Raw genomic sequence first — 72089 nt, 5'->3', positions numbered from 1 at the left:
CAGGGCCAAGATACCCTGGGACATAGCTGGGGATAGGGAGGTATAGGCTTGGGGTCTGTCCTGGGGACTACAGAGCCCTGCCCTTTTTCTGGGCTTCAGTAGGAATACAGAAGCTAAGCTCACCAAATCCTATTGGTTAATGCTTCTAGTGAATTGCCCAGAAACATTTTTTTTTTACTCTATGCTACTCCTTTATTGAAACAACATCACTGGAAAAGCCATTTCAGTACAAATGGAAGATGAGTTGAAAAACGGATTTTTTAAATCAATTTTTTATTGAAGGAAAATTGCTTTATAGAATTTTGTTGTTTTCTGAATCAGCCATAGGTATACATATATCCCCTCCCTTTTGAATCTCCCTCCCATCTCCCTCCCCATCCCACACTCTAGGTTGATACGGAGCCCCTGTTTGAGTTTCCTGAGCCATACAGCAAATTCCTGTTGGCTGTCTATTTTACATATGTTAATATAAGTTTCCATGTTCCTCTTTCCATACATCTCACCCTCTCCTCCCCTCTCCCCATGTCCATAAGTCTATTCTCTTTGTCTGTTTCTCCATTGTTGCCCTGTAAGTAAATTCTTCAGTACCATTTTTCTAGATTCTATATATATGTGTTAGAATACAGTATTTATCTTTCTCTTTCTGACTCACTTCACTCTGTACAATAGGTTCTGGGTTCATCCACCTCATCAGAACTGACTCAAAGGCATTCTTTTTTATGGCTGAGTAATATTCCATTGTGTATATACCACAACTTCTTTATCCTTTTATCTGTCGATGGACATCTAAGTTGCTTCCATGTTCTAGCTATTGTAAATAGTGCAGCAGTGAGCAATGGGATACATGTGTCTCTTTTGATTTTGGTTTCCTCAAGGTATATGCCTAGCCCAGAAACATTTTTAAGTAGACTACCAAACTTTAATTGAGAAAGAATAGCTTGATAGCCCACTTAAAAATGTTTCTGGGCAATTTGCTAGAAACATTAACCAATGAATAGTTTGGTTGCTGCTGCTGCTAAGTCGCTTCAGTCGTGTCCGACTCTGTACGACCCCATAGACGGCAGCCCACCAGGCTCTCCCATCCCTGGGATTCTCCAGGCAAGAACACCCACTCCAGTGTTCTTGCCTGGAGAATCCCACTCCAGTGTTCTTGCCTGGAGAATCCCAAGGATGGGAGAGCCTGGTGGGCTGCCGTCTATGGAGTCACACAGAGTCGGACACGACTGAAGCGACTTAGCAGCAGCAGCAACCAAACTATTCACTGGTTAATGTTTCTAGCAAATTGCCCAGAAACATTTTTAAGTAGGCTATCAAACTATTCTTTCTCAATTAAAAACTCATTAAACTGCTAAAACCCCCCAGGCACTTTTTTTGGTAAATCAAATATTAGTATAAACAGGGACTTCCCTGGTGGTCCAGGGATTAAGAATCTGTCTTGCAATGCAGGGGACATGGGTTTGATCCATGGTCAGGAAGATCCCACATGCCACAGAGCAACTAAGCCCAGGCTCCACAAACTGAGTCAGTGCACCACAGCTACTGAAGCCCTTGGGCCTTAGAGCCTGTGCTCCACAACAATAGAAACCACCACAGTGGGAAGCTCATGTACTACTACTAGAGAGTAGCCCCCACTCACCCCAACTAGAGGAAGCTTCGAAGGCCCAGCACAGCCAATAAATAAATAATAATAAATAAAATTTATTTTTTAAAAATTTGTGTAAAGAAACAAAATTCAGAAGAAAAGAGAAAAACAGGATATTTTCAAATGGAACTTGGTTTTTTAATAATGAAGATGTGCACTTGAGGGTGTGTGGATGGGAGTTCTCAGTTGTGTTTTGAAATCTCAAGTTAATGAGCATGATGAACTATTATTGCTGGCACTGACTTTATCCCAAGTAGCCAAGTGGTACTGTCTGACTCTCTACTCGAGTCTTTGGTGGATCCCCCAACCCTCCTCTAACTCCCCACACTTTCCCTTCCCATTGAGTTGGGAAGCCCGTGTAGCCGCGCCAATCACAGTGGGAAGAGGGGGGAGGGAAGTCACAGCATATGGGGTTCATGGTCACAATGTGTGGAGCAAAGGGGATCAGAGTGCAAGTAAGCCAGGTCGTTCCCTCTGCTCAAGTCCAGCTGTCTGCCACAGCAGTGTGACCCGCAGCCGATGGCCCACTCAGGAAGTGATGACAGCAATATCCATTCCTGACTGCATTTATCTGAGCTGTTTGAAGCTTTGTGACCCATCAGGACCCAAAGGCTATCTGATCACATTGCTGAGATACCTGCTGTCTTCGGGTTGGGAGATCCTGATTGGCCTGTTGAGGGTAGATTTCTCTTGATCCTCTTCAGGGCTGGTGCTGCCCAGGCTCTGCTACCTCCTGCTGCACTAGGGACTTGACACTAGGCCTGGCCTGCTGGTGGAGTTGGGGCTGCTGATCACACCAGTGCGGTTGGGCCTCTTGAGGATGCTGATCTGTAGAGGGGGCTCCTGGGAAGGCTGTCATCCTGAATCACAATATGCGCTCTGGAAGATTTGGACTTCCCCACCATCTGCCACCTCCTTCCAGCTCTCAGCAACTTCCTCATCTTCCATCTTACTGGCCACTTTCCAAGACCTTCAGTTTAGAGTCTGCAGTTGGGATGGACTTCCATTTAGAGTAGGTTTTCATATCTTTTCAGTTGAGAAACACCAATCCAGGATTTGACTCCCTGGGGTTTGGTGGTAGAGTTAATGATGTAGAGAGAATGATGAAAGGGCCCTGTTAATAAGACTCAAGGGGCTTCCTAAGTGGCACTAGTGGTAAAGAACCCACCTGCTAATGCAGGAGACATCAGAGACATGGGTTTGTTCCCTGGGTCAGGGAGATCCCCTGGAGAAGGGCATGGCAGCCCACTCCAGTATTCTTGCCTGAAGAATCCCCATGGACAGAGGAGCCTGGCAGGCTACAGTCCATAGAGTTGCAAAGAGCTGGACACGACTGAAGTGACATAGCACACACACACACACACACACACACAATAAGACTCAAGATTAGTCTTCTGGTTGCCTTGAAAGAATTAAGTCTCCAGTTTCTAGGTTATATAGTGGTATACATGGGAGAAATGGAGAAAAAGCAGCTTCAACTTGCCGAAGAGAAGTTTGGGAATAATGAACAAATTTCTTGCCAAATTTTAGAATGTCTGAATTGACCTAGTTAGAGACTTCAAGAGCCCAACAGAATAGAGAATTCTAAGGGCTAGCCCATAATTTTATAAGAGAACAGTTGGTATGACCCATCAGAAAGGACCAGGGAGCAATAAGGGATAAGGGTGAAACCCTTAGGCCATGGGAAATTGACTTCTTCCATCAGTTTAGCAAGTTTTTATTTTAATAGTCCATTACCTCTATCATTCCAAATGAGTAAGAGGATGACAAAGACAGTGTAATTTTTGTGATAAATGAAGAACTCATTGGATTTCTTGGATGACTTTACTCATGAAATGGGCCCTTCAGTCACTTGACAGAGCCAGTGTGGAACACTTGTCCTAATAAAAGTTTAGCAACCACAGTGGCAGCAGCCCTTTTACAAGGGAAAGTTTTAAGCCAGAGAGAAAACATATATGATAGTAAGAACATATTTATTTTATAACCATGAGATTTAGGAGCTGAAGAAAAGGTCCTACATATCTATCTATTAAGAAAACTCAAAAGGTGAGTGATGTAAACTTCCAAATGAAATTTACAATCCCCAGTTAGCGGATTTTGAAAAGTAAAATTGTGACCAAGTTAATGTTTTTCAAATAATTGAAAGTATTATTTATAAAATTGTATTGTTGCTACCTAAAATTAGGTAAGGGGCTTTCCCAGGTGCCAATGCAGGAGATCCAAGAGATGTGGGTTTGATCCCTGGGTCGGGAAGATTCCCTGGAGTAGGAGATGGCACCCCACTCCAGTCTTCTTGCCTGAGAAATCCCATGGACAGAGGGCCTTGGAGGGCTGTAGTCCATGGGGTTGCAAAGAGTCAGACATGACTGAGTGACTGAACATGTACACACACACAACATAAGGTAAAGCAACATGATGACACAAATAGAAATATATCAGAGACAGTGAGCACGATGACAAATCTCTAGGAAACTTACATAATTTTTGAACTATTTATATTAATAGTATTTTACCCAAACAACTTTAATCTAGGGAAGGCTAAGTATTTTTTGACAACACTTTCCATGTAATTTATATAATCATTTATATAATATTAAATAAAGCTAATCATTTTTAGCACCTCTTTTTAGAAGACTAAATAACAAATCCTTTGTGATTTTCCAGTGGCCCTCTGGGAAACCCCAAAGTCAATTTTATAAAGTATAAAAAAGTATATAAAAGATATATAAAACTATATAAAAGATATCAAGTATATAAAAAATAAAAGATATCAAGTATATAAAAGATATCAATTTGGATTAGATTTGGGGAAGGCAAGATGTCAAAAGTTGTCAGGATATTTGAACAACTTGGTAACACTATCTGAAGGTCAGAAAAATATTACATAACATACAACATACATACATATGTGCGACCCCATAGATGGCAGCCCACGAGGCTCCCCTGTCCCTGGGATTCTCCAGGCAAGAACACTGGAGTGGGTTGCCATTTCCTTCTCCAATGCATGAAAGTGAAAAGTGAAAGTGAAAGTGAAGTCGCTCAGTCATGTCCGACTTTTAGCGACCCCATGGACTACAGCCCACCAGGCCCTCCGTCCATGGGATTTTCCAGGCAAGAGTACTGGAGTGGGGTGCCATTGCCTTCTCCGATATAAACATACAGACAGATACAAATAAGGATATTATAGCTATCATTCTAAAATTTTAGTTGAGTCATGTATAAAAATAGAAATATAGAACTCCTTGGTTAATATAACACAGTTATGGCCCTTGTCTTTGTCCCCCTTTATATTTTTATCAGGATTATTCTGACAGATAGAACAAGTGAGTTTATCTGTTTAATATGAGGGCTTAGAGTTCCCACCATCTACTTTTGCCTGATGTGTAATGCTTATGGAGTTGTGTGCGTGCGTGCTCAGTCATGTCCAACTCTTTGCAACCCCATGGACTGTAGCCTGCACGCTCCTCTGTCAATGGGATTTTCAAAGCAAGAATACTGAAGTGGGTTGCCATTTTCTACTCTAGGAGATCTTCCAAACCCAGGGACCGAACCTGTGCCTCTTGTGGCTCCTGCGTTGGCAGGCAGATTCTTTACCACTGTGCCACGTGGGAAGCCCCAATCTTATGGAGGCTGTGGGAGGGATAAATATGGGAAGACAGGCCAAAGAGATACCCAGAAGCCACCTGAATGTCTCCAAAAATATCTGAGTGGATAAAATAGCCAGTCTGTTTCCAGTTAGCTTTCTCAGCTTTAGGTGGTTGCCTTTGGAGTCGGGAGTGACTATAGTCTAGTGATTACAGGAATCTGAGGGGCTGTATTAGGAAGAGAAAGATCAGGCAGGGATGTTGAAGGGAGACAAATCAAAGGACTTAAGGCAACTTCAGGGAAGAACAAAGGCAATAAGAGGAGGAAGAAGGAATGGAAGTGATGAGAAGGGGCAGGCCTTGGATGTGCCAGTTTGGGAAGGCCTCAAGTTTTCCAAAGAAGTCAGTGAAGTTCCAAATTGCCTTTGGTAAATTTTTGCCATTTATGAATTTATTAAATTAAGTAAGTGCAGTAATGGCAAAACATATAATAAGCAAAGAAGAAGAGTAGGGAAGACACCTGGCAGAATGAGATTTGTTGTTTTTACTGTTCAGTTGCTCAGTTGTGTCTGGCTCTCTGCAGTCCCATGGACTACAGCATGCCAGGCTTCTCTCAAGCTCATGTCCATTGAGTTAGTGATGCTGTCCAACCATCTCAACATCTGTTGGCCCCTTCTCCTCCTGCCCTCAATGTTTTCCAGCATCAGGCTCTTTTCCAATGAGTTGGCTCTTTGCATCAAGTGGCCAAAATATTGGAGCTTCAGCATCAGTCCTTCCAATGGAATAATCAGGATTGATTTCCTTTAGGATTAACTGGTTTGATATCCTTGCTGTCCAAGAGACTCTCAAGAGTCTTCTCCAGCACCACAGTTCAAAAGCATCAGTTATGAGATTAACAAATAGTCCATTCTGAAGGAGATCAGCCCTGGGATTTCTTTGGAAGGAATGATGCTGAAGCTGAAACTCCAGTACTTTGGCCACCTCATGCGAAGAGTTGACTCATTGGAAAAGACTCTGATGCTGGGAGGGATTGGGGGCAGGAGGAGAAGGGGACGACAGAGGATGAGATGGCTGGATGGCATCACTGACTCGATGGATGTGAGTCTGAGTGAACTCCGGGAGTTGGTGATGGACAGGGAGGCCTGGTGTGCTGTGATTCATGGGGTCGCAAAGAGTCGGACACGACTGAGCGACTGAACTGAACTGAAACCAAGGTTAGAGAGCTGAGGGAACCCTTTATGCAATCTCTGGGAAGAAAGCCAAAGGAATACCCATGTGCAATTTCTGGAGTAAAGAGCTATGTGAACCCCCCGCCCCCCACCCCACCCTGCCACACGCTGTCTTTAGGGACTGGGGAGCTAATGAAAGATCCATGCCAATCCATGGGTTTGGGGAACTGAGATAACTCCCATGCATAATCCCCAGTTTAGGGGAGCCAAGGAAATACAGAAGAAGCCTTACAGAGGGGCAAAGAAACATCTCTTTACCAGAAAGAAAAGTAATTCCTTACTACCATACTACAGCAAACAAATGTCCAGAATACTGGACTAAAGTAGGAGGTGTGACTCACCATTGTATATTCCTATTTTTCCAGCAGAAAAGGACACAGGGTCCAAGAAACCATCATGAATACCTGGGTGAAGACAGTTGAATCTCAGTTAATACAGCTCTAGTACTTACTGGTCAAAGTAGCCCACTGGTTCTTTATCTATGTAACACTACCCGTAAGAATGGGAATAGACTGAGGGAGGATGCATTGCTAGACTGGTATTGCTGTCAGCAATCTGGACCAGCACAGCAACTGCCCTTAACATCCCCTCCACAGGTGGAAAACTTTGGGTTAAAATCAATGATGAATGGAGAAAAGGAGAAATGGTAACTGAGGGAAAAGGAATGAATAAATGGTTTATGCAATGAGGGAAATCCACTATTGCACTGGTGCCTTGAGAGAGGCTCAGAGCAAAGGCCTTGTCTCTTAGCACAAGTATGCTGCTTCTGCTGCTGCTAAGTCGCTTCAGTCCTGTCCGACTCTGTGCGACCCCATAGATGGCAGCCTACCAGGCTCCCCCGTCCCTGGGATTCTCCAGGCAAGAACACTGGAGTGGGTTGCCATTTCCTTCTCTAATGCATGAAAGTGAAAAGTGAAAGTGAAGTTGCTCAGTCGTGTCTGACTCCTAGCAACCCCATGGACTGTAGCCTTCCACGCTCCTCCACCCATGGGATTTTCCAGGCAAGAGTACTGGAGTGGGTTGCCATTGCCTTCTCTGAGCATAAGTATACCAGGTGCTTAAAATAGTGAAGCCATATGCTTGCTGAGACCACCCCTGCTTTTGGAACCTGACAAGTTTGAATAGAAGCCTGAATCGCATCACTTTGGGTTACATTTTGTTGATGCCATATGATGATGAATTGGACCAATTGTTGATGATTGAATGGAACTCTATATTCCAGTATCTGTTTTCTTCTTGTTTTTCAGGATACATATACTATAAAGTATACCATTTAAGAAGGAATTTCTAGGAACGACTCCCTACCAGGCCATCAGACTGTATGGTCTACAACTCTCAGCAGACCAATTTATATGTCATTATAAACCTTGATGATAGAATGCTTGAGTGAGTGAGTGAAGGTTGTTCAGTCGTGTCTGACTCTGCGACCCCATGGGCTATACAGTCCATGGAATTCTCCAGGCCAGATTACTGGAGTGAGTAGCCGTTCCCTTCTCCAGGGGATTTTCCCAACCCAGGGATCGAACCCAGATCTCCCACATTGCAGGCAGATTCTGTACCAGCTGAGCCACATAGAATGCTTAATCCCTGGTTGTAATAAACAAAATATAACAGCAGCATGCCTGACATGGCACAGTGTGTTATACACAGTTATATGTTCTCCTTGTTTTTGTGGATAGAAAGCTATTAAACAGGATAAAAAAGTAATGCCTAAAATTCTCCAAGCCAGGCTTCAGCAATATGTGAACTGTGAAATTCCAGATGCTCAAGCTGGTTTTAGAAAAGGCAGAGGAACCAGAGATCAAATTGCCAACATCTGATGGATCATGGAAAAAGCAAGAGAGTTCCAGAGAAACATTTATTTCTGCTTTATTGACTACGCCAAAGCCTTTGACTGTGTGGATCACAATAAACTGTGGAAAATTCTTAAAGAGATACCAGACCAGCTTACCTGCCTCCAGAGAAATCTGTATGCAGGTCAACAAGCAACAGTTAGAACTGGACATGGACAACGGACTGGTTGCAAACTGGGAAAGGAGTATGTCAAGGTTGTGTATTGTCACACTGCTTATTTAACTTATATGCAGAGTACATTATGCAAAATGCCAGGCTAGATGAAGCACAAGCTAGAATTAAGATTGCTGGGAGAAATACCAATAACCTCAGATATGCCGATGACACAACCCTCATGGTAGAAAGTGAAGAGGAACTAAAGAGCCTCTTGATGAGGGTGAAAGAGGAGAGTGAAAAAGCTGGCTTAAAACTCAACATTCAAAAAACTAAGATCATGGCATCAAGTCCCATCACTTCACAGCAAACAATTTGGGGGGGAAATGGAAACAATGACAGACTACGTTTTCTTGTGGTCCAAAATCACTGTGGACCGTGACTGTAAGCCATGACCTTGGAAGAAAAGCTATGACAAACCTAGACAGCATTTTAAGAAGCAGAGACATCACTTTGCTGACAACGGTCCATCTAGTCAAAGCTATTGTTTTCCCAGTAGTCATATGTGGATGTGAGATTTGGACCATAAAGAAAGCTGAATGCCAAAGCATTGATGCTTTTAAACTGTGGTGCGGGAGAAGACTCTTAGAGTCCCTTGGACAGCAAGGAGATCAAACCAGTCAATCCTAAAGGAAATCAACTCTGAATATTAACTAGAAAGAATACTTTGGCCACCTGATACGAAGAGTTGACTCTCTGGAAAAGATCCTGATGCTGGGAAAGATTGAAGACAGGAGGAGAAGGAGAAGACAGAGGATGAGATGGATGGATGGCGTCACAGACTCAAACGTTAGTTTGAGCGCACTCAGGGAGATGGTGAGGGACAGGGAAGCCTGGCTCGCTGCAGTCCATGGGGTCACAAAGAGTCGGACACTGTTGACTGAGGGACTGAACAACAGAACAGTAAGTAAAAGCACAGGCTTTGGACTCAATTCAACTTGGGGTGAACTCCAGCCCTGCTACCTACTGATTATGTAACCAAGTTGCTTAACTCTCTGCATCTCAGTCTTAGCATCTGCACAAAAGGAATGATAACACTACTCAACTCAAGGGGATGAAAATTAAATGGGATGATGCACATAAATGGCTTTGTGTTTAGCACATGGGTTACTGCCCTGTTCTCCTTGCCCTAAGAAGGAGGAGGCACTTAGATCAGAGATGTAATGGAAAGCCCAAGGGGTATTGATGACCTATTGCGGGGGGGAGGGGTGTATAGGAAAGACTTTCTAGAAAAAGTGACTTCTGAGCCCCATGAGGGACACAGCAAGCCCTAATTACATGGATATTCTTTTTAACACTACTGTTGCAAATATTAGTATTCTGAAAGAGATGGGAATACCAGACCACCTGATTTGCCTCTTGAGAAATTTGTATGCAAGTCAGGAAGCAACAGTTAGAACTGGACATGGAAAAACAGACTGGTTCCAAATAGGAAAAGGAGTACGTCAAGGCTGTATATTGTCACCCTGTTTATTTAACTTATATGCAGAGTACATCATGAGAAACGCTGGACTGGAAGAAACACAAACTGGAATCAAGATTGCCGGGAGAAATATCAATAACCTCAGATATGCAGATGACACCACCCTTATGGCAGAAAGTGAAGAGGAACTCAAAAGCCTCTTGATGAGGGTGAAAGTGGAGATGGAAATGTTGGCTTAAAGCTCAACATTCAGAAAACGAAGATCATGGCATCTGGTCCCACCACTTCACGGGAAATAGATGGGGAAACAGTGGAAACAGTGTCAGACTTTATTTTTCTGGGCTCCAAAATCACTACAGATGGTGACTGCAGCCATGAAATTAAAAGACGCTTACTCCTTGGAAGGAAAGTTATGACCAACCTAGACAGCATATTAAAAAGCAGAGACATTACTTTGCCAACAAAGGTCCATCTAGTCAAGGCTATGGTTTTTCCTGTGGTCATGTATGGATGTGAGAGCTGGACTGTGAAGAAGGCTGAGCGCCGAGGAATTGATGCTTTTGAACTGTGGTGTTGGAGAAGAGTCTTGAGAGTCCCTTGGACTGCAAGGAGATCCAACCAGTCCATTCTGAAGGAGATCAGCCCTGGGATTTCTTTGGAAGGAATGATGCTGAAGCTGAAACTCCAGTATTTTGGTCACCTCATGCGAAGAGTTGACTCATTGGAAAAGACTCTGATGCTGGGAGGGATTGGGGGCAGGAGGAGAAGGGGACGACAGAGGATGAGATGGCTGGATGGCATCACTGACTCGATGGACGTGAGTCTGAGTGACCTCCGGGAGTTGGTGATGGACAGGGAGGCCTAGCGTGCTGCCATTCATGGGGTCACAAAGAGTGGGACACGACTGAGCGACTGATCTAATCTGATCTGATCTGAAAGCATGTTTGTATGCAGGTCAGGAAGCAACAGTTAGAACTGGACATGGAACAACAGAATGGTTCCAAATAGGAAAAGGAATACGTCAAGGCTGTATATTGTCACCCTGTTTATTTAACTTATATGCAGAGTACATCATGAGAAACGCTGGGCTGGAAGAAACACAAGCTGGAATCAAGATTGCCGGGAGAAATATCAATGACCTCAGATATGCAGATGACACCACCCTTATGGCAGAAAGTGAAGAGGAACTCAAAAGCTTCTTGATGACAGTGAAAGAGGAGAGTGAAAAAGTCGGCTTAAAGCTCAACATTCAGAAAACGAAGATAATGGCATCCAGTCCCATCACTTCATGGGAAATAGATGGGGAAACAGTGGATACAGTGTCAGACTTTATTTTGGGGGGCTCCAAAATCACTGCAGATGGTGACTGCAGCCGTGAAATTAAAAGACGCTTACTCCTTGGAAGAAAAGTTATGACCAACCTAGATAGCATATTCAAAAGCAGAGACATTACTTTGCCAACAAAGGTCCGTCTAGTCAAGGCTATGGTTTTTCCTGTGGTCATGTATGGATGTGAGAGTTGGACTGTGAAGAAGGCTGAGTACCGAAGAATTGATGCTTTTGAATTGTGGTGTTGGAGAAGACTCTTGAGAGTCCCTTGGACTGCAAGGAGATCCAACCAGTCCATTCTGAAGGAGATCAGCCCTGGGATTTCTTTGGAAGGAATGATGCTAAAGCTGAAACTCCAGTACTTTGGCCACCTCATTCGAAGAGTTGACTCATTGGAAAAGACTCTGATGCTGGGAGGGATTGGGGGCAGGAGGAAAAGGGGACAACAGAGGATGAAACCGCTGGATGGCATCACTGACTCAATGGACGTGAGTCTGGGTGAACTCCAGGAGTTGGTGATGGACAGGGAGGCCTGGAGTGCTGCGATTCATGGGGTCACAAAGAGTCGGACACGACTGAGTGACTCAACTGAACTGAAAGCATGTTTCTGGTTATTGGATCTTCCAGAAAAAGCACATATTTGAAAGTTTTTTTTTTTTTTAAGTTTAAAATTCTTGAGTTATTAGAAAGGCCATATGATGCCCTAAGAAAGACCCCATATCTGAGGAAGTTGGAGACTGATGGGAAGGATTTGAGGTGGCAGCCTGCCTCAGATATACCATTTGAAAATGAAAGTGTTAGTCGCTCAGTCGTGTCTGACTCTTTGCGACCCCATGGTTGGTCCATGGGATTCTCCAGGCAAGAATCCTGGAGTGGGTTGCCATTCCCTTCTGCAGGGGAGCTTCCCGACCCAGGGATCAAACCCGGGTCTCCTGCATTGCAGCCAGATTCTTTACCATATGAGCTACCAGAGAAGCTAGATGTACCATTTATTAAAACCAAACAAACACACAACAGAGGGTAGAAAGAGGTAAGCTGAATGGAAAGGTAACATCTAAGCATCCGTGCTAATGGACCTATGGAAGGTGCAGTGGCCAACATCTGAGCATGCGTGCTAACGGACCTACGTAACTGGGAGTGGCCAGTTTTGACGGGAGGCAATCCTGCTTCAAGCAGGAAACTTCAAGTTTCCACCCACTTTGAAAAGGCACTCCTGTCCCTGGAGAGTGGACTGTTGCTGCTGCTTCTACTACTGCTAAGTTGCTTCAGTTGTGTCCGACTCTATGAGACCCCATAGACGGCAGCCCACCAGGCTCCCCTGTCCCTGGGATTCTCCAGGCAAGAACACTGGAGTGGGTTGCCATTTCCTTCTCCAATGCATGAAAGTGAAAAGTGAAAGTGAAGTCGCTTAGTCGTGTCCAACTCTTCGAAACCCCATGGACTGCAGCCTACCAGGCTCCTCCGCCCATGGGATTTTCCAGGCAAGAGTACTGGAGTGGGGTGCCGTTGTTAGGTGACCCCATTCCTGCCTCTCTTGCCCCGCCTACTCTCCTCATCTCTGATTGGCCAGATCAAGTTTGCTAACTGTTCTGATTTGTTGATTGTCCTTGGTCGGTTGAACTGTGGGATTTCGTCCCGATGTCTCATGGGATTTCGTCCCGATGTCGCATGGGATTTCATCCCGACATCTCGTGGGATTTCGTCCTGACGTCGAGTGGCACTTCGGCACCGCTTCGCGTCTGAGGTAAGCTCTCTCTCAGGGTCTCTCTAGACGGGTTAAGGGGAGCAAGTAAAAAAACTGGGACCTACTGTTGATAATTCAAACAAATGAATATTTTCTGTACCTCCTAACGTCCTCAAAATCGTTACGACTGAGAGACTACTTAAAGCCTTTTGGGGTGATTCCCCATTAGGCAGACATAAAACTAAAGTTATCTTCGGTCTGTGAGACTCCCTAATTGCTCTCCCTGAGGGAAGCAAAACTCCCCTCAGTCCGAGAAACCCACAAATGAGCCAGAAACCCCTATATTTCCTCAACCAGAGAGGTTGCCTAAGGGACTCTTTTATTGCCTCCTCTGGTATAAAGACGGAGAAGGCAATGGCACCCCACTCCAGCACTCTTGCCTGGAAAATCTCATGGATGGAGGAGCCTGGTGGGCTGCAGTCCATGGGGTCGCTAAAAGTCGGACACGAATGAGCGACTTCACTTTCACTTTTAACAAATTGGAGAAGGAAATGGCAACCCACTCCAGTGTTCTTGCCTGGAGAATCCCAGGGACGGGGGAACGAGGTGGGCTGCCGTCTATGGGGTCCCACAGAGTCGGACACCACTGAAGCGACTTAGCAGCAGCAGCAGCAAGAACTGGTATAAAGAATCAATGTTCTTGGCCTCAAACTCTCCCTTCCCTGAGAGAAAGTCCCAAAGCTCTCCCCTCCTGAGAGAAACTCCCAATGCCATATTCTCAGCCTGAGTGATGGGTGATCCTGCAGTGTCAGAGATTCCAGCTCTCTTCACTTTAATAATTTTCAAAAAGGTAGTAATAGCCTTTGTAAAATCAAGATACAGTTGATTTACAATACATTAATTTCACACATACAACAAATTGATTCCATGAATTTATAGATTAAGTGAGTGAAGTCGCTCAGTCGTGTCCGACTCTTTGCGACCCCATGGACTGTAACCCACCAGGCTTCTCTGTCCATGGGATTCTCCAGGCAAGAATCCTGGAGTGGGTTGCCATTTCCTTCTCCAGGGGTTCTTCCCGACCCAGGGATCGAACCCGGGTCTCCTGTATTGCAGGCAGACACTTTAACCTCTGAGCCACAGGGAAGCCCATTTATAGATTATACTTCCTTTAATGTTATTACAAAATAATGACTATGTTTTTTGTATTGTACAGTATGTCCTTATTGCTTATTTATTTTATACATAGCAGTTTGTATCTCTTAATCTCCTATCCCTATCTTTCCCCTCCTGTCTTCTCTCCTCACTGATAAGCACTAATTTGTTCTGTTTATCTGTGAATCTGTTTTTTTTGTTGTTGTTGTTATGCTCATTTCTTTGTTGTTTTCTTTAAGATCCTGTGAATAAGTGATAACATATGGTATGTGTCTTCTTCTGTCTGATTTATTTCACTAACATAATACACGCCAAATCCATTCATGTTGCAAATGACAAGATTTTATTCTTTTTATGACTGAGTAGTATTCCCTTGTGTGTCACTCACACACATGCACATATATATATATCACAGCTTCATCCATGATCTGTTTATAGATACTTAAGTTGCTTTCTATATCTTGGCTAGTATAAATAATGGTGCCATGCATATTAGGCTGTGTGTATCTTTTCAAATTAATGCTTTTGTTTTGTTTTGGATATATACCCTGGAATGGAATTTCTGGGTCTATTGTCATTCTATTTTTACTTTTTTGATGTACCTTCACACTGTTTTCCACAGTGACTATACCAATTTACATTCCCACCAACAATATACAAAAGTACCCTTTTTTCCACATCCTCCCCCAGTGTTTATGGTTTGTGGTCTTTTTGATGATAGCCATTCTGGGAGGTGTGAGGTGATATCTCATAGTGTTGGGTTTTTTTAATATTTATTTATTTGGCTGCACTGGGTCTTAGTTGTGGTACATGGGATCTTCAATCTTCATTGCTACATGCAGAATCTTTCGTTAAGGCATGCAAAATCTCTTTAGTTGCCATATGTGTACTCTTTGTTGTGGCATGTGAACTCTTAATTGAGGCACGTGAACTCTTAGTTGCAGCATGTGGAATCTAGTTCCCTGACTAGGAACTGAACCCAGGCCCCCTGCATTGGGCACATGGAGTCTTAGCTGCTGGACCACCAGGGAAGTCCCTCTCATTGTGGTTTTGATTTGCATTTCTATGATGATTAGCAATATTGGGCATCTTTTCATTGACTTGGCTGTTTGCATGTCTTCTTCAGAAAAATGCCTTTTCAGTTATTCTGCCCATTTCTAAATGGGGTTGTTTGGTTTTTTAATATTTTTATAAGCTATTTATATAATTTAGAAATTAACCCTTTATCACTCATATCATTTGCAAATATTTCTCTCTTTCAGTAGGTTGTCTTTTTGTTTTGTCAGTGGTTTCCTTTGCTGTGAAAAAGCTTTTAATTTTAATGAGGTACCATGTTTTGTTTTTGTTTAGTTTGCTGTAAGAGACAGGTCCAAAACATATTGCTACAATATATGTCAAAGAGTGTTCTGTCTGTGTTTTCTTCTAGGAGTTTTATGGTCTTATATTTAGGTCTGTAATCCATTTTTAGTTTATTTTTTATATGGTGTAAGAAAATGTTCTAATTTCATTATTTACGTGCAGCTGTCCAATATTCCTAGCACCACTTATTGAAGGGAATTGTCTTTTCTCCCTTGTATATTTTTGTCTCCTTTGTCACAGATTAATTGACCATATGTGCATGGGTTTGTTTCTGGACTTTATAATCTGTTCCATCTATCTGTGTGTCTGGTTTTGTGCCAGTACTATATTGTTTTGATTACTGTAGCTTTGTAGTATAGTCTGAAGACACCTTCAGCTACTAGTTTGTGAGTGTGATACCTCCAGCTCTGTTCTTGTTTCTCAAGATTATTTTGGCTATTTGGGGTCTTTTGGGTTTCCACACAAAATTTAAAATTATTTGTTCTAGTTCTGTGAAAAATGCCATCTCTAGGTAATCTCTTATGATCCTTTATATTTATGTGGTGTTGGTTGTAACTTCTTCATTTCTGATTTTATTGATTTGGGCCTAGTAATACACTTTTTTTAATTTAAATTTATTTATTTTAATTGGAGGCTAATTACTTTACAATATTCTATTGGTTTTCTCATACATCAACATAAATCCACCACAGGTGTACATGTGTTCCCAATCCTGAACCACCCTCCCACCTCCCTCCCCGTATCATCCCTCTGGGTCATCGCAGTGCACCAGTCCCAAGCATCCTGTATCCTGCATCAAACCTGGACTGGTAATTCGTTTCTTATATGATGTTATACATGTTTCAATGCCATTCTCCCAAATCTTCCCACCCTCCCCCTCTCCCACAGAGTCCAAAAGACTGTTTCATACATCTGTGTCTCATTTGCTGTCTCGCATACAGGGTTATCATTACCATCTTTCTAAATTCCATATATATGCATTGGTATACTGTATTGGTGTTTTTCTTTCTGGCTTACTTCACTCTGTATAATAGGCTCCAGTTTCATCCACCTTATCAGAACTGATTCAAATGTATTCTTTTTAATGGCTGAGTAATATTCCATTGTGTATATGTACCACTGCTTTCTTATCCATTCATCTGCTGATGGACATCTAGGTTGCTTCCATGTCCTGGCTATTATAAACAGTGCTGTGATGAACATTGGGGTACACGTGTCTCTTTCAATTCTGGTTTCCTCTGTGTGTATGCCCAGCAGTGGGATTGCTGGGTCATAAGGCAGTTCTAGTTCCAGTTTTTTAAGGAATCTCCACACTGTTCTCCATAGTGGCTGTACTAGTTTGCACTCCCACCAACAGTATAAGAGGGTTCCCTTTTCTCCACACCCTCTCCAGCATTTACTGCTTGTAGACTTTTGGATTGCAGCCATTCTGACTGGCATGAAATGGTACCTCATAGTGGTTTTGATTTGCATTTCTCTGACAATGAGTGATGTTGAGCATCTTTTCATGTGCTTGTTAGCCATCTGTATGTCTTCTTTGGAGAAATGTCTATTTAGTTCTTTGGCCCATTTTTTGATTGGGTCGTTTATTTTTCTGGAAGTGAGCTGCAGGAGTTGCTTATATATTTTTGAGATAAGTTGTTTGTCAGTTCCTTCATTTGCTATTATTTCTCCCATTCTGAAGGCTGTCTTTTCACCTTGCTTATAGTTTTATTTGTTGTGCAGAAGCTTTTAATTTTAATTAGGTCCCATTTGTTTATTTTTGCTTTTATTTCCAATATTCTGGGAGGTGGGTCATAGAGGATCCTGCTGTGATTTATGTCAGAGAGTGTTTTGCCTATGTTCTCCTCTAGGAGTTTTATAGTTTCTGGTCTTATGTGTAGATCTTTAATCCATTTTGAGTTTATTTTTGTGTATGGTGTTAGAAAGTGTTCTAGTTTCAATCTTTTACAAGTGGTTGACCAGTTTTCCCAGCACCACTTGTTAAAGAGATTGTCTTTTCTCCATCGTATATTCTTGCCTCCTTTGTCAAAGATAAGGTGTCCATAGGTGTTTGGGTTTATCTCTGGGCTTTCTATTTTGTTCCATTGATTTATATTTCTGTCTTTGTGCCAGTACCATACTGTCTTGATGACTGTGGCTTTGTAGTAGAGCCTGAAGTCAGGCAGGTTGATTCCTCCAGTTCCATTCTTCTTTCTCAAGATTGCTTTGGCTATTCAAGGTTTTTTGTATTGTGAAATTATTTGTTCTACTTCTCTGAAAAATACCATTGGTAGGTTGATAGGGATTACACTGAATCTATAGATTGCTTTGGGTAGTATACTCTTTTTCACTATATTGATTCTTCCGATCCATGAACATGTTATATTTCTCCATCTATTAGTGTCCTCTTTGATTTCTTTCACCAGTGTTTTATAGTTTTCTATATATAGGTCTTTAGTTTCTTTAGGTAGATATATTCCTAAGTATTTTATTCTTTTCATTGCAATGGTGAATGGAATTGTTTCCTTAATTTCTCTTTCTGTTTTTTCATGATTAGTGTATAGGAATGCAAGGGATTTCTGTGTATTGATTTTATATCCTGCAACTTTACTATATTCATTGATTAGTTCTAATAATTTTCTGGTGGAGTCTTTAGGGTTTTCTATGTAGAGGATCATGTCATCTGCAATCAGTTAGAGTTTTACTTCTTCTTTTCCAATTTGGATTTCTTTTATTTCTTTTTCTTCTTTGATTGCTGTGGCCAAAACGTCCAAAACTATGTTGAATAGTAGTGGTGAAAGTGGGCACCCTTGTCTTGTTCCTGACTTTAGAGGAAATGCTTTCAATTTTTCACCATTGAGGATAATGTTTGCTGTGGGTTTGTCAAATATAGCTTTTATTATGTTGAGGTATGTTCCTTCTATTCCTGCTTTCTGGAGAGTTTTTATCATAAATGGATGTTGAATTTTGTCAAAGGCTTTCTCTGCATCTATTGAGATAATCATATGGCTTTTATTTTTAAATTTGTTAATATGGTGTATTACATTGATTGATTTGTGGATATTGAAGAATCCTTGCATCCCTGGGATAAAGCCCACTTGGTCATGGTGTATGATCTTTTTAATGTGTTGTTGGATTCTGATTGCTAGAATTTTGTTAAGGATTTTTGCATCTATGTTCATCAGTGATATGGGCCTGTAGTTTTCTTTTTTTGTGGCGTCTTTGTCAGGTTTTGGTATTAGGGTGATGGTGGCCTCCTAGAATGAGTTTGGAAGTTTACCTTCCTCTGCAATTTTCTGGAAGAGTTTGAGTAGGATAAGTGTTAGCTCTTCTCTAAATTTTTGGTAGAATTCAGCTGTGAAGCCGTCTGGACCTGGGCTTTTGTTTCCTGGAAGATTTCTGATTACAGTTTCAATTTCCGTGCTTGTGATGGGTCTGTTAAGATTTTCTATTTCGTCCTGGTTCAGTTTTGGAAAGTTGTACTTTTCTAAGAATTTGTCCATTTCTTCCACGTTGTCCATTTTATTGCCATATAATTGCCGATAGTAGTCTCTTATGATCTTTTGTATTTCTGTGTTGTCTGTTGTGATCTCTCCATTTTCATTTCCAATTTTATTGATTTGACTTTTCTCCCTTTGTTTCTTGATGAGTCTGGCTAATGGTTTGTCAATTTTATTTATCCTTTCAAAGAACCAGCTTTTGGCTTTGTTGATGTTTGCTATGGTCTCTTTTGTTTCTTTTGCATTTATTTCTGCCCTAATTTTTAAGATTTCTTTCCTTCTACTAACCCTGGGGTTCTTCATTTCTTCCTTTCCTAGTTGCTTTAGGTGTAGACTTAGGTTATTTGACTTTTTTCTTTTTTCTTGAGGTATGCCTGTATTGCTATGAACTTTCCCCTTAGGACTGCTTTTACAGTATCCCACAGGCTTTGGGTTGTTGTGTTTTCATTTTCATTCATTTCTATGAAAATTTTTCTTTCTTTTTTGATTTCTTCTGTGATTTGTTGGTTATTCAGCAGTGTGTTGTTCAGCCTCCATATGTTGGAATTTTTAATAGTTTTTCTCCTGTAATTGAGATCTAATCTTACTGCATTGTGGTCAGAAAAGATGCTTGGAATGATTTCAATTTTTTTGAATTTACCAAGGCTAGATTTATGGCCCAGGATGTGATCTATCATGGAGAAGGTTCCATGTGCACTTGAGAAAAAGGTGAAATTCATTGTTTTGGGATGAAATGTCCTATAGATATCAATTAGGTCTAACTGGTCTATTGTATCATTTAAAGTTTGTGTTTCCTTGTTAATTTTCTGTTTAGTTGATCTATCCATAGGTGTGAGTGGAGTATTAAAGTCTCCCACTATTATTGTGTTATTGTTAATTTCCCCTTTCATACTTGTTAGCATTTGTCTTACATATTGTGGTGCTCCTATGTTAGGTGCATATATATTTATAATTGTTATATCTTCTTCTTGGATTGATCCTTTGATCATTATGTAGTGTCCTTCTTTGTCTCTTTTCACAGCCTTTGCTTCAAAGCCTATTTTATCTGATATGAGTATTGCTACTCCTGCTTTCTTTTGGTCTCTATTTGCATGGAATATATTTTTCCAGCACTTCACTTTCAGTCTGTATATGTTCCTTGTTTTGAGGTGGGTCTGTTGTAGACAATATATATAGGGGTCTTGTTTTTGTATCCATTCAGCCAGTCTTTGTCTTTTGGTTGGGGCATTCAACCCATTTACATTTAATTATTGACAAGTATGATCCCGTTGCCATTTACTTTATTGTTTTGGGTTCGAGTTTATACACCCTTTCTGTGTTTCCTGTCTAGAGAATATCCTTTAGCATTTGTTGGAGACCTGGTTTGGTGGTGCTGAATTCTCTCAGCTTTTGCTTGTCTGTAAAGCTTTTGACTTCTCCTTCATATTTGAATGAGATCCTTGCTGGGTACAGTAATCTGGGCTGTAGGTTATTTTCTTTCATCACTTTAAGTATGTCCTGCCATTCCCTCCTGGCCTGAAGAGTTTCTATTGAAAGATCAGCTGTTATCCTTATGGGAATCCCCTTGTGTGTTATTTGTTGTTTTTCCCTTGCTGCTTTTAATATTTGTTCTTTGTGTTTGATCTTTGTTAATTTGATTAATATGTGTCTTGGGGTGTTTCGCCTTGGGTTTATCCTGTTTGGGACTCTCTGGGTTTCTTGGACTTGGGTAATTATTTCCTTCCCCATCTTAGGGAAGTTTTCAACTATTATCTCCTCAAGTATTTTCTCATGGTCTTTCTTTTTGTCTTCTTCTTCTGGGATTCCTATGATTCAAATGTTGGGGCGTTTAATATTGTCCTCGAGGCCTCTGGGATTGTCCTCATTTTTTTAATTCGTTTTTCTTTTTTCCTCTCTGATTCATTTATTTCTACCATTCTATCTTCTACTTCACTAATCCTATCTTCTGCCTCTGTTATTCTACTATGTGTTGCCTCCAGAGTGTTTTTTTATCTCATTTATTGCATTATTCATTATATATTGACTCTTTTTTATTTCTTCTAGGTCCTTGTTAAACCTTTCTTGCATCTTCTCAGTCCTTGTCTCCAGGCTATTTATCTGTGATTCCATTTTGATTTCAAGATGTTGGATCATTTTCACTATCATTATTTGGAATTCTTTATAGGTAGATTTCCTATCTCTTCCTCTTTTGTTTGGTTTGGTGGGCATTTATCCTGTTCATTTACCTGCTGTGTATTCCTCTGTATCTTCATCTTGTTTATATTGCTGAGTTTCAGGTGGCCTTTCTGTATTCTGGCAGTTTGTGGAGTTCTCTTTGTTGTGGAGTTTTCTCGCTGTGGGTGGGGTTGTAGTTCACTCATATTAGTGATCTTCATTTCTTTTCAACAGAGCAAAATCCCACATCCCTCTGCCTGAAAACTGAAACCTTTCAATCAGAGACACCATATGACCTCTGGGACTTAGCCCTCCTCCCCTCCTTTGCCTCAAAACAGCCCCCCTCAATAATACTATGCATTCACTTCACTACTTCCCCAACAAGTGTCTGATATCCATCCTTCAAAATAAGCCAAACCAGGCAAGCTACTAACAACAGTAACCAACCTCCCTCAAAGACTCAATGCTACTTTGATCATGACAGAAAACATGTCATCCCTAATCACTACTTCTCTCAGAGACCTCCAGCTTCCTGTTCTCATCTGATTTCCCCACCCTCATGTCCTTGCTCGGGGACAGATAAGCCAAGGATGTAGAAAGTGAAGTGAAGTGAAGTCGCTCAGTCATGTCCAACTCTTTGTGACCCTGTGGACTGTAGCTCACCAGGCTCCTCCATCTGTGGGATTCTCCAGGCAAGAATACTGGAGTGGGTTGCCATTTCCTTCCCCAGGGAGAAAAGTAGAACCTTAAAACAGGTGACTGAGTGTGGACTTCGTTCAACACTTTATCCCCCGACAGAACCTTTGGCCTTGTGACTGGAGAGACCCAGGCTGTGTTCCTTCTAGATAAGCACCATGAACAGAGACAGCTTCTCCGAAAACCCCAGGGAAGATAGGAAGAAATTAGAGAAGAAATCCAAGTCGGGATTTCTGAGTTGATCTGGAGAGGGCAGAGGAGTGGCCCAGGGGACATTGTATGGTGACTAGATTTCTGGGCATTGGGGGTTGGGGGAGGGTCAGAAGCACTGGGGACAAGGAGCAGCATGTCAGGGGAAGATCCAGAGCTTCTGACCCTCATTCTGTCCTTGCCTGATATCCTTGGGTACAAGATCTGTGATCTTGCACTGGATTGGATGGTTCTCAGTCTATTCTGGAAGGTTAGAGAAGAGCATGCCATCAGCATTAAACACCTACTACATGCCAGACGGGAGCCTAGACAATGTTACCCATTTTCTCTGTTAGCCATGACTAGAGAGGGTTTATTAGCTCTACTTTATAGATCTAACATGGAGGCCCTGCAGCCAAGGAAGAGTTCCTGGCTGAAAGTCAGACATATTTAGCTGAATCATTGCTGGGATTTATTTTTCTTTCTTTTTTAGACTTTGAAGAATATTTCCAAATACTTCTCTATGAAAGAGGGGGCACGTCTGGGATACTCGGAGAAAACCACCTATGTGAATATGAAGAGAAACTATGAAACCATGACTAGACTAGGTAATAGGAAGTTCTGGGTCCAGACAAGGCTGGAAACAAATGATGATTCCTCTTTACAAGCCATGGTTTATTCTTCTTAGGCTATGCCAAGTGTCCCACATTTGTCCTTTTCTGTGCGAAGAAATCCCAGGGCAGTTTTCAACCCTTCTGCTCTTTTAAATCCTGTGCAGGGCTGTGGGCTGAGAGTGGCCACAGAGATGCTCAGACCTGGATTCTATGCATTTCTCTCTCACTGGCCGTGGTTCAGATTCCCCCTGCCCAGCTGATGAGCTTTACTGTTGGTGCTGTGTCCCAGCATTTCCCCCTCCTCTCAGGTTGTTTGTTAAGAAATAAATATTTTGCATCTTTCTGGATCTCAAGGGTACCCCAGCAGCTCTCATGTGTCCTAACAATGGAGCCACAAAATCCAAGCATTGTGATTCTAAAACTAAGAACCCCAGGGAAAAGGGTAAGTGACAGGAAATGAGTCTCCTGAAGCCCATTTATGCGGGGTTCCAGATGGGGAAAGATTCTCAGGACTTTGTTCCCTCAAAAGCATCATGGTTAAGTGAAAAAAAAAATGGAATGCAGAGGGTTAAGCACAGTCAGAGGCCATTCATATATAATCCTAAAACATGCAAAACGAGAATATATATATTTTTATGGATAGAAAGTATTTGGTAAATGTATAAAAACGTGAATGAGAATAAAACCCATCAAACTCTGGAGTGAAGAAGTGGAAAAGGGAGGAGGGTAGGGATCAGTGAGGGCCACACAGATGGCTTCAGCTGTGACTTGTCCATAGTGTTTTGTTATGTTTTGAATAAAGAGCTCAGAGCGATCTGAAGTAGTTGTGAGATAATGTTGAAATCCTACTAGACCCAATGGTAGATGCACGTTTCAAATATTATTGTCCATCATTTTATGCATGTTTGAAACATTTCTTTTTTAAAGGAGTTAGTTCTTGCTAAGCACCATTAATGAATCACAGGATGATTAAGAAAAATTTGAAGTGTAAATCCACCCAAAACTTCCAAAATAATAGTGCATAGGTATTGGGTAACTATCTTAAGAAAGTGATTAACATATTATGTAATGACATATGGCTGTTTGCTTGCGTTTTATCAAAACCAAATAGTTGTCTCACTCCTAATCGAACCTGGTTCTGTGTGTTGAGTTTGGAAGAGAGTTTAAGAGAGTAATCTTCCACACATTGACCTTTCCTACTGGTCAATGAGCAGAGGCAATGTAAGGTTTTAAAAAAGTGACAGAGTCTAGAAATCTGAGCAGTGTATGTACTCACTTAAAAAGGGGATGGGATGTGTTCATTTGCTCTTTTGCTCTGACAGCATAGTTGTGAGAAGACAGGGTGAGAATGTTCAAAATGTCTCCAGTAACCCTTTGACTTTCTAGTTTAACAGGCCGGATTCCACAAGCTCCCAAAATTACTGTAAGAGGGCTAAAAACCCAGTGCTTGAGTAGCTACAAGGTTTTTGATATTAAAGAGGTATCTTTATACTGGAAACATTCCATAACCACTGGACTAAATCATCCATGGTTCATTTCACACTTAACAGCTTCATTAAGGTGTAATTGACCTACTGTGAAATTCACCATTTTAAGTATAGAGTGATTTTTGGCTAAAGACCAATCAATTTACTTCTTTGGGGAAAAACGTAAGAAATACATAATAGGATAGGATAAGGCAGTGATGGGGTTTAGTTTACATTTTATAAACCATAGAAGAAAAATTCTGAATAGATGCTGCAAATAAATAGCAAAATCATTGTTATTCAGAGGCTGGTCTCAGAGTAACTCTTTGATAATAAGTGGACTCGTCACCCTCTGCTGCAGAAATCCCTGATACCACAGGAGTCTCTGCAGTTTGAGAATATTTACCAACAACAAAAACAAATTTCTGACTTGTCACCTCCTTTTAGATGAACCTCCTCAAGGGACTTCCAACATGCAAGGGGGAAAATGCCAGAAGGTGAGTGCCTCGCAAATCCAAAGGACCAGAGACTGTTTATCTCTCCGTAGATGTGAATATTGGGATAAAAGTGGGAAAATAGCCTGGCCCTCACTGCCTCCCTTTGCTGATCTCTTTATCACAGTTCCTGATGTAGTTCAGTTCAGTCGCTCAGTCGTGTCTGACTCTTTGCGACCCCATGAATCGCAGCACGCCAGGCCTCCCTGTTCACCACCATCTCCCGGAGTTCACTCAAACTTATGTCCATCGAGTCGGTTATGCCATCCAGCCATCTCATCCTCTGTCGTCCCCTTTTCCTCCTGCCCCCAATCCCTCCCAGCATCAGAGTCTTTTCCAATGAGTCAACTCTTCGCATGAGGTGGCCAAAGAACTGGAGTTTCAGCTTTAACATCATTTGTTCCAAAGAACACCCCAGGGCTGATCTTTAGAATGGACTGGTTGGATCTCCTTGCAGTCCAAGGGACTCTCAAGAGTCTTCTCCAACACCACAGTTCAAAAGCATCAATTCCTCGGCGCTCAGCTTTCTTCACAGTCCAACTCTCGCATCCATACATGACCACTGGAAAAACCATAGCCTTGACTAGATGGACCTTTGTTGGCAAAGTAATGTCTCTGCTTTTCAATATGCTACCTAGGTTGGTCATAACTTTTCGTCCAAGGAGTAAGCGTCTTTAAATTTCATGGCTGCAGTCCTGATGTAGTACCAAGAGCTAAATAATAATTAACAACAATTGTAATAGTTGTTACTTCTTTTGATTTCATAGTGATGACAGATACTATTTTAGGCAATTCACATGGATTAGTGTATTTAGCCCTTAAAACCTCTATGATGTTACTGCCATTTTATCCCCAAATAATAATGAAGTTATTATTAGTATTATTAAATACTACTACTCATAATAATGCAGATACTGTCGTACAGTGATGTTAAATAATCTGCTTGAGACCACAATGGCTGTTCTCTTCTCCAGAGGATCTTACTGACCCAGGGATCAGACCTGGATCTCTTGCATTGCAGGAAGATTCTTTACATCTGAGCCACCAGGGAAGCCCAACAGTGGCAGTGGTAGTAGTCTAATCCAAAGCCCCAAGCCATTTCCAAACCTATAAGCTTTTCCACACGTTTCTGAAGCTCAGGCGTTTCCCCTAAACTTTGCAGATGCTGCTGACACTTCTGTTTAGACACCCACTCTCACAACAGGGCCCCTTTTGTGTTGCTTGGGAATCACTTGAACTGTCAGCCTCTCTCTTCTGTGAGCTCCTTAGGGACCTTGTCTGCCCCTGAGGCATCTCTGAAGTCCCAGTTCCAGCCCAGGAAGACCCTTAGAGGTTTATTGAATGAGTTCTTCTGCAATTGCAGGTTAAACTATAGTTTAGAGGGTAAAGGGATCTGGTGGTTGGGTTACCAGTAGCAGTGTGGACACGGTTGAAGAGAGAATTCAAAGAGGGATCATAAAAGTGTTTGTTTTTATTGTTATCACATTTAAACAGCATTTATAGCCTTAGAAAGTTCTTTCACTTAGCTTGTTTTACAGTTATTGTTCACTGATGCATAAATAAGGGAGCTGATTATATAGTTATCGTTCACAGTTTTATAAACAAGAGCTGAATGAAGGTGGCTTTAAGATCGTTGGTCAGCGACACACCCTGACACAAGTAGAATTGGTACAGGAACCACCTCACCTAATTCCACATGAAATGTTCTTGCCGAGGTAGGACAGGATGCAACATCTGGCACCACCTTCTTGGCTGTCTGCGTGAATTTATGTGAACCATTCTCTCTTCTCCTTTCCCTATATTCATCTCTCCCACACCATTTGCCAGCAGCGTTTTGTCCCCTCTGCACATTGTTCCATTTGCTCTCCCCGCAGCTGTCAACCATCTTATCTTCAATCCCTTAGATTTTATAGAAGCCCCTCCTCATTTTCACAGACCTCATGGATCGTTAGAACGCTCTACTTTCCCAAATCTTCCATGTACCACACTCCTGCTCACTTGGAGATTTCTCTTGGTGAGGGTGTCAGTCTGGAAAAAGCATGAAAACAAGCGTTCTAATCCTGGAAACGCCCTTCATTTAGACCATTCCATTTCCTTCTAACTTCCTAGATTCTTCGTAATTTAGGTACAGGTAATATAATGATCCCTCAGACTTGTTGAGGACGTTAATTAAGGTACTGCACAAGAAAACACTTTGTAAGCTCTAAAGCACTTGAGAAATGGATACTGATTGTATGTGACTTTCACGTTAAAAAGGTGATGCCCAAGAAGCCTGTAAAGGGAAAAAAACGTTCAAAGATAGTACCAGGAACATCAGGCCCAGAGCAGGCTCAGAGACAGCTGCACTCCCAGGCAAAAGCAAGTATCTCTGCTCAGCAGAGTAAGAAAACAGCAGGTAAGAGAAACCACTTTTCTTACTTGTTTGGGAACAACTCCTCTGTCTTCCCTGGCCATGTTCAAGTGAATGGGTTAGCCATGGGAGATGGATCCTGGACAGGCCTAGGGCCAGGCTGGGCTGAGAGCTTGCTCAGCTCCAGCTGAAACATTTGAGCTGACTTCCAGGGTCCTCATTGCTGGGGCCTGGGTTTGATCCCTGATCAAGGAACTAAGATCCCACAAACCACTTGGCATGGCCAACTTTGTTTTAAAAACGTGTAACTTACAGAATCACAGATCTGAGTTGTCATCCATATGAAAGCCATGTAACTGGGGGCAAGCCTTTCAAATTCTCTGAGCTCCAGATTCCTAGTCCATAAAATGGAAATAAAGAATCCAAGTTCACAGGCTGTTCAAAGGTGTTCAATTCAAGGGACTTCCCTGGCAGTCCAGTGGTTAAGACTGCACCTACTCTGCAGGGAGCATGGGTTCAATCCCTGGTGGGGGAACTCAGGTCATTCCATCTGTGATAACTTGGGAACACATCTTACTCAGAGTTTTATCCCCACCCTCAGCTCAATGCCTGACACACGATATGCCTTTAATATCTGCTGAGTGAAAGACGGTCGGAATAAATGTGGTAAGTAATCTGAATTACTTACTGGTGAAAGGAGCCAGAAGCTAAAACTCTAACTGCTGTTTGGTGTGTATTGGTGTGGGTCTAACCTCTCAGCCTCTTTGAGCCAGAAAGTGTGCAAAACAGACTGTGTGGAAGTCCTGTGGACACCTGGGGAGGGAGGAGGCATCTCCTTATCTCACAAAACAGGACCCGACACTCCCTAACCCACCCAACACCCATGTACCAACTCTTCTCCAGGATCCAAGAAAAAGAAGGTTTCTGCCATCAGACTGCGAGAAAGAAAACCGGTTGCCTACGAAGAGATCAGTGATCCTGAGGAAGAATCCAATGGAAACACGGTTGATGTGTGGGCCAACAGAGGGCAAAAAAGAGAACCAGTTGCCCAAGAAGAGATCAGCGATCACGAGGAAGAATCCAATAGAAACACAGTTAATGTTTGGGCCAACAGACTGCGAAAAAGGAAACCAGTGGCCTATGAAGAGATCAGTGATCCCGAGGAAGAGGAAGATGAAGATGACTAAATCTGTAAGTAAGCTTTCTCTCCATCCCCACATCCCCACAAAAGGCACTGTTCTCTTATGTTAGTTGTATCCTGTCTTGTCACTTGTTCCTTTCTCCCAGTCCCTTGGGGGTGCAGCTCTGAGGCTAAATGAGAAGGATTCCCATGCTTTTTCTACTTCCTGCTCTGTATATCCAGAGATCTTCCCTCCCCAGGATGCTGTGGGCTCCCAAACCCCAGGTCAGCTTCTAGCATGTAGGTGACACATTCCTCTAGCCGAAAACCTCACTGGACAGTTGACAGAGTCGCTGCAGCCTGAACACAAGGTTGGTCTTCAGGAGCAGTGAGAGGTGCACATAGACCACAAGGCAGGATGGAATGGGAGTGCACAGGGGCCATGCAGGTCAAAATGAGGAGCTGAATAGTAATTTATCAGTCAGTGGGGGCTCATTGTCACTTATTTTCCTTCTCTTTCCTTGCCTCAGCCTCACAGATGTGACAAGTGCCCAAGATAAGAAGCAGAACTTGGTGGCTGTTCATGAACATGGCACGGCTATGAATTCCTAGCACATGAAATAAACAGTTCACAACAGTTAAACATGATTTTCCTTACTATGTGCCAAGCATTATTAGTTATTAAAGTTGTGTTAATGAGCAAGACATATACCTGCCGTGTGTTTCTGTCTGTGTATCCATGCTTCTAGGGCTTCCCAGGTGGTGCTAGTGGTAAAGAACCTGCCTGCCAATGCAGGAGGCAAGAGACGCAGGTTTGATCCCTGGGTCAGGGCAATCCCCTGGAGGAGGGCATTGGCAACCCACTCCAGTATTCTTGCCTAGAAAATCTGATGGACAGAGGAGTCTGGAAGGCTACATACAGTTCATGGGATCGCACAAAGTTGGACACGACTGAAGTGACTTAGCATGCACACACATCCATGCCGCTGCCTTAAAAATAAACAAATATTGTCAGATATTCTTTGTACAGAACAGCACTAACCTCCCCCTCTCCAGATGTAACTACTGAGGGCAGTTCTGTGTGTTTTATTGCAAACGGTTTTCTCTATATTTACACACATCCACAGGGTACCAATATGAGCATCTCTCACCTGCTTTTCCTCTTTAGCAGCATGTCCTGAACAAGTCTGTCTCACTCTGTTTCCTGTTCCACACATGCTCCAAACCTCCATTATTCATTCACTCAGCATCGGTCACTGACAATAGACATTTACAAGATTTTCCCAGTTGTTTGCTCTTCCCACTCTTGTGCACACAGCCCTGTGCACCTGTATCAGTGTTTCTTTAGCACATGTTCCTAGAAATGGAATTGTTGTATCAAAGTGTTCATTCATCCAACACCTAATGGGTCTGTACTGCATACTGAGCGCCATTCTAGGTCCTGGAGAGACATCAGGGACAAGATAAACAACAGTCCCTGCCCACGTGGAGGTGCCAGTCTAGTGGGGGCTGTTGCTAGTTTTTATTCTGATGGATGCTGTACCTGCCCTGTACCGGAGTGGGATTCTGCAGGTGGTTGGACACCTTGGCTGTTGCTCTCTCTAAGATCTTCGGGGTCATGGGGCTGGGACAGTCCATTTGAAAGTGTGTGGGGGGAGACAGAGATGAAACTGTCAATTGGGGAACATGGAAGAATAGGGAAGAAGAGGTCCAGTGTAGGGCCCGTCGTGAACAGGAAAGGAAGAGATCACTTAGTCATGATACAAGGGACCAAAGATGGAAAACTCCACTGGACAGAGGCAGGAAATTGCCCATGTCAGGTCCAAGGGCTTGGGAGCCAGGATGGGGGTCAAGTATTAATAATGGGACAGCCCTCTCCCAGATGGACCATCACAACCCACAGAGCTGGAACAGTCAGTTCTGGGGAAGGGAAGAGAAGAGTCTATTTTAGAGCAAATCATTGTGTGTGTTGGGGGACATTAAAGCTACCAACAGAAATCCAAGGTGACTTGCATGGGACATCAAACACCAGCCCCAGATGGCTGCAGTGTTGCACCATTTTGACCATCCACTGCCCATCGCCTTGGCCTCCTGGCTCTCATCCAGCCTTGGAAGGTCTCCACTCTCCTGCTGAAGCTGCCATCTCCCCTACCCTTGCCTTCATCCCACCTCTGGACTCGTCCCCCTCAACCCAACAGATTTGGATCAGAGATGGGAGAAACCATAAACCAGCAGAGGATGAGCTCCTGGACTCTGACTGGTCCCTGTAACTCCAGGTTGGAGCCATGGTTGCTGGGCCAGAATTGCTGGGCCAGTGTTTCTCCTACAAACACTCTATGACAGCTTCAGGGTTACAGGATTGCTGTCCACACAGCAGCCCTGGGGCTAGGCCTGGGTCTGGTCTCCTAAAGACCTTGGGGGTGGGGGACGCTGCATAAAAGGAGCTTGCCCTAGGAGTCTGAGGATCTCTAGACCTAAGAGGTGGCGTAGACCATGACAGACAGGTGGGAAAGGAAGCATGGCTGGGGTATGGACAGATGTGGACACCCACATAAACCCTCTCTGACCAGCATGTTCTGAGAGACACTCTTCCTCACAGGGATGACCCTCCCAGCAGTGGCTGCATGGCAAGGGCCTCCCAGTTTATCTGAGTCCCCACCTACTCCTCCAGGAATAACAATGTCTTGTCGTTCAAGGTCATACCTTTGTGTGAGACAAGTCCCAGGCCCAGGAGTCTGCATCCCAGGCCAGGAACAATGTCTGCAAGAAGGAAAGAGGTGTGGTCCCTTGGGGTCTCCCCCTCTCAGCCCACCTTCCATAATAACCATAGGAAGTACAATTAACATTCATCTTCTGCTTGCAAAGTGCCTGGGGTGATACTAAGCATCTTGTATGGATTTCCCCACTTATCTCCACAATCAACCTCTGTGCACAGACAGACACTATCATATAGCTAGAGAGAGGTAATGAGAGACAGAGACACCAACAGACCTGCAGCTTCATGCCAGAGTTCCTCCAGCTGGCACATGCAGGGAGAGCTGAGCGTGGAGCTCACTGTGACTTCAGAGACACTAAGGCAGATAGGTACAAATTTCGGGGGTGGAGAGACTTGAATGACCTCTGAATTCTGCCTCAAATCTAGGGAAGAGGATGTGGACCAGGAACCCTAGAGACAGAGTATGCCCAGAGGGAGAGGCAGATCTGGTGCTAGGGGGGGCAGGGAAGGACAGAGATACACAGGGTGGGTGGAAGTGGGTCTGGCAGGGAGGCCAGGGAGACCCAGGGCCAAGTGAGGGCTATCACAGCCTTGAGGGGTCAGGTGGTTAGGGGCAGAGGTCCCCTAGAACTGTCAGCACACCCTTCCTGATGCTGCAGGGAGACGTGGGTGCTGCCCAGGTCAGTGAGGTCACTCTACCTGTGCCTCAGGCCAACTTGCTAGCTTTTATTTTGACAAATGCTGTATCCCAGCCCCCAGTCCTGGAGCAGGATTCTGCAGGTGGTTGGATACCTTGGCCTTTGCTGTAAGAAGAAATAAATTCTATTTTACCCCAGTTTCATTCTTCATTACTCAAATTTAATAATCTGCTAACGAACATTGTGTACCTTATTGTCCATGCAGATACAGAAGAGGACGTCCAAAAGAGATACAGAAAGATTTTATTTTCCTTTCTCCTGAAGAAGATTGGATGAACCAGCTGAATTTCCCAGCAGAGGAGACGGGTGCAGGGAAGGGTGGCTTGAAAGCACTCTGGGGTCATGACGAGCATTTTCCCTTAGGTTCCCTGGGTAGATACAGCTCCTTCCCTCCCTCCTTTTCCTCCTTCTCTTCCTCCTCCCCCTCCTCCTCCATTTGACAAATCAAATTTTTGAGATGCAGGGAGACTATGGCTTTGCCTGATGCCAGAAGTCAGCCTCTATGTGGCCCCAGGTGCGCCCCGAATCAAGCCTGGAGTCCAAGGTGGATGCATGTGCTCTCCTGATGAGCGTCCAAAATGACTTTCTTTCTTTCTTTTTTTACTTCCTGGCTTTCTTGTTTCTCTTCCAGCAATTTTTAAGATTCGTTATAAAGCAAAATTCTGGGAATTCCGTGGCAGTCCAGAGGTTAGGACTCTGTGCTTTCACTGCCAAGGTCCTGAGTTCAATCCCTGGTCAGGGAACTAAGATCCCACAAGTCACGGAGTGGGAAAAAACAATGAATCCTATTCCTAGTAAAGAATTGGGAAAACGCAAGGACGTGTGAAAGAGCAGTACATCCATCACAAGAAAACACTTCTGAGCTTTATTCACCAAGACCCACAGTAAAGAACACATTGTACAAGTGACTCTAAAGCAAATGCTTCACAGAACAATACTGACCCTTATATATGTGATATTCACCAATATTGTCTATTCTGTTTGTGATGTGCTATGTTATTTCATTCTAATTCATTTAAAATGCACAATTCTTTTCAGAATCCTTAAAATATTCTATTGGCCATGAATCACAACCTGCAGTTTGGAAAGTCCTTCTCCAGGGTCCCAGTGTGTGTCAAACAGGTGACTTGCTGCTTTGAGTCCTGCAGGGAAGGTTCAAGGAAACCTCATGATGCCCCTCTGAGCCAGGGTCCCCTGGAAGGTGTAACCTAGAGGCTTCCTGCTCCCAGGCTTGGCCCAGGCTTGACCTGGGTAGGGGTGGGCCATCCCAGATGTCTGGGGAAAACACTCTTATGTCTCTTTTTCACTCTCACACTACTACCACACTCACAGCGCTTCTGGGATGTGTGGGTTTTTTCCTCACACCAAAGAAATTCTCGGCGTCATCAGCTGGGTGTCCTACAATTCCATTCAATCTTGACACTAACAGGAGTTTGTGCAGACAAGTTAAGAGCTCAGTCCCACAAGACTGTCCCTTCCACCTCAGATGCCAGTTCATAGTCCCAGGTTGTCACTGTACTTCTGACCAACCAGCTATAAATCAGAGGTTCCTATGACCCCCTTCTCAAATTCAGTCATTTGCTATAATAGGTCACAGAACTCAGGGAAGCACTTACCTACACTGACTGGTTTATTATATAATAAAAGGACATGATAAAGGACACAGATGAACAGCCAGATGTAGAGAAACCGGGGGTAAGTTCTGGAAGGATTCAGGGCACAACACCTTGTGTCTCTGTGACATGGGGGTGCCCACTCTCTCAGCATGGATGTGTTTACCCACACGGAAGCTCCTGGAACTCAACGCTAATGGGATTTTATGGAAGCTTCCTCACGTAGGCATGATCAAATATTAACTCCTTTTCCAGCCCTCTCCCTTCTCTGGAGGATGGGGGTTGGGGCTGAAAATTCCAAGCCTGTAATCATAGCTTGGTCTTTCTGGTGACAAGGACCCTACACAGAGTTGCCTCATTAGAACAAAAGATGCTGTTAGTGCTCTTACCACGTAGGAAATTACACTGGTTTTGGAGCTCTGTTCCAGGAACCCAGGGCAGAGGCCAATATACATTTTTTTCTATTTCACAACAGGTGGAGGGAGATGCCAGCTCAGGCTCTCTCCTTTTGGTGGACAGAGATGCCAGCTCAGGGTAGATTGGGTTATAAACAAATGACAGACAATCAGAGTTTATTTCTCACGGATGCTGCACGCCCACTGCAGGTAGACTGGGGCTCTTCTGCACATTATCAACACACTCATGCCAGATCTCAAGGACACAGAGTAGCCCCATGGGTGGCCCAGCAGAGAGAAAAGGGAGTGACTAAGCATGAACCAGCTCATCAAATGGCCAATGGCCAACTCTGACCCTCAAAGGGGTGAAAGTGTGCAGTCCTATGGAAGCATAGGATATTTGTGAACATTCTAAAGTCAACTACAAGGAGGGTATGACATCACAAAAGAGAGTATGGTGTGGGAGAACTGCCTAATCCAGTGGTTCTCAATGGGAGAGGGCAAGTGTGGATCTTGTCCCCTTAGGGGACACTCAACAATGTCTGGAAACATTTTTGGCTGTCATGACTTGATAGGGGGATAGGCTACTGGCATCTAGTGGACAGAGATCAAGGATGCTGCTAAACAACTTTCAATGCAGAGAACAGTGCCCCCCAAGAAAAATAATCCAACCCCCCTTCAAATGTCAATGGTGCCAAGGTTGAAACCCTTAGCTAAAGGAATGTTGTTTAAATGGAGAGATTTCAGGCATTAGACAGAGGCAATCTCTCAGCGAGGGTAGGCAAATAGTACAATTCTTCTCACTCAATTTATCATCAGGCTCCTATTAAGCCTTGACTGTGTACAAAGCTCTATGAGAAAGGCTGACAAGGTGAGAGACGGGTTCCTGTCATCCTCTTAAGGGAGAAAGTTGATGATGAATGAGTCTTCTTGTTCCCCCTGCTCTGAGGGCCACCTCAGCTTAATGTCAAGGGTATTCGTGTGTGGTTCTGCTTCTCTGCTTTCTTTTCTGTCCCAGGATCAATCTGCTAATCCCTGTGCCAGCACCATCCCGTGTCATGGACAATAGCTCCACAATAGGATTGACTGTTCAGAAGGCAAGTGCTTCCTCTTTGTACTTCTTTAGGTCCTTTGAACTCCTGGGTACATTTTAGAATCTACTGGTCAAGTTCCATGATTGGAAAAAAAAAGGGGGGTCCCTGTTGGGATTCTGACTGGAATTTCAGTTAATTCATAGATCAATTTGGGGGTTAATGACATCTTTATGTAGTTGAGCCTTCCTATCCGAGAACCTGGGCTTTGTCTCCATTTTTAAGGTCTTTCTTAAGTCTTCCATAAAGTTTTATAATTTATTGTATCCACATTCTGTCCATTTTTGTTAGCTTTATTTTCTATTATAGTCTCTCTCAAAAGAGCCTACATGATTGGTAGGGGGCCTGAGACTCAGGGGAGTGGCCAGACCCTGCTATCCAGTTCACATCTGAAGGAACTGCTAAAGGGGACAGATTTACCCTTCCATTAGAGACAGAGGGCTTGGGGTACACTGCTAGGGGCAGACACCTTTTGCCTTGAAAATCAGCCAACCAACTACACTGTAAAAGAAATTATATGGGAACCATGGTAAACATATTTCTACTTTTGATGAAACACTAGACTTTAGAAATCAGGAAGGTATTGGATGGGGGACAAAGGCAGAAAGGAGACTGGGAGACAATGAGAAAACTATACTGTCTTCATAATATTGCTGTGGATTGAGTCCAGTTCACTTTATTCTCTTGGTTTAGTAAATGGATTTATTCTCCTTTAGGGAGACACATGTTCTTGTAGGGACAGTTTTTCAACGCTTGGCATAGGATAATGTTGCTTTGAACAATGTTTTATGTGTTTTACAGTTTTATCTGCATGTGGTATTCACAAAATGCATGGATTGAGGTATCACCCATTCAGACTCTCCGTAAGTGTGTAAGACACCTGAGGATCCTGTTTGCTTTGGGGTGATTGGCCATGGAGCACACAGACTGGAAGTGATCCCCTCTCTACAGATGTGTTTCTGTCTTTCACTATTACTGTGGAGGCTGAAGGTGCCTCAGGCTCTAATTTGCTTCCTTCTCAGAATTCCCCACACTTAACCTCAGGCCCTTCCCAGGTGGCAAGTAGGGAGTTCACCATTATTAGAAGTCAGTAGAGTGCTGTCTACCCATGTAAGGGTGTTGATGATGCAACTAGCCCTGTAGTTCTGGGGGCAGTTCTTGCTCTTTCTATGTATTTACCCTCCACCTGGGGTTTCTCTGGATACACTCTTACTTTCTTAGTTGCTTCCACCTGCTCCTCTGGGCTTCTGGTTCTCTTCACCCTTGTAAACCTTATGTGCACTGCTTTCTTTTTTTAGAAATCCTTCACAATTCCTGGTTCCTGGATGGCACCCTTTCTTCTTTTCCAGGAATTAATGAAACCTTTCCATCACTTCAGTGGTGCAGTGGGGAAGTACACAAGTTTGTTCAAACAGCCATCTTCAGACAGTCTTTAAGGGTGTTTTTTAAAGTTCCTAGAGAAAAAGTTGTTTTCATTTTATTATATTGTGTTCAGAGAATGTCCCTTGGATTCTACATTTTGCCAGGGCTGATGGCAGTGGTGGTAGAATGTATCAAGATTGCATCTGTGGCCTGTTGTGAGTATTATGGGCTTCCCAAGTGGCACTCGTGGTAAAGAACCTGCCTGCCAATGCAGGAGACATAAGAGACTCGGGTTCGATCCCTGAGTCGGGAAGATCCCCTGGAGGAGGGCATGGCAACCCACTCCAGTATTCTTGCCTGGAGAATCCCATGGGCAGAGGAGCCTGGTGGGCTACACTCCATGGGGTCACAAAGAGTCGGACACGACTGAAGCGACTTAGCACGCATGGATGCCTGGGTATTATAAGAAAGTTGGGCAGATTTTTCACTTTCTTCAATAAGCAATTCTTAGAGTTTCACCTGATCGGCAAAAGTGATTGATACCAGTCAATCTGTGAGGTGTTGGAGTGGAGTGTACAGTTCAGTTCAGTCGCTCAGTCATGTCCGACTCTTTGTGACCCCATGGACTGCAGCACACCAGGCCTCCCTGCCCATCACCAACTCCCAGAACTTGCTCAAACTCATATCCATCGAGTCAGTGATGCCATCCAACCATCTCATCCTCTGGCGTCCTCTTCTCTTCCTGCCTTTAATCTTTCCCAGCATCAGGGTCTTTTCCAAGGAGTCAGTTCTTCGAATCAGGTGGCCAAAGTACTGGAGTTTCAGATTCAGTGTCAGTCCTTCCAATGAACATTTAGGACTGATTTCCTTTAGGTTTGATCTTCTTGCAGTCCAAGGGACTCTCAAGAGTCTTCTCCAACACCGCAATTCAAAGCATCAATTCTTCAGCGCTCAGCTTTGTTGATACTCCAACTCTCACATCCATACGTGACTACTGAAAAAACCATAGCCTTGACTACATGGACCTTTGTTGGCAAAGTAATGTCTCTGCTTTCTAATATGTTGTCTAGGTTGGTTATAGCTTTCCTTCCAAGGAGTAAGCGTCTTTTAATTTCATGGCTGCAGTCACCATCTGCAGTGATTTTGGAGCCCCCCAAAAGATAAAGTCAGCTACTGTTTCCACTGTTTCCCCATCTATTTGCCATGAAGTGATGGGACCAGATGCCATGATCTTAGTTTTCTGAATGTTGAGCTTTAAGCCAACATTTTCACTCTTCTCTTTCACTTTCATCAAAAGGCTCTTTAGTTCTTCTTCACTTTCTGCCATAAAGGTGATGTCATCTGCATATCTGAGGTTATTGATATTTCTCCCAGCAATCTTGAGTCCAGCTTGTGCTTCATCCAGCCCAGCGCTTCTCATGATGTACTCTGCATATAAGTTAAATAAGCAGCGTGACAATACACAGCCTTGACGTACTCCTTCTCCTATTTGGGACCAGCCTGTTGTTCCATGTCCAGTTCTAACTGTTGCTTCCTGACCTGCATACAGATTTCTCAAGAGGAAGGTCAGGCGGTCTGGTATTCCTATCTGTTAAAAGTTTTCCACAGTTTATTGTGATCCACACAGTCAAAGGCTTTGGCGTAGTAAAAAAAGCAGAAGTAGATGTTTTTCTGGCATTCTCTTGCTTTTTCAATGATCCAGCGGATGTTGGCAATTTGATCTCTGGTTCCTCTGCCTTTTCTAAAACCAGCTTGAACATCTGGAAGTTCACGGTTCGCGTATTGCTGAAGCCTGGCTTGGAGAATTTTGAGCATTACTTTTATATTACCACATTACCATCACCTTATGCATGTACAGAATGTGGAAAAGCCTTCTCTCAGAAGTCACCTCTTATCATACACCAGAGTGTGAGATGAGTGCAATTGTGCAGTAGGTGGAGTATTCCTTGGCATTGCCTTTCTTTGGGATTGGAATGAAAACTGACTTTTCCGGTCCCGTGGCCACTGCTGAGTTTTCCAAATTTGCTGGCATATTGAGTGCAGCACTTTCATAGCATCATCTTTTAGGATTTGAAATAGCTCAACTGGAATTCCATCACCTCCACTAGCTTACCACACTCACTGAATCCAAAGGGCTTCTCTCTGGTATGAACTCTCTGATGTATAATGAGATGTGTCTTCTGGGAGAAGGCCTTTTGACACTCCAAACATTCATAAGGTTTCTCTCCAATGTGGACTCTCTGATGAACAATGAAGAGAGACTTCTGGGGGAAGGCCCTCCCACACTCAGAACATTCATAGGATTTCTCCCCAGTGTGAATCCTCTGATGCACAGTGAGGTGTGATTTCTCAATGAAGGCTCTTCCACAATCTCCACATACATACAGTTTCTCCCTAGTATGAACTCTTTGATGTATAACAAGCTGTGACTTCTTAATAAAGCCCTTCCCCCACACACTACAAACATTTTGTTTCTCCCCAACTTGAACTTTCTTATACTGAATATGGGCTTGCTTATGATTTATAACTTTTTCGCATTGACTGTGTGCATGGGATTTCATTCCAATGTGAATTTTCTCAGGCACTGAACAAAATGAACTATAGCTAAGTGGTTTCCCACATCCAAATCTCTCAATGGGGTTCTTTCTTATATAGCTCCTATTACAAGTCAGTGAGTCTAAATTAGATTTTGAGCTCTTTTCACATGAATCAAAGTGATGGAGTGTTTTACTTGAAGGATCAAGGTCTATGCATCCACTGAATATTTTTCCAAATACATTACATTTAGGGCCTCTCTTCTTGGTCATTGTTTCATGGCTGAAGACGGTGATCTGCCTCAAAACGCTGCCTTGGTTTCCTCGATATCTATCTAGCTGACCATCAATATACCAGACTTTAAAGACAGAGCACAATGAATTATCCTTTGGGGCTCTTTCCAGTATCTCCATTTGAAATGAAAGTTCCCCAGAAATGATCTGCTGACAAGAATCAGAGCTTTTCTCTCTACCTGAAAGAAGAGAAAGGTAAAATAGACACCAAAAAGAAAACAGGAATGAACAGACATTCTAAGAAGGAGGCTGATGGATATTAAAAAGGAGGACTAACAAATTTTAAGGAAGAGAGGAAGCCACTCATGTCAGGGAAGAAGAAAATGTTCTATAAGCCATTTCCCCAATTCTCACTTACCTGAATAGGTCCACCTTGACAACTCACTCTCTATAGTCCACGGGTCCTTTCCATGTTCCAACTTGGAGATTATGTCTAGTTTTAAATATGAACACCCTGTTAAGGAAAAATTACAATCACCTTGGTCTTGGCAGCTCAGAAACTCATGAGGAGAAAAAAGGGAACTCCCAGCAAAGATAGATCTTTAACTCTCAAAAATCAATTCCAAATATAGCAAAAATATAAACATAAAAAACTGAAATGATAAAACATCCTGTTTGTAAAAAATCATAAAGGTCATGGTCTTGACATTTCTGAAAGATGAAGAGGATTTCACTCATTGTTATACAGAGAATTTTCCCTTACCCACAGAGACCAGGTGGCTATAGATCTCCAGCATTACATCCCTGTGTAGGGTCTTTTGAGCAGGGGCCAGCTGCTGCCACTCCTCCTGGGTGAAGTCCACAGCCACATCCTCAAATGTCACTGGTTCCTGTAACAGCATATTCCTGTACAATCTGCTCATTCTGATCATTTTTACCACAGCAATACCTGTAGGATGCCTACTTTGTACTTTGTGTAGCATAGTTAATGAGAAAAAGAATGTGAAACCCTGCCATTAGCAAGAATAGTTAGCAGGACAGAGTAGAGAGCCTAAGCTGCCGCCGCCACTGCTGCTAAGTCACTTCAGTCATGTCCAACTCTGTGCGACCCCATAGATGGCAGCCCACCAGGCTCCTCTGTCCCTGGGATTCTCCAGGCAAGAACACTGGAGTGGGTTGCCATTTCCTTCTCCAATGCATGCATGCATGCTAAGTCGCTTCAGTCGTGTCCAACTCTGTGGACCCTATGGACAGCAGCCCATCAGGCTCCTCTGTCCACAGGATTCTCTAGGTAAGAATACTGGAGTGGGTTGCCATTTCCTTCTCCAAGACAGCCTAAAAATAGATGCAAATAAAAGTGGAAAATTTAATACATAATAAAGGTAGCACTTCAAATAAGTATAGAAAAGATAAATTACTCAAAACTGGGCAGTTATCAGAAAGAAATGTAAAGTTGAATTCTCTATTTAATTCTGTACCCATAAAAAAAAAAAATTAGATCTAACAAAAGTTTAAACAAAGAAAAAGGGAAGCCATAAAATAAAGACAGGAGAGACGGATTTGCTTTAAATATATATATATATATATATATATAAAATAATTTTAAAGTGGAGAAGACTCTTCTAACAAAGCATGCTACAAAACACAAGTGCCACAAAGGAAAACTGATAAATTTGACTACTTTCTATACTGCATGGCAAAATATATCATAGCTCAAAGAACAAGCAATGAACTGGAGAGAAGATATGGGCACAGCACACAGGATGGACAAAAGTTAATGTCCTCAGCAGAGTGAGAGAGCTCCTACAAAGCAAGAATAAAAAGACTAACAACTTAACTTAAAAAAATAGTCAAAGGACAGGACTACCAATTCACAAAAAAGAGGATGCAAATTGATCCTAAGCATGTAAAATGATGCTTGGCTTTATTTGCATGAAGAGAAATGCAAATTAAAAGAAGACATCACATTTCCTTTATATTTTATTGAAGATTGAAGTTTGATAAGTCACTGAGTTGGTGAAAATGTCAAGCACACTCAAATTGTGGGTATACGCTAGTACAATATATTTTAAGGGCAATTAATTCGGCAATATTCATCATAATTCTACATGTACATATCCTCTGACTAGCAATTCCATTTCTAGAAATTATTTTATATAAATACTCATAGACATGAGCAAAATAGCACATGTGAAGATATTGCACTATAGTACTGTTTATAGTAGCAAAAGCATGTAAACAGCCTCATGGGGGGTTGGATGAATCAATTATGCTTCAATCCCCACGAGGAAATACCATATGGAGTCATAAAAAGCAGTAAGGAAACTACATAGATTCACATGCAACAATCTCTAAAATATATTGTTAAGTGAAAAACGCATTCATCCACTCAACAAGCAGTTATTGAGCACCTGCTGAATACCAGGCAATGTCTAAGGACAGGGGATACAATAGGAAAGAAACCTGGTTAAAATACCTTCCCTCGAGGAGCTTGCATTCTAGTGAGAACCGACAAAAAGGTTGAGAGATAAATCCCCACCTAGCCAGAAAAAAGTTTTAATGTGTACTTCAAAATTCATATTCAGATCAGATCAGTCACTCAGTCGTGTCCGACTCTCTGCGACCCCATGAATGGCAGCACGCCAGGCCTCCCTGTCCATCACCAACTCCCGGAGGTCACTCAGACTCACGTCCATCGAGTCAGTGATGCCATCCAGCCATCTCATCCTCTGTCGTCCCCTTCTCCTCCTGCCCCCAATCCCTCCCAGCATCAGAGTCTTTTCCAATGAGTCAACTCTTCGCATGAGGTGGCCAAAGTACTGGAGTTTCAGCTTTAGCATCATTCCTTCCAAAGAAATCCCAGGGCTGATCTCCTTCAGAATGGACTGGTTGGATCTCCTTGCAGTCCAAGGGACTGTCAAGACTCTTCTCCAACACCACAGTTCAAAGGCATCAATTCTTCGGCGCTCAGCCTCCTTCACAGTCCAACTCTCACATCCATACATGACCACAGGAAAAACCATAGCCTTGACTAGACGGACCTTTGTTGGCAAAGTAATGTCTCTGCTTTTGAATACGCTATCTAGGTTGGTCATAACTTTTCTTCCAAGGAGTAAGCGTCTTTTAATTTCATGGCTGCAGTCACCATCTGCAGTGATTTTGGAGCCCAGAAAAATAAAGTCTGACACTGTTTCCACTGTTTCCCCATCTATTTCCCATGAAGTGGTGGGACCGGATGCCATGATCTTCGTTTTCTGAATGTTGAGCTTTAAGCCAACTTTTTCACTCTCCACTTTCACTTTCATCAAGAGGCTTTTGAGTTCCTCTTCACTTTCTGCCATAAGGGTGGTGTCATCTGCATATCTGAGGTTATTGATATTTCTCCCGGCAATCTTGATTCCAGCTTGTGTTTCTAGCTGTTAGAAAGCAATAAGCAAAAGACAAAGAAGGAAATGGAAGATTTACAGGGAAACACAAAATGGCGAATACAAACGTGAAAAGATGCTGATGCTCATTTAATCATTAAAGAAAAGCAGATGAAAAGAAGATATAACGTTCAACCTTAAAAACAACAAGCATGAAAAACACTGATGCTATCTGGTAGTGGATAAAATATTGGGAAGTGGCCCTCCTTGTAAACGATTTTTAACTACATGTAGAAGCTGATTATACAATATCAAAATAGAATTTAAGAAATACTCTTTACATTTTAAATATGCTTGCTCCCTAACCTAGCATACTTATGTCTAAGAATTTGACCTATACAAATATGCAAAGAAATTTTTATAAGGTTGTTCCCTTATTTATGACTTCACTGCTTTAGAGTTCTGTCTAGACCATGTACTAGCTGCGCCTCAGTCTATTCATCTGAAAAATGGGGATAATAATAGGACCTAGCACAAAGCATTTCTGGGTATATTAGATGAGTTAATTCCATTAGAATTTATTATAATGGTGCCTGGCACACAGTAGATGTGAATATTCTTATTATAATTCTTACTATTGTATATCAAAGAATTTTGAAATAAGGAGTTCACGATCTGAGCCAAAGTCAGCTCCTGGTCTTGTTTTTGCAGACTGTACAGAGCTTCTCCATCTTTAAAAAAAAAAATCAATCTGATTTTGGTATTGGCCATCTGGTGATGTCCATGTGTAGAGTCTTCTCTTGTGTTGTTGAAAGAGAGTGTTTGCTATGATCAGTGCATTCTCTTGGCAAAACTCTGTTAGCTTTTCCCCTGCTTCATTCTGTACTCCAAGGCCAAGTTTGCCTGTTACTCCAGGTATCTCTTGACTTCCTACTTTTGCATTCAAGTCCCCTATGATGAAAAGACATCTTTTTTTAATTTTTTTTTTTGGGGGGGGTGTTATTTCTAGAAGGTCTTGTTAGGTCTTCATAGAACCGTTCAACTTCAGCTTCATCAGCATCAGTGGTTGGAGCATAGACTTGGATTACTGTGATACTGAATAGTTTGCCTTGGAAACGAACAGAGATCATTCTGTCATTTTTGAGATTGCACCCAAGTACTGCATTTCAGACTCTTTTGTTGACTATGAGGGTTACTCCATTTCTTCTTCTCTGGTGGCTCAGATGGTAAAGCATCTGCCTACAATGCGGGAGCCTGGGTCAGGAAGATCTCCTGGAGAAGGAAATGGCAATCCACTCCAGTATTCTTGCCTGGAAAATCCCATGGATGGAGAAGGCTACAGTCCATGGGGTCGCAAAGAGTCGGACACGACTGAGCGACTTCACTTTCACTTTTTCCCATTTCTTCTAAGGAATTCTTGCCCATGGTAGTGGATATTACGGTCATCTGAACTAAATTCGCCCATTCCAGTCCATTTTAGTTCACTAATTCCTAAAATGTCGATGTTCACTCCTGCCATCTCCTGTTTGACCACTTCCAATTTATTTTGATCCATGGACCTAACATTCCAGGTTCCTATGCAATATTGTTCTTTCCAGCATCGAAATTTACTTCCATCACCAGTCACATCCACTACTGGGTATTGTTTTTGGTTTTGGCTCCGTCTCTTCATTCTTTCTGGAGTTATTTCTCCACTGGCCTCCAGTAGCATATTGGGCACCTACTGACCTGGGGAGTTCATCTTTCAGTGTCCTATCTTTTTGCCTTTTCATACTATTCATGGGGTTCTCAAGGCAAGAATACTGAAGTGGTTTGCCGGTCCCTTCTCCAGTGCACCACGTTTTGTCAGAACTCTCCACCATGACCCGTCCATCCTGGGTAGCCCTACAGGGCATGGCTCATTGCTTCATTGGGTTAAACAAGGCTGCAATTCATGTGACCAGTTTGGTTAGTTTTCTGTGATTGTGGTTTTCATTCTGTCTGCCCTCTGATGGATAAGGATAAGAGGCTTCTGGAAGCTTCCTGATGGGAGAGACTGACTGTGGAGGAGTCTGGGTCTTGTTCTGATGGGCAGGGCCATGCTCAGTAAATCTTAAATCCAGTTTTCTGTTGATGGGTGGAGCTGTGTTCCCTCCATGTTGTTTGGCTTGAGGCCAAACTATGGTAATGGTAACCTCCTTCAAAAGGACTTATGTACCCACTGTTTTATTCAGTTTCCCTGACCCCACAGCAGGCCACTGTTGATCCACACCTCCGCTGGAGACTCCTGGACACTCACAGGCAAGTCTGGCTCAGTCTCTTGTGGGGACACTGCTCCTGGTGTGCACAAGGTTTTCTTTGTGCCCTCCCAGAGTCTGTTTCCCCAGTCCTGTGGAAGTTCTGTAATCAAATCACACTGGCCTCTAGAGTCAAATTCCCTGGGGGTTCTAAGTCCCTTTGTCAGATCCCCAGGTTGGGAAATCTGTTCCAGGTCCTAGAACGTCCTTAACAGTGTGAGAATTTCTTTGGTATTCAAAGCCACATAAGGAAAAGAGAAACCAAAAATTAAGGAGATAGTTGCAAAACACATATCACAAGTAAAAGAGTGGTATCCGACTATATGAAACCAACTCCTACAAACCAATAAGGAAAAAGCAAGGGATGCAAAATAAAAATGAGCTAAAGATCTGACTAGGCACCTCACAAAATAGGATCTCCAAGTAATCAATGCATATATGAAAAGGTAGTCATCAGGGAAAATAAATCAAAACTTCAGTGACTGACTCTTCCACTGGAATGCTGAAACCACAAGGGCGGGGATTTTTGTTTATTAATGGATGTATTTACTATTGGTCTAAAAGAGCCACCTGGTCCCAAAGAATCGCAACATGACATCCCTACACATTCCCATTCCTGTCCCCATAGAACCTCACCACTCATCTTATAGACCTCCTATTGCTCACCTCACAGGCCCCCCATCACTTTCCCGAAACAAACCCTCCATCACTCATCCCAAGTCCCTTTCACTCACCCTATAGACCTCCTTTGCTCACCCCTTGAAATCCCAGCATTCACCCTGCTACTGCTGCTGCTGCTAAGTCGTTTCAGTCGTGTCCGACTCTGTGCGACCCCATAGATGGCAACCCACCAGGCTCCCCCGTCCCTGGGATTCTCCAGGCAAGAACACTGAAGTGAGTTGCCATTTTCTTCTCCAAGGCATGAAAGTGAAAGTGAAGTTGCTCAGTCGTGTCCGACTCTTAGGAACCCCATGGACTGCAGCCTACCAGGCTCCTCCATCCATGGGATTTTCCAGGCAAGAGTACTGGAGTGGGGTGCCATCGCCTTCTCCGATCATTCACCCTACAGACAGCAATTCTCACCTAACAAATCCCCCTAACTTATCCCCATTAAACTCCCTATCACATATCCCACGCATCGTTATGCCTGATCCTCCAGACTCCCCTATCACTGTTGTTCACATCATTCAGTCCAAAGGACCCCTCATTAGTCCTTCCACATGCCCCATCGCTGTCCACACAGATGCCCATCACTCAGCTGGGCCCCTCACTTTGGCTCTGCAATCAGGACCCAGAATCTTCCCAAGCCAGGCTTGGCTCCCCGTTTGCACAAAAGGGCACAACATCCCTTGAAACTCCCTTGTCTGGATGGCGTATCATCTTATCTTCCGCCCACTCAGAACCAGCTGCGGAGCCCAGCTCTGCCAGTAACAAAAATAGCATCACTCGCTCTGCGACAGCAACTTGCTTGTGAACCGGGAAATGGATAGTGCCCCCCACGACTTCTGGGGACTGCCATTCCAGCCAGAGGATATATGTGTTTTTGAGTCCGGGCAGTCCTCGTGGAATTTCAGAGGCACGATAATTGCACTTGGTGCTCTGAAAGCAGTGTGAGGCTCCGAACGGCCGCGACTGTCCTGGGAGGAAGAATGGGTGTTCCCGGCCCTGAGCTGAGTCACCGCCAGAGCAAAGGCGTGGAGATGCGGCCGATTAGGCTGTTCTGTGGGAACCGGCGGCGAGGCGGGTAATGCTAACGCGGGATAGTGGAATCAAGGCCTGAGAGACTGCTCTGCAGAAGCCTCCTTTCTAGAGCGTCTGGAGAAAGTGAAGAGTACTTTGACACAATGTTTGTATTCATTTAGGTGCTTAGACTACACTCCTCGCGCACCACTCCTTGCCTAGCGTCCTCGCCCTCCTGCGTCCTATTGCTCCTTCCCCAGGTCAGGGTCCGCCCGCTCCTGTCACTCACAGTCTGCCATGGGCTCCTTCGAACACAGAGGGTCCCGCCCACTCCTGTCACTCACAGCCTGGACTTACTGCCCGTGTCACTTAAAGTGGGCAGAAGCAGCATTTTGCAGTTCCTATCAAAGTCAAAAGAATTTAATAGAGGTTCAAAGTAAACCCTAAGGGGCATTGATTTTAGAAAATGTAACAAAGGGCTAGATTGAGGTTGGCCAAGAGCGGGACTGTATAATTAAGAAAGGCATAGGTTCTATATTGAGGCTCGCTTAAGGAAGCAAGCAAGCCACCAAGGGGTGACTCAGATGGTAAAGAATCTGCCTGCAGTGCAGGAGACCTGGATTCAATCCCTGGGTGGGAAAGATTTCCTGGTGAAGGGAATGGCCACTCACTCCAGTATTCTTGCCTGGAGAATCGTTTGGACATAGGAGCCTAGCGGGCTACAGTCCATGGAGTCGCAAAGAGTCAGACACAACTGAGTGACTAACACTGGTGGTATAGTATTTAAGAATGTCCTAGGATTCAAGACCTCTAACAGGGTGCATGGGTGAAGAAAACAACAAAAGCCTCGCTTTCAAAGTCAAACCAGAAGGGCCCTGATAGTGGAATGTTGGCCCAGTTCCAAAGTCCTTCCAGAGAGGCTTTGGAAATGGAAATGTTACCTTAGACCCAAATTTGAGATATATCAGAGAAACATTAATAGTGGTGTAGTTAACAATGACCCACAATTCACAACCTATGCCAAAGGGGCAATGATGGTGAAAGAGTCAACCAAGAACCGACTTTAAGCTTACAAGTAATGAGCACTTATGACAGAAGCATTAAATGAGGGCTGGGGTTAATGCACATAGGAGGAGAGGCACTAACAATGGAAGAGTTAGCAGATGCTTGATTTTCCGTACACGTCAAAGGAGCACAGATGGGGAGGATTTAACTGAGGCCTGTAGTCATTGTACAGACCCCAGGGAGCAACAATAGGGAAAGAGTTAACAGGCTTGAGAAAAGATTCATGCATAAATTGCCCTGATAGTGAAAAAGTGAACAGACCTCCAAGAACAGACCTCTGTATATTACCTCCTTGGGTAATATGTAGACACAAGGGGACTGTTAACTACCCTCAACATCCTAGATCCTACATCTAGATCAGAACCCATTACTGGTGGAATAGATAACAGATTCCTGAGTTCAAGGTAAAATCAGAAATTCATTCAGGTTGGAAAAAATTAAAAGAGGCCCAGGTTGGAGGACACATAAAGGGATTGTGATGGTGGAATAGCTAACGGTGACTGGGATTTGAGGTCACACAAACGGTCATGGATGACGGAAGAGTTAGCAAGGACCTGGTTTGAGTGTTGACCAGATGGGCATCAATGGTGGAACATTTCAAAGATGCCTATATTATTTTCCTATTGGTGCTGTAACAAATTACGACAAACTTATGTTGGCTTAACGCCATAGCTTTGACTACGTGGCTTAAACCAACACAAGTTTATTACGTTACACTTCTGTAGGTCAGAACTGTAGTTCTGTAGGTCAGAAGTCCAAAATGGGTTTTACTGAGCTGAAATCAAGGCGTCAGCAGGGCTATACTCCCTCTGGAGGCTCTAGGGAGAATCCATTTTCTTGCTTTTTCCATCTTCCTTAGCTCAAGACCCCTTCTCCCATCTTCAAAGCCAGCAGTATAGCATCTTTAAATCTTTCTTTGACTGTGACCTTCTGTTTCTATCATCTCACCTCTTTTTCTGACTCTGCCACTCCTCCCTCTCTGTTATTAGGGGCCTTGTGACCCATCTGGATAATCCACAATAATCTTCCCATCTCAAGATTCTTAATCACATCTGCATGCGTGTTCAGTCACTTCAGTCATGCCCAACCCTATGGACTGTAGCCCGCCAGGCTTCTCTGTCCATAGTATTCTCCAGGCAAGAATACTGGAGTGGGTTGCCATTTCCTCCTCCGGGGGATCTTTCCGACTCAGGGATCGAACCCACATCTCCTATGTCTCCTGCATTTGCAGGCAGATTCTTTACCACTAGCTCCACCCATGTAAGAAAGCAAAGCCAAGGATTAGGACATGGACATCTTTGGGAGACCATTATTCTGTCTACCATAATGCCTAATTTTGAGGTCAAACCAAAGGGTCGATGGTGGTGGAAAATTTGATTGAGACACAGGGTATTCCTAGGGGGAGACAACTGGTAGTAGATCAGGTTTGAATTCAAACCAGATGGGCATCAATGAAGGGCTCAGGCTGTTATGTCAGAATTGTTTCAAAGGCTTAGGTTCAAGACCAGACAAAGAAAATTGGTGGAAACCTCAGTAGAGACTCTAGACCAAGATCACAGGAGTATTGATTGTGGATAGGTTAACACAGACCCAGGTTTAAGGTCTAGAGTATAGGTACACTGGTGGTAGAATCCCCTGAAGAAGGAAATGGCAGCTCACTCCAGTATTCTTGCCTGGAGAATCCCATGGACAGAGGAGCCTAGCAGGCTAACGTCCATGGGGTCGCAAAGAGTCAGACATGACTGAAGCAACCTAGCATGCGTGCACAGTGGTGGAATACTTAACAGAGCCCTGGGTTTGAGATTAAACCTGAGGGCCACTGATGATTAAAGATTTAACAGATAGTCAGATAGAAAAGAGGGCCATTGGTGGTAAAATCTACAACTGTTATCTGGGTTTAATATACAGATCAGAGAGGGGAACTAATGGTGTTAAGAGACTTGGATTTGATTCACAGATGAGAAGAGGCATTGATGAAGGAAGAAATAAAAAGAGAACTTGGGTTTGGGTTTCATGCCAGACTGAACTGATGATGGAATAGTTACTTAACAGAAACATAAGTTAGATGCCCCCAAAAGTGGCTCATTGATGGCAGAAGTATTAACAGAAGCTTGTGTACAGAGAAAATTGAACAGAGAACCAGGTGCAAGTCAGACCTGAGTGGCAGTAAAACTGGAAGAGTTAACAGAGGACCAGGATCAAGGTTCAGATCTGAGGGACATAGATGGTAGAAGTATGACCCAAGACCCAGATTCAATGTGGACAACAGAGGACACAAAACCTTATGTGTGGTCTTAATTAAAGCTACAATGATATCTTGACTTCAGTAGTGTTATACAGTGGTAGTTGTGGACTGAATTGAGTCCCTCTCCCCTGCCAATTTGTGTGTTGAAGGTCTAAACCCTGGGTGACTGTATTGGAGATAGGGCCTTTAAGGAGGTAGTCATGTATGGATGTGAGAGTTGGACCGTAAAGAAGGCTGAACGCCAAAGAATTGATGCTTTCGAACTGTGGTGTTAGAGAGAGTCCCTTGGACTGCAAGGAGATCAAACCAGTCCATCCTAGAGGAAATCAACCCTGAACATTCACTGGAAGGACTGATGTTGAAGCTGAATCTCCAATGCTTTGGCCACCTGATGCAAAGAGCCGACTCATTGGAAAAGACCTTGATGCTGGGAAAGATAGAAGGCAGAAGGAGAAGGGGAAGACAGAGGACGAGATGGTTGGATGGCATCACTGACTCAATGGACATGAGTTTGGGCAAGCTCTGGGAGATGGTGAAGGACAGGGAAGCCTGGCGTGCGGCAGTCCCTGGAGTCACAGAGTCAGAACACGACTGAGCGACTGAACAACAACAGGCTAAATGAGGCTCTAAAGGTAGAGCCCTGATCTGATAGAACTGGTGTCCCTAGAAAAGAGCCAGGATCACCAGAGATCTCTATGAGACACCATGTGAGGACAAAGAGAGGAACCATCTGCAAGCCAGGAGGAGAGCTCTCAGCAGAAGCCAAATCCTGCCAGAACCTTGATCGTGGACTTTCTGGCCCCCAGAATTGTGAGAAAATAAATTTCTGTTGTTTGAGCCACCCGTTCTATGGTATTTTGTTATGGCAGCCCAAGCATACTAATACAAAGCTTTGTGCATCTTTAAGAGTTCTCTTAAATATGTGAGAAACAAGGTATGACAGAACCCCTGGAAATTAAGAACTTTTATGAAATTAAGATCAAAGCCCTATCCTTCATTGCATATTCCTGAGCCCTAGACCCAGATTTTCTGATCCAGTGGGTCAAAGGTGAGGTCCAATAATCTACATTTAACTTTTCATTTGGAAATAATTTCAAACTTACAGAAAAAGTTGTAAGAATAGTAATTATATTTACTTCTGAAATATTTGTAAATAAATGCCCCTCAATAGGGCTTCATCAGTGGCGCTAGTGGTAAAGAACCTGCCTGCCAATGCAGGAGACATAAGAGATGCGACCCATCCATTAGGTCCCTGGATCAGGAAGATCCCCTGGAGGAAGGCATGGCGACCCATTCCAGTATTCTTGCCTGGAGAATCCCATGGACAGAGGAGCCTGGCAGGCTACAGTCCATAGAGTCACAAAGAGTCGGACACGACTGAAGCAACTTAGCATGCACGCCCCTAAATACTAGTGTATTTTCCCTTAAAAGCCAGACATTATTTTCTGTATAACCACACTATAAAAATCAAGGCCAGGAAATTAACTCCAATTCGGAAATATTATCTAACCTGTAAATCTTTTTCAAAATGTGCCAATAGTCCTAATAATGCCCTCATTAGCAAAAAGAAAAAAATTTTTTTTTCTGTTCCCAGATGCAGTCCAGGATCGTGTGTTGCATTTAACTTGTTACGTCTTTCGGTCTTTTTAAACCTAGCCTTTCTTCATCTTTTATGACATTGACATTTTTTTCAAACTTGGGCAGGTTGTTTTGTAGACTGTCCCTTGGATTCATACTGATATCTCTGACTCCAATCCAAGACCACAGTGTTTATTGTAGCTTTATCTCTCTTTCCCACATTTGAAATGCCTTTCTCTGACAATGAGAAACATGACCCTTGTTATCTACGATCTATTTGTTTGCTCAAATCTTTATGTAAAGTATTTTCAGAATTCCTAAGATACCGCTATGTAAAAACAAATTTACTAACTAAACTACATTTGTGTACATTTCTTTTTGCTTTGAGCCTTATAGTATCTGGTCAAAATAAATATTGTTTCTCAAATCTACTTAGGTTAGTTATTTTCTTCCCCATGCCCTTCAGTGTGGTATTATTATTCATTTGTAGGTGGTGCTAGTGGTAAAGAACCCACTTGCCAGTGCAGGAGACACAATAGATGCGGTTCGATCCCTGGGTTGTATGATCCCCTGGAGAAGAGCCTGGCAACCCGCTCCAGTATTCTTGCCTGGAGAATCCCCACAGACAGAGGAGCTTGATGGGCTACAGTCCATAGGGTCACACAGACTTGGACTCGATTGAAGCAACTTAACACAGCACAATACAGTTAGGTTCCATTATTTCTGTTTATATCCCATTTGGGGTTCCCCTATCGTCCTAGGAGTTTGTTTTTTGTTTTTCTTTTTGCCCCACAGCGTGTAGGATCTTAATTCCCTGACCAGGGATCGGACCCACACCTCCTACATTGGGAGCATGGAGTCTTAACCACCAGACTGTCAGGGAAGTCCCCTAGTTTATTTCAATGTATTTAGTTTGCAACCACTTTCTTACTTTCCTTATTTTCCCCCTAGAGTCTGTGAAACATGAGTATGGTTCTAAGAGTCAAAGCTCCACAAAAAGCTATACTCAAAGAAATATTCCTTCCTGCTCATTCCTAGTTCCCACCCCTACTCCCTTTGGATTACAAATCTCATTCATTATCTCATGTGCAAGCCCAGAGTGAAAGTGCTGGACCCGGGAGAGGGGGTCTCTGTGATTCTACGCTCCAGTTCCCTTCTGCAGTAAATGTCTCAGAAGTCTTGATTGCAAATATCCCTGACTACTGGATTCCCTGGATGTGCTGAAGGACGGGAGGGTTCACCTGAGCTCTTGGTTGTGAGCTTATTCAGTCTAAGGATTGAGGAGTTTCACTATTTTATTTAATTTCAGTTTAATAGAAGGTAAAATTTGTCCTGGATGCTAGTGTGGCCAATATTTAGTTATTATCTCTAGAGTACTTGCTAAAATAGTAGGAAATAAAAGGCTACAGAAAATTTTTTTCTAACTAAGAAACATGAATTACAATTATCCTCTAAATAAGATCTAGTTAATTATGCAAGAGGAACTTAAAATTTTTTGTTTTGCAAAAGCAGAAAAGTTACTGTTATCAAGAAAGAAAAAATCTTCATTACAAAACCCTGCAGCATGAGGAGTGTGGAGGGCTGAGCAGATACTGAGAGTTCCTCATCCTTCGCTGCCTCCCAGGTGGTTGATGTCACATCTCTGGGGGTGGTATGCAGTGACTTGTTTTATTCAAGGCTGGAAGTAAATGATACACTGGTGACCTTAGCACCGTGTCTGGGTCCTGCTGGGGTCCCAAGATATGACAACAAGAGGTGCTGAAAGGCAATGTCACTGGCCCTGTTTGTGATTGTATTAGGGTTTAGACGTGGGCCCCAGATGCTTTTAGACAAGACGTAGAAAGGAACTAGATATCAAATTATCAACACCCGTTGGATCATAGAGAAAACAAGGGAATTCCAGAAAAAGTTGAATACTTCATTGACTACGCTAAAGTCTTTGACTGTGTGGATCACAGCAAACTGTGGAAAATTCTTAAATTTTTGGAATACCAAGCCACCTTACCTACTTCGTGAGAAACCTGTATGCAGATCAAGAAGCAACAGTTAGAACCAGACATGAAAAAAACGGACTACTTCAAAATTGGGAGAGGCGTATGTCAAGGTTGTATATTGACACCTTGCTTATTTAACTTATATGCAGAATTCATCATGCAAAATGTTGGGCTGGATGAAGCTCAAGCTGGAGTCAAGACTGATGGGAGAAATATCAATAACCTCAGATATGAAGATGACATCACCCTCATGGCAGAAAGTGAATAGGAACTAAAGAGCCTCTTGATGAGGGTGAAAGAGGAGAGTGAAAAAGCTGGCTTAAAACTCAACATTCAAAAAACTAAGATCATGGCATCCAGTCCCATCACTTCACAGCAAACAGATGGGGGAGGAAACAGAAACAGTGACAGACTATGTTTTCTTGGGGTCCAAAATCACTGTGGACCGTGACTGTAGCCATGAAATTAAAAGACGCTTACTCCTTGGAAGAAAAGCTATGACAAACCTAGATAACATTTTAAGAAGCAGAGACATCACTTTGCCAACAACGGTCCATCTAGTCAAAGCTATTGTTTTCCCAGTAGTCATATGTGGATGTGAGATGTGGACCATAAAGAAAGCTGAATGCCAAAGCATTGATGCTTTTAAACTGTGGTGCGGGAGAAGACTCTTAGAGTCCCTTGGACAGCAAGGAGATCAAACCAGTCAATCCTAAAGGAAATCCACTCTGAATATTAACTAGAAAGAATGCTTTGGCCACCTGATACGAAGAGTTGACTCTCTGGAAAAGATCCTGATGCGGGGAAAGATTGAAGACAGGAGGAGAAGGAGAAGACAGAGGATGAGATGGTTGGATGGCGTCACAGACTCAAACATTAGTTTGAGCGCACTCAGGGAGATGGTGAGGGACAGGGAAGCCTGGCTCGCTGCAGTCCATGGGGTCACAAAGAGTCGGACACTGTTGATTGAGGGACTGAACAACAGAACAGTAAGTAAAAGCACAGGCTTTGGACTCAATTCAACTTGGGGTGAACTCCAGCCCTGCTACCTACTGATTATGTAACCAAGTTGCTTAACTCTCTGCATCTCAGTCTTAGCATCTGCACAAAAGGAATGATAACACTACTCAACTCAAGGGGATGAAAATTAAATGGGATGATGCACATAAATGGCTTTGTGTTTAGCACATGGGTTACTGCCCTGTTCTCCTTGCCCTAAGAAGGAGGAGGCACTTAGATCAGAGATGTAATGGAAAGCCCAAGGGGTATTGGTGACCTATTGGGGGGTGGGGGTGGGTGTAGAAAAGACTTTCTAGAAAAAGTGACTTCTGAGCCCCCTGAGGGACACAGCAAGCCCTAATTACAAGGATATTCTTTTTAATACTACTGTTGCAAATATTAGTATTGGGTAAAGCATGTTTCTGGTTATTGGATCTTCCAGAAAAAGCACATATTTAAAAGTTTTTTTTTTTTTTTTGGACTGGCGACTCGTTTAATATATGATATTATACATGTTTCAATGCCATTCTCCCAAATCATCCCACCCTCTCCCTCTCCCACAGAGTCCAAAAGACTGTTCTATACATCAGTGTCTCTTTTGCTGTTTCGTATACAGGGTTATTGTTACCATCTTTCCAAATTCCATATATATGCGTTAGTATACTGTATTGGTTTTTTTCTTTCTGGCTTACTTCACTCTGTGTAATAGGCTCCAGTTTCACCCACCTCATTAGAACTGATTCAAATGTATTCTTTATAATGGCTGAGTAATACTCCATTGTGTATATGTACCATAGCTTTCTTAAGTTTTTTTTTTTTTTTTTTCTTAAGTTTAAAATTCTTGAGTTATTAGAAAGGCCATATGATGCCCTAAGAAAGACCCCATATCTGAGGAAGTTGGAGACTGATGGGAAGGATTTGAGATGGCAGCCTGCCTCGGATATACCATTTGAAAATGAAAGTGTTAGTCGCTCAGTCGTGTCTGACTCTTTGCGACCCCATGGTCGGTCCATGGGATTCTCCAGGGAAGAATCCTGGAGTGGGTTGCCATTCCCTTCTGCAGGGGAGCTTCCCGACCCAGGGATCAAACCCGGGTCTCCTGCATTGCAGCCAGATTCTTTACCATATGAGCTACCAGAGAAGCTAGATGTACCATTTATTAAAACCAAACAAACACACAGCAGAGGGTAGAAAGAGGTAAGCTGAATGGAAAGGTAACATCTGAGCATGTGTGCTAATGGACCTACGTAACTGGGAGTGGCCAGTTTTGGCGGGAGGCAATCCTGCCTCAAGCAGGAAACTTCAAGTTTCCACCCACTTTGAAAAGGCACTCCTGTCCCCGGAGAGTGAACCGTTAGGTGACCCCATTCCTGCCTCTCTTGCCCCGCCTACTCTCCTGATCTCCGATTGGCCAGATCAAGTTGGCTAACTGTTCTGATTTGTTGATTGTCCTTGGTCGGTTGAACTGCGGGATTTCGTCGCGACATCTCGTGGGATTTCGTCCTGACGTCGAGCGGCACTTCGGCACCGCTTCACGTCTGAGGTAAGCTCTCTCAGGGTCTCTCTAGACAGGTTAAGGGGAGCAAGCAAAAAAACTGGGACCTACTGTTGTTGATAATTCAAGCAACCGAATATTTTCTGGACCTCCTAACATCCTCAAACGGAGAAGGGAATGGCACCCCACTCCAGTACTCTTGCCTGGAAAATCCCATGGACGGAGGAGCCTGGTAGGCTGCGGACCATGGGGTCGCGAAGAGTCGGACACGACTGGGCGACTTCACTTTAACTTTTCACTTTCATGCCTTGGAGAAGGAAATGGCAACCCACTTCAGTGTTCTTGCCTGGAGAATCCCAGGGACGGGGGAGCCTCGTGGGCTACCGTCTCTGGGGTCGCACAGAGTCAGACACGACTGAAGCGACTTACGAGCAGCAGCAGCAGCAGCTGGTATAAAGAATCAATGTTCTTGGCCTCAGACTCTCCCTGCCCTGAGAGAAACTCCCAAAGCTCTCCCCTCCTGAGAGAAACTCCCAATGCCATATTCTCAGCCTGAGTGATGGGTGATCCTATAGTGTCAGAGGTGCTAGCTCTCTTCACTTTAATAATTTTCAAAAAGGTAGTAAAAATCAAGATATATTGATTTACAATACATTAATTTCACACATACAACAAATTGATTCCATGTATTTATAGATTAAGTGAGTGAAGTCGCTCAGTCGTGTCCGACTCTTTGCGACCCCATGGACTGTAGCCCACCAGGCTTTTCTGTCCATGGGATTCTCTGTCCATGGGATTCTCCAGGCAAGAATCCTGGAGTGGGTTGCCATTTCCTTCTCCAGGGGTTCTTCCCGACCCAGGGATCGAACCCGGGTCTCCTGTATTGCAGGCAGACACTTTAACCTCTGAGCCACCAGGGAAGCCCATTTATAGATTATACTTCCTTTAATGTTATTACAAAATAATGACTATGTTTTTTGTATTGTACAATATGTCCTTATTGCTTATTTATTTTATACATAGCAGTTTGTGTCTCTTAATCTCCTATCCCTATCTTTCCCCTCCTGTCTTCTCTCCTCACTGATAAGCACTAATTTGTTCTGTTTATCTGTGAATCTGTTTTTTTGTTGTTGTTGTTGTTATGCTCATTTCTTTGTTGTTTTCTTTAAGATCCTGTGAATAAGTGATAACATATGGTATGTGTCTTCTTCTGTCTGATTTATTTCACTAACATAATACACACCAAGTCCATTCATGTTGCAAATGACAAGATTTTATTCTTTTTATGACTGAGTAGTATTCCCTTGTGTGTGTCACTCACACACATGCACATATATATATACCACAGCTTCATCCATGATCTGTTTATAGATACTTAAGTTGCTTTCTATGTCTTGGCTAGTATAAATAATGGTGCCATGCATATTAGGCTGTGTGTATCTTTTCAAATTAATGCTTTTGTTTTGTTTCAGATATATACCCAGGAATGGAATTTCTGGGTCGATTGTTGTTCTATTTTTACTTTTTTGATGTACCTTCACACTGTTTTCCACAGTGACTATACCAATTTACATTCCCACCAACAATATACAAAAGTACCCTTTTTTCCACATCCTCCCCCAATGTTTATGGTTTGTGGTCTTTTTGATGATAGCCATTCTGGGAGGTGTGAGGTGATATCTCATAGTGTTGGGTTTTTTTTAATATTTATTTATTTGGCTGCACTGGGTCTTAGTTGTGGTACATGGGATCTTCAATCTTCATTGCTACATGCAGAATCTTTCGTTAAGGCATGCAAAATCTTTTTAGTTGCCCCATGTGTACTCTTAGTTGTGGCAGGTGAACTCTTAATTGAGGCACGTGAACTCTTAGTTGCAGCATGGGGGATCTAGTTCCCTGACTAGGAACTGAACCCAGGCCCCCTGCATTGGGCGCATGGAGTCTTAGCTGCTGGACCACCAGGGAAGTCCCTCTCATTGTGGTTTTGATTTGCATTTCTATGATGATTAGCAATATTGGGCATCTTTTCATTGACTTGGCTGTTTGCATGTCTTCTTCAGAAAAATGCCTTTTCAGTTATTCTGCCCATTTCTAAATGGGGTTGTTTGGTTTTTTAATATTTTTATAAGCTATTTATATAATTTAGAAATTAACCCTTTATCACTCATATCATTTGCAAATATTTCTCTCTTTCAGTAGGTTGTCTTTTTGTTTTGTCAGTGGTTTCCTTTGCTGTGAAAAAGCTTTTAAGTTTAATGAGGTACCATGTTTTGGTTTTGTTTAGTTTGCTGTAAGAGACAGGTCCAAAACATATTGCTACAATATATGTCAAAGAGTGTTCTGTCTATTTTCTTCTAGGAGTTTTATGGTCTTATATTTAGGTCTGTAATCCATTTTGAGTTTATTTTTTATATGGTGTAAGAAAATGTTCTAATTTCATTATTTACATGCAGCTGTCCAATATTCCTAGCACCACTTATTGAAGGGAATTGTCTTTTCTCCCTCGTATATTTTTGTCTCCTTTGTCACAGATTAATTGACCATATGTGCATGGGTTTGTTTCTGGACTTTATAATCTGTTCCATCTATCTGTGTGTCTGGTTTTGTGCCAGTACTATATTGTTTTGACTACTGTAGCTTTGTAGTATAGTCTGAAGACACCTTCAGCTACTAGTTTGTGAGTGTGATACCCCCAGCTCTGTTCTTGTTTCTCAAGATTATTTTGGCTATTTGGGGTCTTTTGGGTTTCCACACAAAATTTAAAATTATTTGTTCTAGTTCTGTGAAAAATGCCATCTCTAGGTAATCTCTTATGATCCTTTATATTTATGTGGTGTTGGTTGTAACTTCTCCTTCATTTCTGATTTTATTGATTTGGGCCTAGTAATACACTTTAAATCCACTCATATTAGTGATCTTCATTTCTTTTCAACCGAGCAAAATCCCACATCCCTCTGCCTGAAAACTGAAACCTTTCAATCAGAGACACCGTATGACCTCTGGGACTTACCTCCCCTCCCCTCCTTTGCCTCAAAACAGCCCCCCTCAATAATACTATGCATTCACTTCACTACTTCCCCAACAAGTGTCTGATATCTTTCCTTCAAAATAAGCCAAACCAGGCAAACTACTAACAACAATAACCAACCTCCCTCAAAGACTCAATGCTACTTTGATCATGACAGAAAACATGTCATCCCTAATCACTACTTCTCTCAGAGACCTCCAGCTTCCTGTTCTCATCTGATTTCCCCACCCTCATGTCCTTGCTCAAGGACAGATAAGCCAAGGATGGAGAAAAGTAGAACCTTAATTACAGGTGACTAACTGAATGTGGACTTCCTTCAACACTTTATCCCCCGACAGAACCTTTGGCCTTGTGACTGGAGAGACCCAGGCTGTGTTCCTTCTAGATAAGCGCCATGAACAGAGGCAGCTTCTGGGAAAACCCCAGGGAAGACAGGAAGAAATTAGAGAAGAAATCCAAGGTGAGTTGATCTGGAGAGGGCAGAGGAGTGGCCCAGGGGACATTGTATGGTGACTAGATTTCTGGGCATTGGGGGTTGGGGGAGGGTCAGAGGCACTGGGGACAAGGAGCAGCATGTCAAGGGGAGATCCAGAGCTTCTGGCCCTCATTCTGTCCTTGCCTGGTATCCTTGGGTAAAAGATCTGTGATCTTGCACTGGATTGGATGGTTCTCAGTCTATTCTGGAAGGTGAGAGAAGAGCATGCCACCAGCATTAAGCACCTACTACATGCCAGACGAGAGCCTAGGCGATGTTACCCATTTTCTCTGTTAGCCATGACTAGAGAGGGTTTATTAGCTCTACTTTATAGGTCTAACATGGAGGCCCTGCAGCCAAGGAAGAGTTCCTGGCTGAAAGTCAGACATGTTTAGCTGAATCATTGCTGGGATTTATTTTTCTTTCTTTTTTAGACTTTCAAGACTATTTCCCAATACTTCTCTAAGAAAGAGTGGGCACGTCTGGGATACTCGGAGAAAATCACCTATGTGAATATGAAGAGAAACTATGAAACCATGACTAGACTAGGTAATAGGAAGTTCTGGGTTCAGACAAGGCTGGGAATAAATGACGATTCCTCTTTACAAGCCATGGTTTATTCTTCTTAGGCTATGCCAAGTGTCCCACATTTGTCCTTTTCTGTGCGAAGAAATCCCAGGGCAGTTTTCAACCCTTCTGCTCTTTTAAATCCTGTGCAGGGCTGTGGGCTGAGAGTGGCCACAGAGATGCTCAGACCTGGATTCTATGCATTTCTCTCTCACTGGCCGTGGTTCAGATTCCCCCTGCCCAGCTGATGAGCTTTACTGTTGGTGCTGTGTCCCAGCATTTCCCCCTCCTCTCAGGTTGTTTGTTAAGAAACAAATATTGTGCATCATTCTAGGTCTCCAGTGTACCCCACCGGCTTTCATGTGTCCTAAAAATGGAGCCACAAAATCCAAGCGCTGTGATTCTAAAACTAAGAACCCCAGGGAAAAGGGTAAGTGACAGGAAATGAGTCTCCTGAAGCCCATTTATGCGGGGTTCCAGATGGGGAAAGATTCTCAGGACTTTGTTCCCTCAAAAGCATCATGGTTAAGTGAAAAAAAATGGAATGCAGAGGGTTAAGCACAGTCAGAGGCCATTCATATATAATCCTAAAACATGCAAAACGAGAATATATATATTTTTATGGATAGAAAGTATTTGGTAAATGTATAAAAACGTGAATGAGAATAAAACCCATCAAACTCTGGAGTGAAGAAGTGGAAAAGGAAGGAGGGTAGGGATCAGTGAGGGCCACACAGATGGCTTCAGCTGTGACTTGTCCATAGTGTTTTGTTATGTTTTGAATAAAGAGCTCAGAGCGATCTGAAGTAGTTGTGAGATAATGTTGAAATCCTACTAGACCCAATGGTAGATGCACGTTTCAAATATTATTGTCCATCATTTTATGCATGTTTGAAACATTTCTTTTTTAAAGGAGTTAGTTCTTGCTAAGCACCATTAATGAATCACAGGATGATTAAGAAAAATTTGAAGTGTAAATCCACCCAAAACTTCCAAAATAATAGTGCATAGGTATTGGGTAACTATCTTAAGAAAGTGATTAACATATTATGTAATGACATATGGCTGTTTGCTTGCGTTTTATCAAAACCAAATAGTTGTCTCACTCCTAATCGAACCTGGTTCTGTGTGTTGAGTTTGGAAGAGAGTTTAAGAGAGTAATCTTCCACACATTGACCTTTCCTACTGGTCAATGAGCAGAGGCAATGTAAGGTTTTAAAAAAGTGACAGAGTCTAGAAATCTGAGCAGTGTATGTACTCACTTAAAAAGGGGATGGGATGTGTTCATTTGCTCTTTTGCTCTGACAGCATAGTTGTGAGAAGACAGGGTGAGAATGTTCAAAATGTCTCCAGTAACCCTTTGACTCTCTAGTTTAACAGGCCGGATTCCACAAGCTCCCAAAATTACTGTAAGAGGGCTAAAAACCCAGTGCTTGAGTAGCTACAAGGTTTTTGATATTAAAGAGGTATCTTTATACTGGAAACATTCCATAACCACTGGACTAAATCATCCATGGTTCATTTCACACTTAACAGCTTCATTAAGGTGTAATTGACCTACTGTGAAATTCACCATTTTAAGTATAGAGTGATTTTTGGCTAAAGACCAATCAATTTACTTCTTTGGGGAAAAACGTAAGAAATACATAATAGGATAGGATAAGGCAGTGATGGGGTTTAGTTTACATTTTATAAACCATAGAAGAAAAATTCTGAATAGATGCTGCAAATAAATAGCAAAATCATTGTTATTCAGAGGCTGGTCTCAGAGTAACTCTTTGATAATAAGTGGACTCGTCACCCTCTGCTGCAGAAATCCCTGATACCACAGGAGTCTCTGCAGTTTGAGAATATTTACCAACAACAAAAACAAATTTCTGACTTGTCACCTCCTTTTAGATGAACCTCCTCAAGGGACTTCCAACATGCAAGGGGGAAAATGCCAGAAGGTGAGTGCCTCGCAAATCCAAAGGACCAGAGACTGTTTATCTCTCCGTAGATGTGAATATTGGGATAAAAGTGGGAAAATAGCCTGGCCCTCACTGCCTCCCTTTGCTGATCTCTTTATCACAGTTCCTGATGTAGTTCAGTTCAGTCGCTCAGTCGTGTCTGACTCTTTGCGACCCCATGAATCGCAGCACGCCAGGCCTCCCTGTTCACCACCATCTCCCGGAGTTCACTCAAACTTATGTCCATCGAGTCGGTTATGCCATCCAGCCATCTCATCCTCTGTCGTCCCCTTTTCCTCCTGCCCCCAATCCCTCCCAGCATCAGAGTCTTTTCCAATGAGTCAACTCTTCGCATGAGGTGGCCAAAGAACTGGAGTTTCAGCTTTAACATCATTTGTTCCAAAGAACACCCCAGGGCTGATCTTTAGAATGGACTGGTTGGATCTCCTTGCAGTCCAAGGGACTCTCAAGAGTCTTCTCCAACACCACAGTTCAAAAGCATCAATTCCTCGGCGCTCAGCTTTCTTCACAGTCCAACTCTCGCATCCATACATGACCACTGGAAAAACCATAGCCTTGACTAGATGGACCTTTGTTGGCAAAGTAATGTCTCTGCTTTCCAATATGCTACCTAGGTTGGTCATAACTTTTCGTCCAAGGAGTAAGCGTCTTTAAATTTCATGGCTGCAGTCCTGATGTAGTACCAAGAGCTAAATAATAATTAACAACAATTGTAATAGTTGTTACTTCTTTTGATTTCATAGTGATGACAGATACTATTTTAGGCAATTCACATGGATTAGTGTATTTAGCCCTTAAAACCTCTATGATGTTACTGCCATTTTATCCCCAAATAATAATGAAGTTATTATTAGTATTATTAAATACTACTACTCATAATAATGCAGATACTGTCGTACAGTGATGTTAAATAATCTGCTTGAGACCACAATGGCTGTTCTCTTCTCCAGAGGATCTTACTGACCCAGGGATCAGACCTGGATCTCTTGCATTGCAGGAAGATTCTTTACATCTGAGCCACCAGGGAAGCCCAACAGTGGCAGTGGTAGTAGTCTAATCCAAAGCCCCAAGCCATTTCCAAACCTATAAGCTTTTCCACACGTTTCTGAAGCTCAGGCGTTTCCCCTAAACTTTGCAGATGCTGCTGACACTTCTGTTTAGACACCCACTCTCACAACAGGGCCCCTTTTGTGTTGCTTGGGAATCACTTGAACTGTCAGCCTCTCTCTTCTGTGAGCTCCTTAGGGACCTTGTCTGCCCCTGAGGCATCTCTGAAGTCCCAGTTCCAGCCCAGGAAGACCCTTAGAGGTTTATTGAATGAGTTCTTCTGCAATTGCAGGTTAAACTATAGTTTAGAGGGTAAAGGGATCTGGTGGTTGGGTTACCAGTAGCAGTGTGGACACGGTTGAAGAGAGAATTCAAAGAGGGATCATAAAAGTGTTTGTTTTTATTGTTATCACATTTAAACAGCATTTATAGCCTTAGAAAGTTCTTTCACTTAGCTTGTTTTACAGTTATTGTTCACTGATGCATAAATAAGGGAGCTGATTATATAGTTATCGTTCACAGTTTTATAAACAAGAGCTGAATGAAGGTTGGCTTTAAGATCGTTGGTCAGCGACACACCCTGACACAAGTAGAATTGGTACAGGAACCACCTCACCTAATTCCACATGAAATGTTCTTGCCGAGGTAGGACAGGATGCAACATCTGGCACCACCTTCTTGGCTGTCTGCGTGAATTTATGTGAACCATTCTCTCTTCTCCTTTCCCTATATTCATCTCTCCCACACCATTTGCCAGCAGCGTTTTGTCCCCTCTGCACATTGTTCCATTTGCTCTCCCCGCAGCTGTCAACCATCTTATCTTCAATCCCTTAGATTTTATAGAAGCCCCTCCTCATTTTCACAGACCTCATGGATCGTTAGAACGCTCTACTTTCCCAAATCTTCCGTGTACCACACTCCTGCTCACTTGGAGATTTCTCTTGGTGAGGGTGTCAGTCTGGAAAAAGCATGAAAACAAGCGTTCTAATCCTGGAAACGCCCTTCATTTAGACCATTCCATTTCCTTCTAACTTCCTAGATTCTTCGTAATTTAGGTACAGGTAACATAATGATCCCTCAGACTTGTTGAGGACGTTAATTAAGGTACTGCACAAGAAAACACTTTGTAAGCTCTAAAGCACTTGAGAAATGGATACTGATTGTATGTGACTTTCACGTTAAAAAGGTGATGCCCAAGAAGCCTGTAAAGGGAAAAAAACGTTCAAAGATAGTACCAGGAACATCAGGCCCAGAGCAGGCTCAGAGACAGCTGCGCTCCCAGGCAAAAGCAAGTATCTCTGCTCAGCAGAGTAAGAAAACAGCAGGTAAGAGAAACCACTTTTCTTACTTGTTTGGGAACAACTCCTCTGTCTTCCCTGGCCATGTTCAAGTGAATGGGTTAGCCATGGGAGATGGATCCTGGACAGGCCTAGGGCCAGGCTGGGCTGAGAGCTTGCTCAGCTCCAGCTGAAACATTTGAGCTGACTTCCAGGGTCCTCATTGCTGGGGCCTGGGTTTGATCCCTGATCAAGGAACTAAGATCCCACAAACCACTTGGCATGGCCAAATTTGTTTTAAAAACGTGTAACTTACAGAATCACAGATCTGAGTTGTCATCCATATGAAAGCCATGTAACTGGGGGCAAGCCTTTCAAATTCTCTGAGCTCCAGATTCCTAGTCCATAAAATGGAAATAAAGAATCCAAGTTCACAGGCTGTTCAAAGGTGTTCAATTCAAGGGACTTCCCTGGCAGTCCAGTGGTTAAGACTGCACCTACTCTGCAGGGAGCATGGGTTCAATCCCTGGTGGGGGAACTCAGGTCATTCCATCTGTGATAACTTGGGAACACATCTTACTCAGAGTTTTATCCCCACCCTCAGCTCAATGCCTGACACACGATATGCCTTTAATATCTGCTGAGTGAAAGACGGTCGGAATAAATGTGGTAAGTAATCTGAATTACTTACTGGTGAAAGGAGCCAGAAGCTAAAACTCTAACTGCTGTTTGGTGTGTATTGGTGTGGGTCTAACCTCTCAGCCTCTTTGAGCCAGAAAGTGTGCAAAACAGACTGTGTAGAAGTCCTGTGGACACCTGGGGAGGGAGGAGGCATCTCCTTATCTCACAAAACAGGACCCGACACTCCCTAACCCACCCAACACCCATGTACCAACTCTTCTCCAGGATCCAAGAAAAAGAAGGTTTCTGCCATCAGACTGCGAGAAAGAAAACCGGTTGCCTACGAAGAGATCAGTGATCCTGAGGAAGAATCCAATGGAAACACGGTTGATGTGTGGGCCAACAGAGGGCAAAAAAGAGAACCAGTTGCCCAAGAAGAGATCAGCGATCACGAGGAAGAATCCAATAGAAACACAGTTAATGTTTGGGCCAACAGACTGCGAAAAAGAAAACCAGTGGCCTATGAAGAGATCAGTGATCCCGAGGAAGAGGAAGATGAAGATGACTAAATCTGTAAGTAAGCTTTCTCTCCATCCCCACATCCCCACAAAAGGCACTGTTCTCTTATGTTAGTTGTATCCTGTCTTGTCACTTGTTCCTTTCTCCCAGTCCCTTGGGGGTGCAGCTCTGAGGCTAAATGAGAAGGATTCCCATGCTTTTTCTACTTCCTGCTCTGTATATCCAGAGATCTTCCCTCCCCAGGATGCTGTGGGCTCCCAAACCCCAGGTCAGCTTCTAGCATGTAGGCGACACATTCCTCTAGCCGAAAACCTCACTGGACAGTTGACAGAGTCGCTGCAGCCTGAACACAAGGTTGGTCTTCAGGAGCAGTGAGAGGTGCACATAGACCACAAGGCAGGATGGAATGGGAGTGCACAGGGGCCATGCAGGTCAAAATGAGGAGCTGAATAGTAATTTATCAGTCAGTGGGGGCTCATTGTCACTTATTTTCCTTCTCTTTCCTTGCCTCAGCCTCACGGATGTGACAAGTGCCCAAGATAAGAAGCAGAACTTGGTGGCTGTTCATGAACATGGCACGGCTATGAATTCCTAGCACATGAAATAAACAGTTCACAACAGTTAAACATGATTTTCCTTACTATGTGCCAAGCATTATTAGTTATTAAAGTTGTGTTAATGAGCAAGACATATACCTGCCGTGTGTTTCTGTCTGTGTATCCATGCTTCTAGGGCTTCCCAGGTGGTGCTAGTGGTAAAGAACCTGCCTGCCAATGCAGGAGGCAAGAGACGCAGGTTTGATCCCTGGGTCAGGGCAATCCCCTGGAGGAGGGCATTGGCAACCCACTCCAGTATTCTTGCCTAGAAAATCTGATGGACAGAGGAGTCTGGAAGGCTACATACAGTTCATGGGATCGCACAAAGTTGGACACGACTGAAGTGACTTAGCATGCACACACATCCATGCCGCTGCCTTAAAAATAAACAAATATTGTCAGATATTCTTTGTACAGAACAGCACTAACCTCCCCCTCTCCAGATGTAACTACTGAGGGCAGTTCTGTGTGTTTTATTGCAAACGGTTTTCTCTATATTTACACACATCCACAGGGTACCAATATGAGCATCTCTCACCTGCTTTTCCTCTTTAGCAGCATGTCCTGAACAAGTCTGTCTCACTCTGTTTCCTGTTCCACACATGCTCCAAACCTCCATTATTCATTCACTCAGCATCGGTCACTGACAATAGACATTTACAAGATTTTCCCAGTTGTTTGCTCTTCCCACTCTTGTGCACACAGCCCTGTGCACCTGTATCAGTGTTTCTTTAGCACATGTTCCTAGAAATGGAATTGTTGTATCAAAGTGTTCATTCATCCAACACCTAATGGGTCTGTACTGCATACTGAGCGCCATTCTAGGTCCTGGAGAGACATCAGGGACAAGATAAACAACAGTCCCTGCCCACGTGGAGGTGCCAGTCTAGTGGGGGCTGTTGCTAGTTTTTATTCTGATGGATGCTGTACCTGCCCTGTACCGGAGTGGGATTCTGCAGGTGGTTGGACACCTTGGCTGTTGCTCTCTCTAAGATCTTCGGGGTCATGGGGCTGGGACAGTCCATTTGAAAGTGTGTGGGGGGAGACAGAGATGAAACTGTCAATTGGGGAACATGGAAGAATAGGGAAGAAGAGGTCCAGTGTAGGGCCCGTCGTGAACAGGAAAGGAAGAGATCACTTAGTCATGATACAAGGGACCAAAGATGGAAAACTCCACTGGACAGAGGCAGGAAATTGCCCATGTCAGGTCCAAGGGCTTGGGAGCCAGGATGGGGGTCAAGTATTAATAATGGGACAGCCCTCTCCCAGATGGACCATCACAACCCACAGAGCTGGAACAGTCAGTTCTGGGGAAGGGAAGAGAAGAGTCTATTTTAGAGCAAATCATTGTGTGTGTTGGGGGACATTAAAGCTACCAACAGAAATCCAAGGTGACTTGCATGGGACATCAAACACCAGCCCCAGATGGCTGCAGTGTTGCACCATTTTGACCATCCACTGCCCATCGCCTTGGCCTCCTGGCTCTCATCCAGCCTTGGAAGGTCTCCACTCTCCTGCTGAAGCTGCCATCTCCCCTACCCTTGCCTTCATCCCACCTCTGGACTCGTCCCCCTCAACCCAACAGATTTGGATCAGAGATGGGAGAAACCATAAACCAGCAGAGGATGAGCTCCTGGACTCTGACTGGTCCCTGTAACTCCAGGTTGGAGCCATGGTTGCTGGGCCAGAATTGCTGGGCCAGTGTTTCTCCTACAAACACTCTATGACAGCTTCAGGGTCACAGGATTGCTGTCCACACAACAGCCCTGGGGCTAGGCCTGGGTCTGGTCTCCTAAAGACCTTGGGGGTGGGGGACGCTGCATAAAAGGAGCTTGTCCTAGGAGTCTGAGGATCTCTAGACCTAAGAGGTGGCGTAGACCATGACAGACAGGTGGGAAAGGAAGCATGGCTGGGGTATGGACAGATGTGGACACCCACATAAACCCTCTCTGACCAGCATGTTCTGAGAGACACTCTTCCTCACAGGGATGACCCTCCCAGCAGTGGCTGCATGGCAAGGGCCTCCCAGTTTATCTGAGTCCCCACCTACTCCTCCAGGAATAACAATGTCTTGTCGTTCAAGGTCATACCTTTGTGTGAGACAAGTCCCAGGCCCAGGAGTCTGCATCCCAGGCCAGGAACAATGTCTGCAAGAAGGAAAGAGGTGTGGTCCCTTGGGGTCTCCCCCTCTCAGCCCACCTTCCATAATAACCATAGGAAGTACAATTAACATTCATCTTCTGCTTGCAAAGTGCCTGGGGTGATACTAAGCATCTTGTATGGATTTCCCCACTTATCTCCACAATCAACCTCTGTGCACAGACAGACACTATCATATAGCTAGAGAGAGGTAATGAGAGACAGAGACACCAACAGACCTGCAGCTTCATGCCAGAGTTCCTCCAGCTGGCACATGCAGGGAGAGCTGAGCGTGGAGCTCACTGTGACTTCAGAGACACTAAGGCAGATAGGTACAAATTTCGGGGGTGGAGAGACTTGAATGACCTCTGAATTCTGCCTCAAATCTAGGGAAGAGGATGTGGACCAGGAACCCTAGAGACAGAGTATGCCCAGAGGGAGAGGCAGATCTGGTGCTAGGGGGGGCAGGGAAGGACAGAGATACACAGGGTGGGTGGAAGTGGGTCTGGCAGGGAGGCCAGGGAGACCCAGGGCCAAGTGAGGGCTATCACAGCCTTGAGGGGTCAGGTGGTTAGGGGCAGAGGTCCCCTAGAACTGTCAGCACACCCTTCCTGATGCTGCAGGGAGACGTGGGTGCTGCCCAGGTCAGTGAGGTCACTCTACCTGTGCCTCAGGCCAACTTGCTAGCTTTTATTTTGACAAATGCTGTATCCCAGCCCCCAGTCCTGGAGCAGGATTCTGCAGGTGGTTGGATACCTTGGCCTTTGCTGTAAGAAGAAATAAATTCTATTTTACCCCAGTTTCATTCTTCATTACTCAAATTTAATAATCTGCTAACGAACATTGTGTACCTTATTGTCCATGCAGATACAGAAGAGGACGTCCAAAAGAGATACAGAAAGATTTTATTTTCCTTTCTCCTGAAGAAGATTGGATGAACCAGCTGAATTTCCCAGCAGAGGAGACGGGTGCAGGGAAGGGTGGCTTGAAAGCACTCTGGGGTCATGACGAGCATTTTCCCTTAGGTTCCCTGGGTAGATACAGCTCCTTCCCTCCCTCCTTTTCCTCCTTCTCTTCCTCCTCCCCCTCCTCCTCCATTTGACAAATCAAATTTTTGAGATGCAGGGAGACTATGGCTTTGCCTGATGCCAGAAGTCAGCCTCTATGTGGCCCCAGGTGCGCCCCGAATCAAGCCTGGAGTCCAAGGTGGATGCATGTGCTCTCCTGATGAGCGTCCAAAATGACTTTCTTTCTTTCTTTCTTTTTTTACTTCCTGGCTTTCTTGTTTCTCTTCCAGCAATTTTTAAGATTCGTTATAAAGCAAAATTCTGGGAATTCCGTGGCAGTCCAGAGGTTAGGACTCTGTGCTTTCACTGCCAAGGTCCTGAGTTCAATCCCTGGTCAGGGAACTAAGATCCCACAAGTCACGGAGTGGGAAAAAACAATGAATCCTATTCCTAGTAAAGAATTGGGAAAACGCAAGGACGTGTGAAAGAGCAGTACATCCATCACAAGAAAACACTTCTGAGCTTTATTCACCAAGACCCACAGTAAAGAACACATTGTACAAGTGACTCTAAAGCAAATGCTTCACAGAACAATACTGACCCTTATATATGTGATATTCACCAATATTGTCTATTCTGTTTGTGATGTGCTATGTTATTTCATTCTAATTTATTTAAAATGCACAATTCTTTTCAGAATCCTTAAAATATTCTATTGGCCATGAATCACAACCTGCAGTTTGGAAAGTCCTTCTCCAGGGTCCCAGTGTTTGTCCAACAGGTGACTTGCTGCTTTGAGTCCTGCAGGGAAGGTTCAAGGAAACCTCATGATGCCCCTCTGAGCCAGGGTCTCCTGGAAGGTGTAACCTAGAGGCTTCCTGCTCCCAGGCTTGGCCCAGGCTTGGCCCAGGCTTGACCTGGGTAGGGGTGGGCCATCCCAGATGTCTGGGGAAAACACTCTTATGTCTCTTTTTCACTCTCACACTACTACCACACTCACAACGCTTCTGGGATGTGTGGGTTTTTTCCTCACACCAAAGAAATCTCGGCGTCATCAGCTGGGTGTCCTACAATTCCATTCAATCTTGACACTAACAGGAGTTTGTGCAGACAAGTTAAGAGCTCAGTCCCACAAGACTGTCCCTTCCACCTCAGATGCCAGTTCATAGTCCCAGGTTGTCACCTGTACTTCTGACCAACCAGCTATAAATCAGAGGTTCCTATGACCCCCTTCTCACATTCAGTCATTTGCTATAATAGGTCACAGAACTCAGGGAAGCACTTACCTACATTGACTGGTTTATTATATAATAAAAGGACATGATAAAGGACACAGATGAACAGCCAGATGTAGAGAAACCTGGGGTAAGTTCTGGAAGGATTCAGGGCACAACAGCTTGTGTCTCTGTGACATGGGGGTGCCCACTCTCTCAGCATGGATGTGTTTACCCACACGGAAGCTCCTGGAACTCCACGCTAATGGGATTTTATGGAAGCTTCCTCACGTAGGCATGATCAAATATTAACTCCTTTTCCAGCCCTCTCCCTTCTCTGGAGGATGGGGGTTGGGGCTGAAAATTCCAAGCCTGTAATCATAGCTTGGTCTTTCTGGTGACAAGGACCCTACACAGAGTTGCCTCATTAGAACAAAAGATGCTGTTAGTGCTCTTACCACGTAGGAAATTACACTGGTTTTGGAGCTCTGTTCCAGGAACCCAGGGCAGAGGCCAATATACATTTTTTTCTATTTCACAACAGGTGGAGGGAGATGCCAGCTCAGGCTCTCTCCTTTTGGTGGACAGAGATGCCAGCTCAGGGTAGATTGGGTTATAAACAAATGACAGACAATCAGAGTTTATTTCTCACGGATGCTGCACGCCCACTGCAGGTAGACTGGGGCTCTTCTGCACATTATCAACACACTCATGCCAGATCTCAAGGACACAGAGTAGCCCCATGGGTGGCCCAGCAGAGAGAAAAGGGAGTGACTAAGCATGAACCAGCTCATCAAATGGCCAATGGCCAACTCTGACCCTCAAAGGGGTGAAAGTGTGCAGTCCTATGGAAGCATAGGATATTTGTGAACATTCTAAAGTCAACTACAAGGAGGGTATGACATCACAAAAGAGAGTATGGTGTGGGAGAACTGCCTAATCCAGTGGTTCTCAATGGGAGAGGGCAGGTGTGGATCTTGTCCCCCTAGGGGACACTCAACAATGTCTGGAAACATTTTTGGCTGTCATGACTTGATAGGGGGATAGGCATCTAGTGGACAGAGATCAAGGATGCTGCTAAACAACTTACAATGCAGAGAACAGTGCCCCCCAAGAAAAATAATCCAACCCCCCTTCAAATGTCAATGGTGCCAAGGTTGAAACCCTTAGCTAAAGGAATGTTGTTTAAATGGAGAGATTTCAGGCATTAGACAGAGGCAATCTCTCAGCGAGGGTAGGCAAATAGTACAATTCTTCTCACTCAATTTATCATCAGGCTCCTATTAAGCCTTGACTGTGTACAAAGCTCTATGAGAAAGGCTGACAAGGTGAGAGATGGGTTCCTGTCATCCTCTTAAGGGAGAAAGTTGATGATGAATGAGTCTTCTTGTTCCCCCTGCTCTGAGGGCCACCTCAGCTTAATGTCAAGGGTATTCGTGTGTGGTTCTGCTTCTCTGCTTTCTTTTCTGTCCCAGGATCAATCTGCTAATCCCTGTGCCAGCACCATCCCGTGTCATGGACAATAGCTCCACAATAGGATTGACTGTTCAGAAGGCAAGTGCTTCCTCTTTGTACTTCTTTAGGTCCTTTGAACTCCTGGGTACATTTTAGAATCTACTGGTCAAGTTCCATGATTAGAAAAAAAAAGGGGGTCCCTGTTGGGATTCTGACTGGAATTTCAGTTAATTCATAGATCAATTTGGGGGTTAATGACATCTTTATGTAGTTGAGCCTTCCTATCCGAGAACCTGGGCTTTGTCTCCATTTTTAAGGTCTTTCTTAAGTCTTCTATAAAGTTTTATAATTTATGGTATCCACATTTTGTCCATTTTTGCTAGCTTTATTATCTATTATAGTCTCTCTCAAAAGAGCCTACATGGTTGGTAGGGGGCCTGAGACTCAGGGGAGTGGCCAGACCCTGCTACCCAGTTCACATCTGAAGGAACTGCTAAAGGGGACAGATTTACCCTTCCATTAGAGACAGAGGGCTTGGGGTACACTGCTAGGGGCAGACACCTTTTGCCTTGAAAATCAGCCAACCAACTACACTGTAGAAGAAATTATATGGGAGCCATGGTAAACATATTTCTACTTTTGATGAAACACTAGACTTTAGAAATCAGGAAGGTATTGGATGGGGGACAAAGGCAGAAAGGAGACTGGGAGACAATGAGAAAACTATACCATCTTCATAATATTGCTGTGGATTGAGTCCAGTTCACTTTATTCTCTTGGTTTAGTAAATTGACTTATTCTCCTTTAGGGAGACACATGTTCTTGTAGGGACAGTTTTTCAACGCTTGGCATAGGAT

The 72089-nt window shown here is 43.5% G+C and overlaps 1 protein-coding gene, 2 long non-coding RNA genes and 1 pseudogene across 4 annotated transcripts; 3 read left to right on the top strand and 1 right to left on the bottom strand.

Annotated features, from left to right (window-relative positions):
* Positions 1-2209: 2209 nt before the first annotated feature.
* Positions 2210-2814, bottom strand: LOC113886683 (annotated as a pseudogene).
* Positions 2815-22435: 19621 nt separating this feature from the next.
* Positions 22436-28686, top strand: LOC113886687. 2 transcript variants are annotated; one of them, XR_003509531.1, is made up of 6 exons: positions 22490-22541; positions 24461-24510; positions 26764-26902; positions 27459-27523; positions 27761-28048; positions 28508-28686. It is a non-coding gene; the product is annotated as an uncharacterized LOC113886687 (long non-coding RNA). The 2 variants fall into 2 exon arrangements; XR_003509530.1 differs by having other exon boundaries at positions 22436-22541; positions 26764-28048.
* A 233-nt stretch (positions 28687-28919) lies between these two features.
* Positions 28920-32458, top strand: LOC113886688. The gene is made up of 2 exons (XR_003509532.1): positions 28920-30754; positions 31597-32458. It is a non-coding gene; the product is annotated as an uncharacterized LOC113886688 (long non-coding RNA).
* Positions 32459-55340: 22882 nt separating this feature from the next.
* On the top strand, positions 55341-65513 carry LOC113887566 (protein SSX1-like). The gene is made up of 8 exons (XM_027534751.1): positions 55341-55365; positions 58684-58805; positions 59255-59369; positions 59722-59817; positions 61287-61336; positions 63591-63729; positions 64588-64875; positions 65335-65513. The coding sequence occupies exons 2-7, from the start codon at positions 58740-58742 to the stop codon at positions 64869-64871; spliced, it is 750 nt and encodes a 249-aa protein (XP_027390552.1). The 5' UTR covers positions 55341-55365; positions 58684-58739; the 3' UTR covers positions 64872-64875; positions 65335-65513.
* Positions 65514-72089: the final 6576 nt, after the last annotated feature.

Source organism: Bos indicus x Bos taurus, chromosome X (assembly GCF_003369695.1).
Source record: "Bos indicus x Bos taurus breed Angus x Brahman F1 hybrid chromosome X, Bos_hybrid_MaternalHap_v2.0, whole genome shotgun sequence".
NCBI lineage: Eukaryota > Metazoa > Chordata > Mammalia > Artiodactyla > Bovidae > Bos > Bos indicus x Bos taurus.
This window is presented reverse-complemented; position numbering and strand designations above follow the sequence as displayed.

Coding starts and splice junctions, on each gene's coding strand:
- LOC113887566 (XM_027534751.1), top strand. CDS start 58,740: ATGAACAGAGGCAGCTTCTGGGAAAACCCCAGGGAAGACAGGAAGAAA. Junction 58,806..59,254: donor AATTAGAGAAGAAATCCAAG/GTGAGTTGATCT, acceptor TTTCTTTTTTAG/ACTTTCAAGACTATTTCCCA. Junction 59,818..61,286: donor TAAGAACCCCAGGGAAAAGG/GTAAGTGACAGG, acceptor ACCTCCTTTTAG/ATGAACCTCCTCAAGGGACT.